Here is a 72,089-nt window from a genome sequence, read left to right as displayed (position 1 = left end):
GGTTGTTCAGAAAAAAAAAAAAGAAAAAAAAAAAAAAGGAAATGTTGCCCCACAAGACATCAGTCTGTGAAAGTCTTGGGTGAGTTCAAAAATTACATAAATACATGATACTTTCAATGTGCGGAGACTTCACAAAAGTGAAAGCTGCCTTCTTCCAAAATATTCTCAATAACTTAATGAAAGTGTTTCTTCTCCAAAAACTTGTATTTATTAGGCAATAAAGAGCCTTCTTGGGAAGGAGATTTATATAATGATACCTCTTTTCTCAGAAAACACAGTGGGAAAGGCAGGGAGAGATAGATGAGGGTAAGAATGATAGGCTGAAGCTGAGTCTGTAGAGGCAAAAGAGAAAGTTTCAACTACCTGGAAATAGACAGGGTCACATCCAGTCTTCAGAATAAATTAATCAGCAGATTTATTGACATAGCACACAGTTGCTTCCTGGCACAATGTGTGCAAGGGGGAATTATATGCTAAATAATATTTGATTTTGATCTGATTTGCACAATGCATAATATTGTGCATACCATTCATTTATCATATCTGATTTCATCCCAAACTTTCAGCACTTGCTTCATTCCCCCTACATCCTATTTAAAGAGAGTGAGTTTGTAAAGCATGCACAAACTAGGTGATGAGTTAAAATAAATTAAATATATTCATGCCAGAAAGAAGATGAAAAACTGAATTAAATATAGGTCAAGATGAGTTTAAAGAAACTGAAGAACAAACTTTAGTCAGAGGCAATCGAATGTGGGAGATATAGTTTGTCTGGTATTAGGAAAGATTAAAGAATAAAGTTAAGAGCAACAGGATGATCAGACAAATATATGTAGTAAATAAAAGATCATCAGAGCTCCAGATAAATACCATTTTTAATCAATTATATAATAATCAAAAGATTATAAAGAAAGCAGCAGTGTCCAAAAATACTGAGAAAAAAGCAAAATAAGGTGACAGTATGAGTAGACATTGCTTTTAAAAATAATATTTTTAATTCATTCAAAATTCATAAACGAATGTGAAGGAACAGATGCAAAAAGCTGTGTTAGAAGATATGCCTTTGGGGACATAGAAAGAATATGAAAGAAAAGCAGGACGGCATGCTGATTAATAAATTATAGTAAACAAGAATTAGTCAAAACTACCATGTCATGTTGGGTTTGTCCACTGCTGGTAGATATGGCTAATGGATTTGCACAGTGGCAGGAAACACTGACTATAATCGCAATCTCAAAAACCCACTGTTCATATTTACAACACACCCTAATTAAAACAAAAAGGCAGAGAAGGTTTATTTGTATCTTTCAGGCAGTTTCTTTTTGGGGAAACATAACAATGTCTTTGTGTTTTTAGGAATAAGCTGAGGAATAGAATTAAGACTTAGAAACTGATGATGAAAAAGCAAAAATAGTCTATTCAAACTTGCTGTCTCCTAGATGTGCAGGACTTCTATGGTTAAAGGAAACTATTTATTCCCTCTCTTCACTCTCCTCTTCCTCATAATCCCCAAAAATGATTCTACATAAAAAAAGAAAATCCATATCTTCTATGAGAAGAAAATTATTGAGGAGGAGAGAGTGATATATTTTATCGATCCTTTTAGTTGCAAAGGTTATTATACTGGGTTAGGCTGGATTCTTCTAAATTGTGTATTAAAATTCAATAACACTCAGAAATTCAGAGATCTGTTTCTGCATAGCTCTCATCTTGCAAGAATTATCTTCAAGCGCTCAAATTGTACCAGAATGCCCTGAATAAGCATGTTGAAAGATCTTAAAATGAATTGAAATTTTTGTAGAGCTGTGATTGTGCTGTGAGGTGAGCTGAGGAAAAACTAAATCACCAAATGAGGGGAATCATTGCCTCTACCTGAAAATCATACATACAGTCAAATGGAAAATAAGAATACTCACTTGGGAAAAATCAAGAAAAGCTCACTTCAGCTCTGTGGAGTAGTTTATGTTAGCAGTGTTATGGGTGGGGGAGGTCTGGTTGTCATATGAGTGCTCAGCAGTTTGAAGATGTAAAAGAAGATCTGTGATGCCAAAGAAAGAAGATAAAGTTCTAGCACACAGAATAGAATCCTAAAGGCCTTAGGTATCCCTAGTACTTAACATCCTAAAGTACTAAATTGAACTTTATTTTTCATTCTTTGTATGAGGCAGGCCAAGAATTATGCCATGTGTCGACGCGGGGGTCTCGGACACCACGGACACGATCAATGTGATCAAGCAGTGCCAGTTTATTGGCTTGCTCACAACATGCCCACTGGCCTTCAGAAATCCCACAATTCCCCCTTCTTGTTTTTGAGCAAGCCAGAATTCTTGATGGTTTACCCAAAATATGTCTTTGATTGCCTTGTCCATTGTCTGTCTCAGACACTTAATCAGGCAGGGAACGACAACCAAAATGCACAAGAAAATTCGCAGAATCATCAAACCCGTTTTGATCAGTGATTGTAGCCAACCAAACCTTCTTTACAGCATTCTCAATCATATTGGATACACATTTCAATAAGCAAGGCACAACTAGTAGAATGCAACATAGAATTAACAATACCATCCCAACACTTCTAATTAATGAACCAATTGAAGTGTAAAGGGCATTCCTTCCATTGCAACATTCTCCGGTGTACATTGATATGACGTATCGAGTAGGCTATACGGATTCAGGTCTGTCCAGTTGCTTAGAGGAATACCTAACACCGGTGCATCGAATTGATCTGCTGTCCCACAAAGCCAACAACTCTTGATTTGGTTATAATTAACAATCTGCCTAAAAAGCATAACATATCCATTAGCACTAAAAGCAGCATTAACCCCTATAAGAGTGTTAAAAGCAATACTGCCTCCTAAAAGCTACAATATACAGCTTATAACAATGGTAACACTTCTTCCTCCCATGTTGTTGTTCTGCAGGCTCACATTTTCCACAGCTAGGGTACCGCTTGCTCGCCTGCTGTGTCTGATCTATGCGAGTTTGCTTCCAGCCAAGGAAGTCCATTCGCTGGCACCCATCTGGTTCCAGCATCTGTAATGATACAAGCATACCCTTTTCCCCAGGTTATCAAGTCCAAAGGTCCCGTCCATTTTCCCGTGTTCCAGTCTCTCAACATCACCTTACATGGTCCCAACTTTACTTCTGTCAGGACTCCCTTTAGCCCAGCCCCGTGTTTGACCATTGGAGGGACTAGGCTGTCCTGGGGTAATCTCAAAAAATTTAGAACATATACTGCTTTTGCCAATCTCTCTGCAGGCATAATTCCCAATTCTCCTCCCCACCCCCCCTTTTTTTTTTGTAGCTGGCATTTCAGCATTTGGTTCATACGTTCCACTATGTCATGGTCCTCCGGATGCAATAATATGGTGAAAAAACAATTTCTTAAATCGATTATTAAGATGTCCCAATCATTTTGGAAGCTTCTCTATTTCCATTTCTATTTATGTTTGCATAGCTTCAATTTGGTATCCTCCCCAGAAATTGCTTGGGATTTCCATATACTAAGGAGGCCTCTGCTCCAGTAGCAATTGAGGTTTTTACAATTTGTACGGACTGTTGCAGGTCCTTCCATGCCAGTCGCACTGGAGCTTGGCCGTCACATTCTTGTTTCCCATACTGAAGTACTTCCCTAGTCTCTTTTCAAGGATACAAGTCAGAGTATGGCTCCGAGTCCTCCACTGGTGGGGGTGGGGTGGGGGGTGGAACGCCGTAGTCTGAGTTATTCCTAGCTTTCCCGCTTTCAAATTCTGCACTTTCTGGTTGTACTTATTCAGCCCTCTCTGCTGATATATATTACACAATAAAGATCTAAAGACCACGCACACAAACAGCACAAACACAGTTTCTATCCGGTGGCACCACCTCACCTAGCTGTGCACTCCACTAGTGAGTTCCACTGTTTCAATTGCGAATCCCATCCTTGTTGCCAATTAGGTTGCGAATGGGCCTAGGATTTGGTGATAATCACCCAAAACAAGGTGGCTACTGCAAGCCGCTATTCAGGTGAAAGCACATTAAAGAAGCAAAGTACCTCTTGAGGTAACACTTGTCGGCAGGATACTGACACTGAACATTCTCTCGAGTTGGCAGATTAGAGGGTTGCTGACAGGCTCCTAACTCGGCGGGCGTCCCCACAGAGACAACGTAGGCCTCGATGTTAGGAGTCTCGCCCCCCCTCTCTCTGCACTGTCTGTTTATGCCCGGTGCATCCTGCCACGTAGGGCCAGTACGTGCCAGGAGGCAGACCGGGGGGTGAACAAACTCCACCTTCAGTCACATAACCTTCCCTCCTGGCTGCGCAAGTGCACATACCAGTAAGTGGTCCTAGCCGTCAGTCTGAGGGTCCTGCCTTTCTCATCTCCCTCCCTCTCAGGTGTGTGACCTTCAAACTAGTTCAGAGGATGTTTGCAGTTAAGTTGGCTACAAGCCCGGTTGAGCAGCCGCCTTCAACTGCTTTTGGAGGAGGTCGGCTGTGAACCTGGCTGAGCAGCCGCCTCCGTGCTCCTTATCGCTCAGCCCGGGCAGGCAAACATCTTCTTTCTCAAGATCTGGTTATGACTCTACAGATATACAAATTTCCAGCTTTCAACCATACCTTATGTCAGCATCATTATACAAAGGATACAACACATAATACAGACGAACATAGCAAACAGAAATGATAGCCCTAATAACGGTTTCTGCCCTCACTTAAAGCATTACAATTCTCCAACCTCCACTTTAAAAGACAGATCAAATCCCCCTGCACCTCTCCCCTGGCTGTTGTCAAGCCCTCAGCAACACCAGTCTCCTTGATCTCATTCGCCTTTTCTTCCCTGGCCCCCTTCTCTAATTTTTCAAGGAGATTCAACAAGTCCTGGACCCAGACGGGCCGTTCCTCAGGCTCGCTGGGGGGGTCTGGAAGCGGGGGCACAGACAATGCAGGCGCCGCAGGCGCAGGTGGGGGCTTTTTGGCGATGGATCTCCAAACACCAGCAGTTTTCGGTGGCGTGGTGGTCCCGGTCCTGAAGTGCTGGCAGAGGCTTTTACAGGTACACTGCTCGCAGCTTCGGGAGACTCACGATCCGTCAGTGGCCCTGTGATGTCCTTTGGGTGATGGAGAGACTCAGAACTCCCCTGCTTTCGCGGCTTGTCGGATGGTAATCGTGGGCCCATGAACACCTCCTGAGAGGAGGTAGCTGCTTTCGTCGGCCCACTCTCTGAACTTGGTGACGTGATAGCCACAAGCACCACTGTTGCAGCAGCGTGTTCGGCCTTCATTTCCTTTAATACCTGTCGTACCAAACACCACCCAGTGGCTACTTTGACAGCATCTTTTGACCCCTTACTCACTTCTTCCCACAACTCTGACCCGATCCGGTCCCATGTGGACATCTCGAAGGCTGCATTTACCAAAGGGATCAAATCCCTCTCACGGGCCCATGTCAATAGTTTCTCGAGTAAGGCCTTATCATATTTTAGTCCTCTCGTAGAAAGGATATGTTGGAGGAGCTTAACCACTGCTTCTTCCTCAGAACTTAGCGTGGACCCCATCTCCTCCCCAGTTGTCCTGGGTGAGATTCCAAATTAGTGTTTACGCCGGCGATTTTCCAGGCGCCGGGGCAGCGCCTGTTTCGGCTGGATCCTCCCGCACCCTCGGGTACCGCTGCTGGTAAGCGCTACTGGAAGCCTTCGGCGCGAGGATCCCTGTTCAGGCGCCACTTGTCGACGCGGGGGTCTCGGACACCACGGACACGATCAATGTGATCAAGCAGTGCCACTTTATTCAGGGTTCCAAGCACGCTTATATGCAAGACTACCCCGAACACGCGAGCGCTTCTTTACAATGGTTGGTTAAGACCCCGCGTCTAACTATACAGTATGATAGGGTAACTAGCAGTGTCCACATGTCCTTGTTTTTAACGACCGTCCCCCTCTACTTGTTTGTCTCAACTCTTTTACTCCTTATCTGACTCCGGGCTGAACTCCTTATCTCTTAGGCAGCAGTCCTTTTATCCTTTCATCTAGGCCTGGCGCCCTCCTGCCCTTTCATCTAGGTCTGGCGCCCTTCTGCCCTTATCTGGCTTGCTCACAACATGACCACTGGCCTTCAGAAATCCCACAGCCACGGATCGAGTATAGGCTGCTCTGGTCCATGCAATGTACAAATGAGCGTGACAGGCAGATTGTGTGTTTTATCAGAAAAGAGTTAAATGTTCTGTTCTGAACCCTAATTATGAACTTACAGGTGTTCAGAAGTAGTGGTTTTGGTGAGCACAACAGTAGGAAAGCGCAGAAAGTGTCACTACAGTCTTTTTTGAAAGGAATTTATTTACCTATTTTCTTTTTAGCCATTTCATCAATGTGGCTTTGTTTTATTTTTATTTTATCTTTAAACAATGATTTCTAAGAGTTAGTGCATATGTTTTCATAACTTTTTAGGCAGTTTCAGAAGACAGGGAAAGTAAAATACTGTGATTCCTGCATCTCTCTATTCACATTCTTTCCTAATTGCTTTCCCACAGTGAATTTGTTACTACTTTTTGAAATGAAAATTATAGTAACTTGGCTAATGAGAGAAGGCCTACTCATGGGCTATGTTCTAGTCTTAACTTATAATACAGAAGTCTGTGTAAACAGGAACACGTGAAGTAAGATGAACTCTTGCTTTTCTTCACAACCTATATTACATATGAGCATTTTTGGCTCAGACATTAAGTTTTCAAAGAAGTCATTTGACACATAATGGCAGAAGACAGATTTCCCTTACTGCATGCCACTTGCTAGCATTAATGCAAAGTATAGACACTGGTTTTATGAATGGTAACAAAATTTCCCTTGACTATGCTCTGTTTCTCTAACACATAAAGCAATGTCGCATCCATATACATTATAGATAAATGTGGTCAACTTATTTTTGTTGTCTATATCTCACCGATCTTAGGCACATTCATAAACTATTTTCTCACCTAGTAATGAAAACTTACACACTGGATCACAGGACAGTCATGGAAGGATGGAGGAACTGGGAACGACACATCGAGGTCTTGGATTACCTGATGACAAATTGTCAGAGCACACCTAATTGCAAGGCAAGGCAGTGCACATGTGTGTAGGTCTTGGGCTGGGCTAACCAGAAATATTGCTAACTAGGAAGCAGAAAAGTTTCTATAATCCTTTTGCATATGATATGTAAAATGATAAAGGCAACATAAGAGAAAAGACAGAAAAAAAAACAGAATAAAACTTTAAGCATAAGAGTACTATAAATTAGCAGAGTGAAAGTAACAGAAAAAATCAGAAGGGAATAAAGTCTGAATGAATAAAGCAATATGAGAAAATAACTAGAATAAAAATACAAAAAAAAAAAAGGAGTAAGGGAAAAATAACCAGTTATTAAAGCAAGCTATTCAGACAAATACAGAGAGAAAAGTGAAAGTTTTGTACTGTATTGTCACTGGCTAGAGCAAAGAAATTATTTCGACAAAATTAGACACAGCAAAATAAAATGGTGAAATTAGGTGTAATACCCTTTGATCTTTGCATGCTGAGCTGGTCTCTCAAGACAATTTAGTAAATCTTAACAATGAATAGTAAACTAAATTGGATTCTCACTACCACCAAATTAAAAGTTTATTTTTAGTGTTTATATATGCTAGGGTCCTGCAGTGTACTTTGCAATAATATCCTGGAAAGAGGCTTATAATAAAGCTATCCCAAAGAACCTTACTCTGCTCAAACCAAATGAAAGCCAAAATCTCATGCAGAGATTGCAGCATATATTCAGGATCTGAAACCTGTAGCTAGGAACCTGCTGTTTTCTCCAAGCTGTTCCAGAGCAGGCAGGTGCTGACTTGGGCCCAGCACAGAGCAGCAGACCCAGGACAGGAGTTTTTCCCAAGTCAGAACTTGGGAATCCGGATAAAGACAAAAGTCTCCTTCAACTGCCAACATTCATTATTTCTGGTGAAGAACCTAAAGAAGCTGTGTAATTATTAGCTATCAATTTTTAAATTTGGGCTTTCTGAATGTCTCTTGGATGCATAAGCATGATATTTTATCATGCATTTCTGCAGGTTGGTATTATGGCATCCCTGGGAAATGAAATGAAATACCTGAAGAAATAGAGCTTGTCTATCTATACAAGAGCAGCATTCTGTGTGCCTGTGCTAACTGGCATTTCACAGTTTTAGCAAGACTTTTGTAACTGATATATTTCATTGGAAGGTAAGAATTTCAAAAGATCTCTTCTTTTACACTAAGCCAGGTCAAATATATCTAAACCATCTCTGAAAGATGGTTATCAAATATATTATTTGATTCCAAAGGCAGACGTATCATAAACTGAGTATCCAGTAGTTCCTTCTAGTACTTAACTGAAAGCCAAAAATTCCAAAGAAAAATGACTACCACAAATATCCATTTCTTTTTCCTATCAGCACTGCATTAATTTTGTGTCACCTGGCTAAAAAAAGAAGATAGAAAGAAATAAAATAAAAATGTCAAAAAACTCATAGATTTCTAGTAATGTTATAGAAGCAGAACAGGCCCAGTGATCAGCAGCAATTTATATTTGGCATATGAAGTAAACAGATAACACTTCCAAATTGTAGTACTTGTGAATGTCAGAAATGGCAATGAAGAGTATTAGGCTTATTCAGTAATGATGAGGTTTATTATATGCCAGCTAGCAAGAATACAAATTATCTTATCTCAATACTCTAAATTTTTAGAAACCTTAAATTCTGTCATGTTTCTTTAAACTGCTAGAATAATTGTATAGTAATATGCTGTACTGTTAAAAATAGAATATAATCCTCTGAATAAAATCAGAAATGCTTAGGAATGCTTCTTGACATTGAAATAGTACACAAAATTCATCCCAACTTTTAAAACTTTTTTTTGGCTTTTAACTTTTTAGAAATAAGTAAGCAACTTTTCCCTGAATGCTTATGCAACAAAGCTTTTTACTCTTTCATAATACGATGCAATTTTCAAGATAGATAATTGTCTGGGTTTTTCTTTAACCGACTGTTACCACTAGTAATATTGTACCCCATTTACAAATTCAGGCAGAGAAATAAATATGTTAAAATATATTTTATTTTATTTTATTTTTCTAGCCTATTGAGTTTCACTAATCTTATCTTGGGAAAGGTAGTCTCTTATTCTTATAAGCCTATGACTTCACTTTGTCTCTTCCACCTAAATACAGGAAATAAAGAAAGGTATATTTTTTAGGTAGTTAAAACCAAACTGAAAAGCTTTGTCTGTCAATCAGTTCTTGAAATGTGCTTGGTGAAGAGTTTTGAAAGAATTGAAGCTCAGTGATGTGTCTCAAATATTTAGTTATAGAAATCTTTCTTTGTCAGAACAATACAAAATGAAAAGAAAAATAAAAATACTTCAGGAAAAGATTGGTAAAAATAGCCACTATCTAATAGGAGTCATAAACAGGAGGAAAAAAAAAAAAAAGACTCTTGGAACTTCTTTTTTTTTTTTTTTTTTAATTTAAACCTCCTAGGTAACATTGCTGGCAAACATATAGATTTTTATAGTCTTATCAAGAAACTGATGAAGACTTTGTGGATTTTTCATTTTTCCTAAACTGTAATTTAGGTATATAGGTTTATTTATGATCTACTCTCAACAACCATTCAATATTAAATGAACTTCGAAGATGCAAATGTGGGACCAAAGCACCTTAAAGTCGCACAAACAGGATTGAAATATCTGAATCCTGGGGTGTGCATATGTGAAATAAATGTTAACACCTTTTACTGTCCATAAACATGCACTCCCCAATCCACACAATTTTAATAGGCAACACTGCTTTACAATATTTTAAACAGCACCTTGATGGATTTTAATTATTGTTTTGGACACTTGATGCAATATAAAAATATCACGTAAGTGAAAAATAAAAGATACTTGGAGGTCATTTATTCAGTTTGCCTCCTTTGAAGCAAAACAGCTCAAGTCTTAAGAAAAACAGAAAACATGATAGACAGTCTGTGGAAAAAGTGTAAAATGTTTGATAAAACCTTAGTAAATTTCTTTATCTAAATCCAGATTCCAATTTCAAAGTAAATACTTGCTGAAGTGTTAGACTGAAATAAACTAATTTTGATATTATTATTTTTAGAAACTCATTTTGTACAAGTGAGAAAACCCCCTAACATTTTTTTCTTTCCCTATTGTCCACTTTATCTAATCTTTCTTTCTTTCTTTTCATTATCCTAAGATGCTCACCCTGTTCATCTGACTGTTCTGGGTGTACCCATGCCACTCACTGCCCGTCCTCTTTGGGTCCTCCTTATCACAAAGGCAGGTTTGGGTTAGCATTCTGCTCCAGCTGTGATGACCAAGTGCAGGGCAGCCTTACAGATATCCCTGCAGAATCCTGACAACTTTTTGCATAGTTTGTGATTCTCTTTCCCATTTCCTAATCATTCTCTGCTTCCTTCATTGCTTCCTGCCCCTGTCTCAGTCTCTTCACAATTAAATGACCCCAGTTAATTTCTCCCTTGACCCCAATTTTCGAATTTCTGTACCCAAATTTGGTATTTCTGGTACCTAGTTAATGTCAGCTGTATATGATGTGGTTACTAAGGTTACCAGGATTACTTATTGTAAAATTATGCTTCTCAGAAGGTCCCCAAGGCTCCCCTTCCACTGTGAGGTTCAGCTGTTTCTCACCTAACTCCCCATTAACCACGTGTGAAAACCAGCCTTCCCACACAGCACTATCTGTGACTTTTGAGAGTTTCTCACACTGCTATCACACGCAGCAGTTTCTTGGGTCATGTCCAGTAATTTTTAATGGTCTGTTCTGCTTGCCAAACCTCACACCAGCACCTAATCAATGGCATAGTTAATTATCTGAAACTTGGTGCTTAGTCACTTTTAGGGTGTCTTGAAGTCTCTGATAAATTACATTTGACAGTAGTATGTACTTTTCCGTAGGGAATCATGAGTGCTGTCATCTGAATAGATGGGAATTATTCACATAACTCTATATGAATTTTGAAGAGAAAAAAAAATCCATTAACTATTCATTGGTATTTTATTTTCATTGACAAAAGGCAAAAAATAGTATTAAAATCATGTTGCATGTGGCAAATTGCTGATAAGGAACTACATTCTTATCTGATTCTTAGATTCCTTTTCTGAAGGAAAATTAATTATGACATTTCTTAAAGTATTATGTATGCTTAGCCAAATGTGGCTTCAACAACAACAAAAGTAAATCAAAATGTGCATTTTGTCTACAAAAGCAAGTCATACATTGCATTTGCTTTTTTTTTTTTTTGTACTTTTACAAAAAAGCACAATTAAGCAACATGAAGGTTTTGATAAATTTTACTAAAGTTTGACTAACCTTTGACTAAAAGTTTGACTAAAATATGGAAAGCTATAGTTAAACTGGACAGAAGACATTTCACTTTTTCATCAGCCTATACATTGCACCAGGTCATGCAAAACACTGCATGCTAATTTGTATTCCAGGCAGCACATGAACATTTAGGAAAGCAAAACCAGACAGACATTCAGAGCTCCTGCTGTTCACAGAACAGGTCTGTTTATATAGTTCTTTGCCAGTTGAAGGGAATCATAGAATCATAGAATAGTTAAGGTTGGAAGGGACCTCTAGAGGTCATCTAGTCCAACCCCCCTGCACACATAGGGTCACCTAGAGCATGTGGCACAGGACTGCGTCCAAGCGGGTTTGGACGATCTCCAAAGAGGGAGACTCCACAACCTCTCTGGGCAGCCTGTTCCAGTGCTCTGTCACGCTCACTGTTAAGAATTTTTTCCTTAAGTTCCTGTGGAACTTTTGGTGCTTCAATTTTTGGCCATTACCTCTAGTTCTGTCGGTGGCCACCAGTGAAAAGAGACCAGCACCATCCTCCTCACTCCCTCCCTTGAGGTACTTATAGACACTGATTAGATCCCCTCTCAGCCTTCTCTTCTCCAGGCTGAACAAGCCCAGCTCCCTCAGCCTCTCCTCATAGGGCAGATGTTCCAGGCCCCTGATCATCCTTGTGGCCCTGCGCTGGACTCTCTCCAGCACCTCCACATCCCTCTTGTACTGTGGAGCCCAGAACTGGACACAATACTCCAGATGCGGCCCCACCAGGGCTGAGTAGAGGGGCAGGATCACCTCTCTCGACCTGCTGGAGACGCTCTTCTTAATGCACCCCAGGATCCCATTGGCCTTCTTGGCCACGAGGGCACACTGCTGCCTCATGGTCAACTTGTTGTCCACCATGACACCCAGGTGCTTCTCTGCAGAGCTGTTCTCCAGAAGGTCAGTCCCCAGCCTGTACTGGTGTCTGGGGTTATTCCTCCCCAGGTGCAGAACCTTGCACTTGGCCTTGTTGAACTTCATGAGATTTTTCACCGCACAGTTGTCCAGTCTGTCCAGGTCCCTCTGGATGGCAGCGCAGCCCTCTGGGGTATCAGCTGCTCCTCTCAGTTTGGTATCATCAGCAAACTTCCTGAGGGAGCACTCTGTGCCTTCATCCAGGTCATTGATGAATAAATTGAACAGGACTGGACCAAGGACTGACCCCTGGTAGACACCGCTAGCTACAGGCCTCCAACTAGACTCGGCACTGCTGATCACCATCCTCTGAACTCTGCCATCCAGCCAGTTCCTAATCCACCTCACTGTGCGCTCATCTATCCCACACTTCTGGAGCTTGCCCAGCAGGATGTTGTGAGGGACGGTGTCAAAAGCCTTGGTGAAGTCGAGATAGACGACATCCACCGCTCTCCCCTCATCTATCCAGCCGGTCATTCCATCATAGAAGGCTATCAGGTTAGTCAAGCAAGACTTCCCCTTGGTGAATCCATGCCGACTACAAGACTCTGACATTGCTAGATGAAGCAAATGAATGGAATTATTTATTTCTTGAAGATAAGTAGGTTTGTTCTTTGTTTCTGCATATTAGACTAGTTTAGCTTTCTTATGTTTTATGAAGTAGGGGAAGAATAATACACACTAGCGGATAACTCTCCATTCCTTCATTACACAGGCATGTAACATTAAACAGTTCCCCTTAGGATTTGACTTAATATATGCAAACAATGAGTTCCTCATAGGATCTTGAACATTAAACATGATTCAGCTGTTATCTGCCTAAGTCCTTCTAGCTCTTTGACACATATTACAAAAGCGTAATTTCCCAAGAATAATAATGTTCAATTTATGTTCGCTAAATAGTACCATAAAAGCATTGCAAGCCACAAAGTCTGGGCAATGCATGATAATTTTGTTTTAAAGGCAATATTAATCCTGAGCAGAAATGCATAAATCTAGTGCGCAAACTTTCCGATTATGATAGTAAAATCATGTCCACTTTCTTCAAGTTCCTCAAATCGGCAAAAATATGCTATCTCAGGAATTAATCTAGTTCAACCTTCTGTCCCATTCTAAAGGCCTATTTTGAGAATGGATAGATTCCACGCATAATGTGAATGGCACTATGTTGTGTATCATACAAGCAGATTGAGTATGTATTAAGGAGTAATAAGCTAAGACATCATAAGCAGGAAACCCACTGTGCTCAGATATTACTGAATGTTATTCTCTCTCAGCTGATGAAAACTTGTGTATTTGAAAACAGAATGTCACCCTATCCTGCTTTTCCAAGATTATTATTTTGCTTACAGATTTGTTTAAATATTTTGAAACAATGATTTACAGTCATTCCATAATGTACAAGCTGTTTCCTGAATATGAATCCCAAAGATAAGTTTTTAACTAGACTTACTGGGAGATTGACCAGGCATTTATTTAGCCTCAAAGTATTCCATATTTCAAATACGATTTGCTAAAGAAGAGATTTTTTTTTTGTAAGTAACAAAGTAAAACTGTTTCTGATCTGGCATATTATAGAAATTCAGAAATAGAAAACAGATACCAAAGATAGAATTTATACGGACCCATGACAAAATTTTATCAAGGTCTGCTATTTCTAAGGCCATTTAGTTGAACCCTGAGGGACCAAAAATTATTAAAAAGCACAGAACCTCCACTCACATGCTTTTGTAAAATTATTCATAGTCAAGAGTTCAGTCTGGAATATCATGGAAAATGAGCTATTAAATTACGTCATTTTATTACGCCTTTAGTTTAATAGGATGGCAAGGAGTAATAAGTAATAAACAAACATGCAAATTGAGTAGGTTTTCATTTCAGACTAAGCTATCCAATTTTAGATGTCCATATAAAGATGGTTACATGCACAGTAGATGTCTAACCACACATTTTATCTAGTGAAAATCTAGTCAATACTGTCAACAGATTCTAGAGAGCCCTGGCATTTGACTGAAAAGTGCTCCTTTTTCAATTGATTGAATTTATCTCCATTTGCAATATTGGGAAAGTAAATATTTGATTTATATTAGATTTAGATATCTTCAGTTTTGAACTGAATTCTCTCCATGGACATGTTCAGTTCTATACTTGAACTGAAAGAGAGGGTGGCTCCAAAGTAGAAAGAAAAAATGGATAGTAAAAAAGATAATATTTTGTTAAGGGAAGGATAGCTACAGGATAAGGCAAAGAGAAATAAACTAATGGTAAGTAAAGAAGATGATAGATAGAAAAATGATAAACATAATGCAGTAGAAATGGGAATGGCAAAATCAGTGCTCTATTTTAAGAAGCTAAGTGAGACCAGGCTTCAGGTAAACTTCAGTAGCTATCCACGCTCTTCAGCACGTGGACAGTCAGACTTAGGGGAAAAAGGATAGCCTTCAAAAAGAAAGCCTTCAAATATACCTTATCCTTGAAAATGTCCTTTGACTGCACATCTGTCTCTGACCTACATACCCTAGGAGATCTGTGTGTGTGTGTGTGTGTGTGTATGATTCTAGAATTAGAAAAAAATCAATGAGCATTTTGGTGATTATTCTCTGTGTGCACATTTGGTAAAATGCAATATTTTCATTAGGGGATGCTAATTGTGAAGGCAGTATTTACGGAGACTTAATATTCCTCGCCTTTCTTAAAAAGTTTCCCCATCTGCTTAAGTTGGTCCAGTTGAGAAGATTAATTTGATAAGAACAGAAACTATGCTATATTCATGATGTTAATTCAATAGCAATCCAAATTCATAGAAAAAGATAAAGATGCACTTAATTTTTTTCTCTTATGACATTGGAGCTGAGTAGAAGATGATTTGGAAATGTAGCACAACCCAGCACACTTTCTGTACCTTTGCACATTTGCATGCCCAGTATACCAACATTTAATCAGCTTTCAGCAGGTCTTCATACTTATATTTACTCTTCAACTTTTTATCACATTGACATTTCTTTGTATCAAGAATTTACTGCATGAGACCCTCACTACCACTCTGGAATTTCTCAGGTTCACTATGTCAGACTAATGATCGCTGTACACTGAGGCTTACTTCAGCAAGATTTTCTTGCTAGGCTGAAGGGGAATAGCAAAAGTTTGAGATTTCCCCAGGTCTTTCTCTGATACAGCTTTTTGTGTGGTTAAATGTATCATATAACATTATGAAGGTGCTGTCTGTAAAATTCCATCACTTAGTAACCCTTTACTTCATCACTTTTGTAGCTGGTCTCTGCATGAGCACAGATTAAACTTCTGCTTTAGAGCTATATGATTGCAGATACTACTTTCTTCTACTCAGTCAGCAAAAAAAAATCTCTAATTATGCCGTGGGCTCAGTCAACAGAGTCAGCAAAACAAAACTCATTATGTATTACAAAAATCCAGCAGTGAACAGCTCACGCAAATTCTTCATGGAGTTATAGAAAACAGGTTCTCCATTAGCAGGAAAATAAAGTTCTGACTTGCTGTCACCTTGATAAATTCTTGAAATCCTTTTGTTTTCTTTCCTCATTAGATTGACTTTACCATTTCACACATTCTTGTTACTATCATTTTGGCAGTGTTCCTATGTTACAGACTTTGCACAGAACTATTACCTGAAATTATGAAAATTCATTAACTCATACTGTGTAAAAATGTATATATCTATGTAGGTTATGCTTAGTTTGTACTGTAGCAAAATATAGCCCATGCTTTCCTACACATTTTTTTTTATGATTCATATATTCAAAAGAGTGAAGGGGCAGAAGAACGTATGCATAACACTGTTTAATCATTGTCAATTATTTTTACCTCTCCCTTTGATTTCAAGTCATTTCAGTAAACACTGGGCAAATTATCTGAAAAAAATCATGATACCAAGACAAGTCTTCAACTATAAATCTTCGTTGTTTTCATACTCTAGAGCAATATGTAGACTTTGCAATTTTTATTTTTATCCACTTTTCAAGTCTTTTTTGAATATTTTCTATTTGTATCTCTTTTTCTACTCTTTGAGTTGAGAGCCAGTTATATTTAACATCTATTTCTCTTCTGCCTGTTCTTCCAGTATACTTATTTTTCACTTCACTGTCTCTGTGCTCAGACTGAAAAGCGAAGAATGACATAGCCATCTTCATCCACCTTTCTCTGACACACAGGATTTTTTTTTTCATTTGTGTTTCAGGGGGACTTTCTGGCAGGCAGATAGCTTGCTGATTGCCCTGTACTTGTTCTTGTAATCTTTGCTGCTCTATTTTGTAGTCCTGGATTAGAGCAGAGATGACAGCAATCAGAGAAAGGAAAAAAAAAAAAAAAACACATATATGCCCCAACAGAAAATACAGCGAAGCAGATTAGATTTACAGTAGAGGGCATATTAAACTGGATATTTGATCAATTTGCTCACTATACTCGTAAAAAGATACCTTTAATATCAGCAGTATATAGAACTATATTAAATCTAAATTACGTAAAAATCAGATATCATTTGAAAGCTAGAATTAAAATGAGACAACTAAAAAAACATAAACACAAGACAAAACCAACACAAAAGCTTCCACTCCAAACAATACAGCATGAAAAAATCTTAAGCTTTAGAGAGTATTTTTGAACTTTAGAGGGCTTTTGTTTGTGAGTTTTTTTGTTCGTTTGTTTTCCTGTAGCCAGTGTTATGTTTTTTGTTGTCATTATCCTTACAAGGCACTTGGCTCAGTTGTAATTGTATTATTTCCCCTTTCTGAACATAATTATTATACCATAGACAGAATTTTTTAGTAGATTTCTTTTTAATCTTCCTCAAGGGAGATGATATATATATATATTTCTCAAATTACTATGATGCTATGATGCTTAAATGCTTTCTAAATGCTCTCCTAGAATATTTTTGGAAGTATAAAACCATATTTTTACTCATTCTATCCCTGAAAAATATTACACATCACAGAACGCCTGAGATTAGAAGCGACCTTTAAGGATCATCCAGTCCAACCGCGCTGCTCCAGCTGAGTCACCTAGACCAGATTGCCCTGAACCATGTCCAGTTTGTTTTTGAATATCTCTGAGAGTGGAAATTCCACAAAGACTCTCGATGACTGCTCCAGTGCTCAGTCACCTTCACAATAAAAAAATCATTCCTTATTAAAAAGTTTTTCTTTATAATTTACTTACAATCAATTGATTTTACAGAATCACAGAATGCTTAGGGTTGGAACAGAGTTCTAGAGATCATCTAGTCCAACCCCCCTGCATAAGCAGGGATGTCTAGACCATGTGGCACAGGGTGGCATCCAGGTGGGTTTTGAGCATCTCCAGAGAAGACTCCACAACCTCTCTGGGCAGCCTGTTCCAGGACTCTGTCACCCTCACAGGAAAGTTCTTCCTCATATGGAAGTGGAACTTCCTGTGTTTCAACTTACACCCATTACCCCTCAGCCTGTCACTGGCCACCGCAGAGAAGAGCCTGGCCCCATCCGTCCTACAATCACCCCTCAGATATTTGAATCACCCCTCTGATATTTGTTGATCAAATCTCCTTTCAGCCTTCTCTTCTCCAGACTAAACAGGACTAGCTCGCTTAGTCTTTCCTCATACGATAGATGTTCCAGTCCCTTAATCATCTTTGTGGCTCTACGCTGGACCTTCCCTAGAAACTCAATGTCCCTCTTGTACTGGGGAGCCCAGAACTGCACCCAGTACTTCAGATGTGGCCTCACCAGAGCTGAGTAGAGGGGGAGGATCCCCTCCCTCCACCTGCTGGCAAGACACCTCCTGATGCAGACCAGGATCCCATTGGCCTTCTTGGCCCCAAGGGAACATTGCTGGTTCATGGTTAACCTGTTGTCAACCAGGACTCCCAAATCCCTCTACATGGAGCTGCTTTCCAGCAGCTCCTTGTAAGTTAATTATAAATAAATAATTTCCTTGTAAATTAATTGTAAATAAATAATAAATAACAAATTTATATAAAAATACGAGTATTTCTTGCAGATATGCTTGGCCATGTTTGGCTGGTTAGATCATCTGACTTGCACCCTGAAAGGCAATCAAGACAAAATATCAGTTATCTGCAGCCTGGATAGTCTTGCATAATTTCTTTGTCTTCAGCTATGTTGCTCCTGATCCACAAAAATATAATAGCAGAATCAAGTTTTGTGTGCATCCCCTTTCATATTCTTTAAAAAATAACCTTTCATTTTGAAAAGATAAAGTGCATCTTTGATATTAGATAATATTTTTATATATTTTCCTAACCATATTTATCTTAAAAATTTAAATTATGGTCAATCTCAACAGAGCAATGTTGCTCTGGAAAGTAAACTGCCAGTGTAATGGCACTATCACTATTAGAGGGTTTTATAAACTTTAAACAAAAAACTTATAAAGTTTGTCACCTTGAGTGACAGGCTTCATGAAAAATGAATCAAAAATAAGTTTCAGCTGTACTGTAAGTAAGAATTTTTAAAACACTTTATTTTGAATAAACACCTAACTTAAAAGACCTTGGCCTTAGCAGAAATATGTGATAGAAAGAGTCACAATAGATATACACAGTATATATACAAGATAGTCTTTTGTATGTGTCAGTGAACATCTGCAGGCAGGCTGAGACCCAACTTACTGCTCTTTCGGGTCAGTTTTCACATGCTTAAAATACCTTGGTACCTGACAGTATATTTACCATTTCTTATATCAGGAAAAGGAGGAAGAACAGGGAAAAATGATCTGAGAAGTGATTAAAAAAAATCTGTTTCAACCGGGTAGGTTAGGATAACATAACTGTTTAAGAGTGTTTGATCATAGACGTAATAGAGATAATCCAGTTCCATGATTTCCAGTCTATGGAATTCCTCAAACTGTAAAATTGTCCATACGGCAGCACTTTAATGACATACAGAAGCTCTTTATAATCATCCAAAACTAAGCACAAGCTGAAGCTTTTACTCCAGTAATGGTTTCTTTCATTGAAGTGGTACTATGTTGGCTCTTCATTTTACATTTAATTGCCATTTTACTGCATTTCTTTTTTTATTGAAACTGCCTGAACATCAGTAGAGATTCATGGCATTTTTGTCTTGGACAACTGTTCAGTTTTATGTTTCTCTCTTTTGTTCAGTATATGGGCACCCAGCCTATTCTTTGAGCACTATTTTGACTTTCCAGATTTTGTTTTGCAGACAGAGGGAGAAGGCTCAGTGGAGGTGAGTCAGGGAAATTTAATTACCATATTTCCTGACTATGAATGTTTGACATCAGAACTTTTAAAGCGTTCAAGAGAAACCATGCTAGTGCTTGCCACATGAAAATACAGAGTGAATTGCTATTTCTACTGCCGGAAAAACTAAACAAAACAAAAAATAAGCAAACAAACAAAAAAAACAAAAAAAAAAAACAAAAAAAAAGATTAAGAGCAGTGTGCCCCATTTCATTCTTGTGGGTTGATTTTTTTGTAAAGAAGAGACTTTTGGCAGATAGATTTTCAAAACATTGTATATGATTACAAATGAATGAACCAAAGATAATATTAGACTAAGTGTAAATACTTTCTTGAGGATTCAATTGTAAATATGAGTAAACCTGGTGAATAATCTTTGCCCATACGTAATTTTATTAATGCTGAAGAAGATAACTTATTTTACAAAGAATACCACAATTAAAACTTCCATAAAAATGTTTCAAAATATTTTTGAATGAAACAGGAATGGGAAATTAGCATTCTATTAAAGAACATGCAGTCTGTGCTGATCTGTTTGTTTAGATCAGTTATTGCAAATTATTAGCCTGTTTGCATTCCCCTCTATTTCACATAAACTATTTTTCTATCAAAGATCATATTTCCTTTAAATAAATAGTCATATTTCTATGAAGATGTTCCTTTCAGATTCAGTAAGGATTGCCAAAAGACAGAAAAATGAGAGAAAAAATGAAAAATGGAAATAATGAAACCTACCTGAAACTGTATATTTGGCAGTCTATCCTCTTCTCTCTCCTATTTTTTTTATGAAGAGTATGAGTTTATCTCTCTCTCTCTCTTTTCAATCTCCTTTTTTTTTTACTTTTTGATTTAAAGTTTTGAGATGTTTATTCATTTTTATTCCCAGAATAGCAACAATAAAAGTTCAAGAGCTCAACTGTTTTGTTGTTGACAGTTGTTTTCTACATTTTTTTTCTAATTTACTTTAAGGACTTCAAATTCAGATTTTATTTTCACATGGCTTCTTCACATTGGTTTGCACCTTGGAGGCTTTGTTAATTTGTCTAGTAAGTGTTGAATCAGTGGGTACCTAAGCCATATGGTATATGTTCCCAGAAGGAATGAGTGGCAGAAGCTATTAAGCAGAAAAAATGTCAGAAATGGGATTGCTAATACTGCTGTGCATGAATGTCAATGTGCCAGCAGATCTGGTTATGAGGACGAAGAATTATTCATTATTCTTACTATTTAAGAGTATGGTTAAGTTAATGTTTCTATTAGTATTAGTATTCTATCTTGTTCTATTGTGACTCTGCACGTTGCATCAAAGTCTTCAAGAATGAATCTGTTGGTGAAATGAAAATAGTTAAAAGGCAAAAATCCATTACTTTTATTTTATTTTTGTAAAAAGGAGCATCTTACATGATTCTTCTCTAAAAGACAGCATTATCAAAAGGACAGCTAAAAGTCTAGAAGAATAACACAGACAAATAGATTGTGGAGTCTCCTTCTCTGGAGATCTTCAAAACCCACTTGGATGCAGTCCTGTGCCACATGCTCTAGGTGACCCCGTGTGCAGGGGGGTTGGACTAGATGACCTCTAGAGGTCCCTTCCAACCTTAAGCATTCTATGATTCTATGATTCTATGAAATAGACATTAAAGTGGATTAAAATGGCAGTCTCAGAAGGACCAAAAATAAGAGATAAACCTGTAACAACTCAGTGTTAAGGAAATTGTATTTCTTCCCTTTGGTACATGCTCCATTGGTGACTCTGTATGTTTGTCACTTCAAAATACAAAATATACAAACACAATTGTATACTACCCAAGTGGACTTTCAAACTACAAATAAGTACTTTTATTTTCCAACTGTTCAAATAAATGTGCTATCAGATAGAAATTGCACAATTTCAACAAGTCATTTCTTCTAATCACAGAAAGTGACTAGAAAACTCTTAGATGAAAACGACATTAATCAGCAAATAAAAATTTTCCATGTGTTGGGCATTCTACATTGTAACAGGACTGTTCTTCAGCAAAGATCCAGGAGCCAGAGACATTATCTGGGATGAAACAGAGCACACTGCTTACAGTGCTGTTCTAAAGCATACTGAAGTTCAAAGAAGTTTTCCACTGGTTTTCAGTGAGCTTAAAAATCAAACTGTAGCTTGTAAAATAAGAGGACACCCAGAGAGTTGTTTTCAGTAACACATATGCATTTTATATGTATATATACAAAGCATATCTCATTAATATGTGCATATTATTTATTAATATTATTTCCCCTTTTTGGGGGGCATCTCTATAATTATAAAAGAATATTGCTAGACCCTTCTGTTGTCTGACCCACACAATGGCTGAATTCACTACCTACAAAGGAAGAAAGAGTGGTTAGACACGAAATACTCATCAATCAGGTACAGAGGGATCAGGGCTGCTCTTCCGTACTGCAGAATTTCATAGCCATAGTGCCTCCAAAAACAGGCTCTGAAGGTCAAATTTATGGTTTGGATGCCCAGTCTCCTGTCAGTTCATAGTACAGAAGATAAAGCTGCTTTTCAGAGTGAATTCTGAATTGCAAAAACAATCTGTTCAGAGACACCACTCTTTTTTTTTAAATTTATTTTATTTTTTATTTTTTCCCAGTCTTAGAAGAATGCATTGTTCAGTAAGCAGTGAAAGTTAATTAGGTCAGGTTACCAAGGTTTCAAGTCTTTTACCTCTTCCTAATTAAATACAGCTGCCTTGGATCTTTTTGATAACCCAATGCAGCAAGAAAAAGCACTTCCTGCAGGTTCATCTTACTAATGATTTGTGTTTCCTGCCTGCTGGATTTCACATAACTTGTAGGTCTGAATTATCTTTTCAACTTTCACCCCTTGTTTAAATTTAGTTGAATGTATCTCAAGGATTGAAAAGTTGCCAGTGGAGAATGAAAGGCTAAATTGCTTCTCTTTAAACCTCTTAAAATGATGGGTGCTTAGAATAGGGCAGCTCATGAAAACATGACAAATCATGGCCATTATATGTATATTAAAATTTGACTTTATTTGACTCTTCTGATTTGTATTATCATTATTACCTTGTCTATTCATTTTATTTAACTGAAAAGCAATGTTGGCACACTGCATTAGATCTGCTTAGGTTTTTTGGTTTGGGCATTCATGACCTCATGTATGCCTTTTGCCTGACAGAAAGGGAAAGAAATTAATTGTCCTATATCTCCCTTACTTAGTGTTAAGCCTCATTTTCTAAGGGAGATCGATTCTGATGAATGAAGAGGTGGACAGTTCTGAACTATGCTGTCACTGTGGTTGATCATTCTTTTCTATCTTGTTTTGTGGCACAATGGCTTGAAGGACTTCAGGTCTCCTCTTACTATGAAGCTTTTGCTCATCATAAAGGATTAATTTTAATTGAATTCCATGGGTCAAAATATATGTCAAAGCAAAGCAAAACTCTCCTTCCATGATAGGACTTCCAGTAAAGTAGCCAATAGGTTTGTACAGTAATAATAGAAAAGAAGAAAAAAAAACAGACATCTTTCTGTTACAAAATATATATTTCTTTTGCTCAATTGCTTATGTTGTAACTAACTATAAGGAAATTCCATAACATATAGTGTCACATTTTCTTTTTTTTTCTTTTTTTTTCCTTACATTCAGTAGAATTCTCATCTCAACGACAGTGACCTTCATCTGTTCCATTTTTTTTCAATCTGCCATTCTTATATCTAACTGCTAAAGCTTTTTTTTCTTCCTCCTTCATTTTACTTCCTAAAATAATCAGCTATTGAATAGCTTATAATTTCATAGATATGCCTTCTGTGTCCTGTAAACCTGGCCCTGAATCAAAATAGTAGGATGTAGAAGGCGGGTATTAAATTCTTCTGTGAGAATTTTTACAAACTTCCAAGTCATACTAACATCTCTTTGTACTCAGGTACATCTGGAGAGTTTGCTCTTTTAAGAAATAAAAAAGTAAATTCTGCAGAGCCTTGGAGGGCAAATAGGACATAATGCATTATACAAGTTGGATATAGTTTTATATTTGGAACACCTAAATTATAGGTTTTCCTATCAATTTTTTGTCATGAACTCAAAATATGAACCTTTATTCAGAAGCTAGTTGATAAATTCTCTCTGACTGATTGCTTGTGCATAACTTATTCATTCAAAAGTTGTATTTGGTCTTCACTATTCTCCTCCAACAGCAGTAGAATAAATTTGCTATCCGATTTGCAAGATAAGGATGTGGCCCTAATAAGTACATCACACATGGTCTGTAAAATATAATTAAATGCTGGAATTTTGTATGTATAAATTAAACTGAACATTGATGCAAACCAACATAAACATATTATAATTTTCAGGAGTCACTTGGCTATTAATTTTCTATTAGTTAAATAGGCATTATTTAATTAAATTAATCAGTTATCTATTAGTACTGCAATCTATTGCAATAAGAATACTACTTTAAAACAAAACTGCTCCATTCACAGCATGGAAGAAGCATTAACTTGAGTTTCTCAACTTCGTGAGTCATCTATTATCCATTTTTCCCCTTGATTCAAAAAGTTATTTAGAGAAAGTTGAAAGAAGCTGTGACTGCAGCGTTTTTCCCAGTTGTGTCCCCAAAAAACTACTTAGCAAGCATGGAGGAAATCATGGTTTGATTTCTTTTTCTGGAAGGTAACTGCAGAGTTAGAGTATGACAGCTGCACTACTATAGCTTTTCACAGTTGTCAATTAAGAGGAAACAGATCATCAAAACTTGAATGCTTCATTTTATAATGATCTCCCATATTGTGTTACTTTAAAAAGACAAGTGTCTCTTGACAAAGCTAAAAAAAAAAAAAAAAAAAAAAAAAAAAAAGGTGGGAGGGGGAAAGAAGCTTCCAGTGCTGGCAGCTGACACCATACAAAAGTTTTTTTTCCAATGCAAATTAAAAATGGTGAGACTTAGTCTCAAATTTTCTTTTCTCAATATTAATTCAAACAATAATGAGCACAGTGATGAGACAGCACAAAAGATTAGTTTTGAGTTTGCTTGCCTGTTTGTTTATTTGTTTTAACCTAGAAGATGTCTGGCAGAATTCTCACAGACTCTATTAGGATGAAAACAAGGATACTGACTGCTTTTGATAATAAAGACAGTGTGTTTCTGGATTGAGCCCTTCAAATAAAGGAAGGTAAAGGAGAAAAATGAATCATCTTGAAATACTGTTAATTCTATGACCAATGTTGTAGTCTGTCAGAAAATTCCTTACTCTGAGCAACTCATCACTGAACTCTTAATCTGAATGGATCATCACTGGCAACAAAGATTTGGCATGAGCAGAGCATGATGCATAAATATCTTTGTAATATGCCCAGTTGTAGTTCCTGAGAGACGATACCAACTCAATTCATAAATTATTTTTCTCCCTTTGTTCATATCCAAAAATGCCACATTCACTAGGGAATTGTAACTAAAACAGCAGATTATATTAGATAACATGAGCCTTCTAGAAGGAGTCAGTTACATGCAGTCCCTGCTAATGTTCATTCAAGCTGTAATTCTAAGAGACTGTCTGCAGAATATGCTGTGGTGTTTGATCTTCCAGACATATGCAGACTAGCAAGGATGAAAGAACAAAGAGGGTTCTTGATTCATAAAATATTGATATTTCTGTACACGGCTGTAAGATACTCTTACAGTTGCTTCTCACACAAGTAGTTGATCAAGGTTAGCATAGCTAAATAAGGAAATAGTTGTACATTTAAGGGGTCTTTAGGATATACCAAGTTGAGTCCTGCCTTGGTGTCCAACCTATGCACCCAACTGGTGCCTCCAGCAACCTTCCATCAGCAGCCCCTCTGCATGGGGCTCCCCGTGCAGCTTGGGGATTAAGTCCTTTATTAAATCTATTTGCTTAACCCCTCAGAAACTTTGAGTGTTTTTCTTGGCTAGTATCCAAAACTCTCTTTCCCATCTTGTGGTCATAGCAACATCACTGTAACAGAAGTCCTTCAGAGCAGAAATCTAAAAGGAAAGCAAATAGAAGAACCTATTAAAAATGAAGAAAAAGCAAAATTACAGGAAATTATTTCTATAGTGCTTCTCATTTTCCATATTTTCTCTGTTACATCTCGTCAGTTAGCTTGCAAGATTCTTAAAATAGTTTATTTGTACAATGCTTAGTATAGAGCCTAGTCCATCTGACATTCCCAAACACTATGTAAGGCAAAACATCTGATAAATAAAAAATACCATAACACTTATTCTGTAGTGATGGCAACAAAATTACAGACTGTGATTCTCTGATATAATCTACATGTTTTGGCTAACCTTTGAAAAATTATTTTTCCTTTGCTAAGCATTATATATACATACATACTGACATACATACATATATATATATACATATATATACACAAAGAAATCACCCTTTCTACTTCCATGGAATAAATAATAATAATATTAATAACAGAGATATTCTTCCAGAGTTATATGATGCTTGCCAAAAGCACAGAAAACAGGACCGCTTAAAATTTAAGAGCTAAATTATGCCTTAGATCTGGGTGGTTCCACTGATGCACAGCAGAACAGAAAAGCCCATTTTAAAGCTTTCTTAATAAAAACCTAGGTTCCTGGGAATGAAACACACGCAATAGAGATGTTTCTCCCTTAGAATAAGTTGATTAGAAACTTGTGAAGCAGGCGAGGTCATGGCTTCTACCACAAAAGAAACACATTGCAGTCTTATGAGAAAGCTGAAAAATACACCACCCCTCAAGTGTCTAGAGCATTAGCACAGTTTTTCCCTATGCATTGTAACTTTAAGCATGTCTTGAGATTGACAAGATAACACCACTCTATAGTTATGCCTAATTCTCTGTAGTCTGTATTAAATCTTTTCCCTTCCCTATCTATTTTTTAACATTTCTGTACATTATTTATTTGCAAAATAAATATTTACTATATAGTAGTACTCCAGTAATACCTAAATAATGCAAGTTAGTTAATTATGCACCTTCAAAAATAAGGATATGACCTAGAGAAACCACCAAATACATAAATTTAGGAAAAGAGTAAAACAGTTATGATCTAGACTTATCAAGTACTTATTAATGACTTATTAAGTATGTACTTATTGTTTAATCACATAAGAAATTAACAAGTTAAGAAACTGTGTAGTTTATCTTTTTAGATGGGTCAGGACCCTTAGTGCTGGAAAGGTATTAATGGCCAGTATGGTTTACTAAGTGGGCATTTTTCACAATTTTTCCTTTGCAATTTTCTTTGCTTTAGGTTTATCACTGAAAAGAACTATTTTCCATCAATTTAATTACAACATCAGAAAAACAAATCAACAAAGAGTTCTTGCTTATATTTGATGTTTCATGTTCTTCTGATCTTCATTCAGTTTGAACATGTATTCCACTTACGTAATACAAACAGAAGGATAGAATTTTATTCCTTATTTATCTGTAATATACAACAACAAATATTGTAGTGCCAGAAACAGGCTGAGCAACAGAGAGAAAAAAACAACTCTTTTGTTTTATAAATAAAACCTCTGAGACCTGGTAGTATCTTTTAGTTTTTTTAACATCCTTGAATCCACACAGAGATTCACAAATATTCATGGAACTGTACATAATGATTTGTGGAGAGGTTGCTTTTTAGTGGACTGCCTCTATTTTAGCCATTTTTAATTAAAAAAAAAAAAAAAAGGAATGCATCTGAAAAGATTTGAAAGCATGGAGAAATAGGTCTTTGGTTGACAGGTATAGGATATTTCCATTTTAAAAAGAATACTTGTGTAAGGTGGTTTATTAGACACACACTTAGAAGGTCAGCAGCTGTCAGGTATGTCTACCTCACTAGATTTTACTAACCTTGGGTTCCTGTTATTGAATCTTCTTCCCTAATATTTTGATATGATTACATCTCAGTGTAGTGTCATCATTTTATAATCTCTCTGATAGGAGTCACTCAACATTTTGCAAAAATATTTTGGCAACATCTGTTTGTACTTAAGCAACTGAGTAAACTGTTTTGCAGACTATTTTATTTGTTTTTCTGTTTTGTTGGAATGTGGCCTTGTTAGAATTAGCATTCAGTTCTTTCAAACTCACATAATTTCATACATGCATTTACAATGTTAATACATGCTCACCAATATTAAATTTAACAAGTTTGCATACATGGTTTAAAATACAAGGTATAGGGTATATAAAGTATATGTAAGGTATAAAATATTTATTCCAGAAATACTTTGATGTTTCCAGTTCAACAAAAATCTCTCATTCCTTATCCCATGTGACAGGAAATAGAAAGAAAGAAAACTCTAAATAAACTTACAGAATTGCCTCTGGCCTTGGTCAAAAAAAAAGTTCTAATACTGCATTTGTTCTAGTGGTACCTTTAATGCAAGCATAAGGTTTTGAGAAAGAAAAGCTTTAAATTTACCCTTTGGATACTCTCTCGGCACACTAACCAGGGCACTTGTACCATGCTTATTGTGAAGCACTGGATCATTTAAGTCCATTGCATAAGGGAGTAAGACCTCAGGGTGTTTCTATATTGTATTTCCAGCTGACAGTAAACCTGACCTACAATGATGTGTTGATCTGGAAGCATAACAGCAAACAGAAGAATTCCCCAAGGAGCCCAGAATGCACTTCTGTTTGATGAAAGAGAAAAAGCTCAGACTGACATGTAGGCATTACACTTTATTATTACACAATGTGATAAGCTTGTCCATGACAAGATACAGAAATTTCTAGAACTTTTTACTGTACTTGTCTCTCATATTAACTTTTACAAAGCTGGTGAAGGAGAAAACTGTTAAACCAGGGGAAAAACTTTCTGTGAAGGAGACAGATTTGACATGTAACAGAAGACTGTCCTGTGGTTATTGGTAATGCGCTTATGACTTCTCATAGTGCTTCTCATAACTTTGTGTGCCTATTACAAATATATAGCACGTGAATGTCCTTCAACTGTCGATTATAAAGCATTCGAACTTAATACAAATGATCGCATTACCTACAGAAATCCCTTGACAATTTTCTGCATGTTGTTGTGGATTGTCAAGTGGAGTAACACATTATACCATGGTTTGCTGTAGCATTCACTTTCATAAACCTTAGTAATCTGCTAGAATACTCTTTGTTCCAGTTAGATGCACTCAAGTCAATGTACACGGAACTAACATTTAGTTTCAGTTTTATTATTACTGATATCCACAGAGTGGACATTAAGAGACCCATGGTGGTTTAATGTATGGACTATCTGAAGCTTCTGTAGAATTTATTATATCTATTAGAATAGCAGAAGTTTCTAAAAATAAACTGAATTTACTCCCAGTTTAGATTCAAGCCAATGCTTGAACTTTAAATATTTTTTCATGGTAAGGAAATTGTCAGCAGTTGGTATATTTCAATATGGTTAAAAATATTTAGAAGCATTATAAATGCTTCATTTGTTTATAGAGTTTTCCAAAAAATTGATTCCATTTTTTTTTCTTTCATGTTGAAAACTTTGCTTCAGATTATTCCATATAAATAATTGATATGCTGTGAATTATGTAAGGTGGCAAAGTATTAGGAAAATGAATCATAAATACATTGCAGAATTCTTATCCAGGGATAATTGCATGGAAGTAGATGACTCACGCTTAACCATTGTATTAGTTACTTCTGTGTAGAAAATGAATACAAACCTCATTAATGCAATGAAATCATGTTGCAATAAGTGGATGTTTCTATTGAGATGATCACACTAAAGGAAATTTATATTGCTTCCTGCATAAGTATCTTGCAGCTATTCTTGTAGTAGTAACAGCTCAGTCTTTGATGGTCTATTTTTTAGAATTATTGACCTCAGGTGCTCTGGTGCAAAGAACAGATAATACCATTCCAAGTCCACAGGTACAACAGTAGCAACAACAATTGAATCCTTGATCTGGTCCTACCTATTGGAATGCACATAGCTTGCATTGAGATTTTGAGATTTTTTTTTTAATCTAGTCTCCTCAAGTTATTTTGAAAATGCAACGGAGACAATGCAATGGATATCATATAGAAAGCAAAATTCTTGCTTGTTAAATTCTTGCTTGTACTGACTATGTGTTAATTAGCTCAAGACTTGAGGTAGGATTGGGTTCTTACATAGTTCTGATGTTTCCGATGCTGCTCCTTGGACGCAACATCCATTGTCCTGTTTTATCACATGTGGATGGCTATCTTCTCAGTGGTGGCCAATGACAGAACAAGGGGTAATGGATATAAATTAATACATATGAGGAAGAACTTCTTTCCTGTGAGAGTGACGGAGCCTTCGAACAGGCTGCCCAGAGAGGCTGTGGAGTCTCCTTCTCTGGAGGTCTTCCAAATCCGCCTGGATGCCGCCCTGTGCCACGTGCTCCAGGTGTCCCTGCTGAAGCAGAGAGGTTGGACGAGATGATCTCTTCCAACCTCAACCATTCTGTGTTTCTGTGATCTTCTAATCTGACCAATGCTTTGAATGGGAATTCATAAAGTGATAATATGACTCATCAGGCTTAGTATGTACATGCAGAAAATTTCATGTCCCCTATGTGCTGCAGATTCTCAGAATCTGCAGGCTGACTGTACATTACACTTTCAATAGCTCCAGTACATTTTGGAGTCAATAGATTGACTGCAACTAGAGTGCAGGGACACTCCATCTTTGTGTGGTATTTGTCAAGATTTACTTTGTGTTAAGAAAAGCGATAAGCAACATAGCAGCATAGCAAGCTGCCAGATTACTAACAGAAACCAAATAAATCTGAATTTGGGGGATATAGTAAAAGTACTTAAGGTAACAGTGCTAGTTCAAGCCTGTGCATGGAGTAATGATGTACTGTGACCCATTATGACCAGTGTGTCTGAAATTATAAAATACATGTGATGCACCACAAATTAAAAACAAGACAAAACAAACATTTCTACATTGAAATTTTTAGCATACTGTAGAGAAGGCAATAGCATGCATGGATTTGCAACACATGAATGATTAAATGAAGTATAATGTATCAAAAAACAACATCTAGAAAACCAGACTTTGCAAATACAGTAGCAACCCTGTTGTTCAAAACTCTGGCATGGAGCTTTTCATTGATTAATTACTGAGGATGGGAGCCATATTCCTCTCATTTTCTCATTAGTCAATCTTGATCCAGCTTTGAATCTCCTCAGGGTTCACTGCTACTAATGATTCACTCCATTTAGCACAATGAAGAAATAGCTTATTCTCTGTAAATTAGGCTTTCCTTCTCTGTTGAATTAATGTTGTACCAGTATGGGCAGCAGTAAAACAGTAATATAATAGGTCTATTTTCAGCAGAGCTTGTTGAATAAACTTCAAGGCATACGCCAGCAATAGGAACAATTGCGTGGAAAATGAAACAATTGTTAAAATACAGTATTTCATTGGATTTTCATTTAACATTATTTATTACCTGTTTCATTATAAAAGCAACAAAATTGCAACATGCTGGTAAATTTTATTTTAGTATTCTCAGAAAAAAAGCCTTATTTTAAAATTACTTCCTTTTAAGATTTTAAACTTTGCTATATTGAATGACATAATTCATGATGAAAAAAAATCAGAAAACTGTATTTTTCACAGTTATATTTCAACCTGAAATGATATATCTCAGAATGTGTCCAGATGAGAATTTCGAACCTTTCTTTTCCTTTCAAAGTCAAGTCAGTGTTTTGTTTTCAAACTTTACACAAATCGAGAATTGGCACAAAAATTAGTGCTAAGTTTGTGCCAAGTTAGGAAATTTTTATATAACAAGATAACTGCAGGGTAATTCACTCTGTAAGTATTTCTGATGAATAGACATATGACAGAATGAAACAGGATTGCCAGATAATTCTTACACTACATTTCAATTTGGATAGTCTATGACTGTGAAAATTCAAGAAAACAAAATAGACATTACTATTACTACACAGCAAAACAATTAGCAGTAGTCTCCTGTCATTATGCTTTAGAAAGCATACGGATGTTACAGGAATGAGACAGCTACTCAGCTATTCTGAATTATGAATTTCAAATATTCTGCTCAAGTTCATATATCTTGATTTTTTTTTCCCTAAATATAACCCTGCCCTCTTTCTGCCTAGGAGAAACCTATTCAGAGAAAGACCAAATTTTTCAATGGGATGTCAATAACAGAATAAAACCTCTTAGAGGTTAAGGAGAAATATTCATAGAGAATCTTGAAGACTTGTGTTTCTCTCAAAAGAATTTTCTTAATCTATCTCAAGACAAGATTGACATTCTCTGGTGCACAATCCAGTCACATTTTTGTCCATTGAGTCCTCAAGTCATTTGATATTAGAAATGATTGTTTTTGACATTTTATCTTTAATTATTTGTCTAAGGTCTTTTGAGTTAATATAAGTAAATCCATATTAACAGGTAATCTTTTGAAATCTAGATTTCCCTACGAGTTATTTTCTTTTTTGTTCCATTTTACCATAGCGTCACTTTAGTATTAAAGGACTCAGGGGGTTTTGTTGTTGTCATTACTTAGTATTTTTATTGCATTTATATTTTCAGGATATAAAGATAATATGAAGAAGTAGAGTTCTTAACACAATAGTAAAATTACTTATTTTGTAATATCACTTTTGTGATTTTGTAGCAAATATATATATGTATATAGTTTGGTTTTAATATTCAAAATCACTTTATTGTATCTCTGGGGAACTGTATAGAAGAGAAATGCCATCAAGAATATTCCTCTAAATTTATATTTGACAAATTTAAGGAATACAGGGCATAGCTAGTATGTACTGTAAATGCTTTATGCTCAAAGAAAAGATGAATCATACAGGAATATAGACAAAAGTCTAAGAAAATGTCTGCCTTTAACTCAGGATTGTTCCTGAATTGCTTTGGGCCCACATTTGCTTAAAACAGAGTTATGGTAAATAGGCATTTTGTCCTTAGAAGGAGAAAATGAGGAAGAAGAGAGAGAACAGAACAACACAGTCTGTCCTGAGTCACCATAAAGACAAAGAACTAGTTAGAGGACACATGGAAAAAGAAGATTTTGCTATCCAGTAGGGGACTAATGCAAAACACCTTGAATTCACTAAGAGGGGAAAGGGAGGGCAGAGGAGAAATGACATCCGTAAAGTATTAGATCTAGCTTGAAGGTGAATATATATGCCACAATACCACATCAGTACTTAATATTTCCAATTTCAAATCCCAAATGAAAGGTTTGTACCGTGGCAAAGAAAAGCTGAAATGTTTATTTTCTTGGCATTTGCATTCCTAAAACAAACTATGTGAAGATAATAAATGTTTAAAATAATACTAATTATTTTTGTTCAGGATTCCAGGTCTAGTTCCAGTGCTGTAGATTTAATATTTCCTACTTCTCAAATATTTTATATCATAATAGAGTGAAGGCTCTAATATTGACAGCAACTCCAAATGAAGCCATTACTATAATATAAGGGAATGAAGAGTAGGGCAAAGAGACACAGGAAGTTGGATTCACTGAATATCTGAGTTAAAAAGAAAAGCTAACATCACTCCCATCTGTCAAATGGACTGTTAAAATGGCTATAATTGCATGTATTTTTCTAGTATATATATCCCATAAGCTGCTGACCTGATGTTCTGATCATCCCAAAAAACATATAAATTCAAATATTGGACTCATTTTTTCTAGCACAAGATTTACATGTCAAGCTATGAAAGAAGATTTAATTGTGGATTTCCATCTCTATGATAATCTGGAAAATAACAGTGTTTTGGGGAGACTTAGAATAGGCAGCAATTTTAGCAGTTTTCAAAATGTTGATGAAAGTCCTTGACAATGTTAATATTAGGTAACACCCAACTAAAAAGTGTTATGAAAAAAAAAAATTCAAACAATCTTACATCTTCCTATCAGTGGGTTTTCATGACAACCTGAATTTTATTTGTGCAACATAAGGTGAAGCAGTAAATAAAAAAGAAAGACAAATTTAAAAAGTTTTTTTATTGTTATTTATTGGTTTAGTGTTAGCTGTGGAGGAGTGTGAGGAGATTCCCCTGTGGTGGTGAAGAAAGTTATAGAAGAAATAAAGAAGTGCAGGTTTTAGGAATATTCATACATTAGGAAGGAAAAAAAAGGAAAGAAATCAAAGTCTATTTTTATTCACAATATGACAATAACTTTATTACCAAACAATATGTAATGTAGTATCTTTCACTGCAAAAGCTGAATAATGTAATGAAGTTGATCAGAAGTTCAGAAAATCACCTCTGTTCTCCTCATTTCTTTTCTTCTTCAGTAGATGAAGACAAAAATTGTGATTTACTAAAAGATGAACCAATGCCCTTATGGAGTTTGTGTCAAGGCTGTGATTTCTTATCTTTTGATTTTTACATTGAAGAAATGCAGAAAAAAGATGTGAATAAAAGTAGAAGTATTCACAGACAATTTACACTAAGTTCAACATTACATAAACAGACCCCTTACAGAGAGTATCCCTAACCACAAACTACATTTTGAAAGATATTAACTAATTATTAGGGTAATTACTTTTCTGTGGAGAAGTTTCATGACAGAAGAAATATTTGAACAAAGAACTAGAAGGTACTTTTTGCATAATAATCAGGCCAAGCAATATACGAAATGCAACTACATTAAACTCAAAGTTTAGACTTAAGACATATCTGATAAATGACGGTAGAAGACAGAGTAACGATTTCTGATTCTCGATGGTTTCCAAGGCATTAAAAAGAGACAGTACAACAGTCTTTCAGGCCAGGTATATTTTTGTTTTATTAGACATGAAGGATAGTCCTACTGTCTTGGAGAGTACATGATCGAAATCAATATTTATGACAGAAGGAAATTGAGAAACTATTCAAATACATGATTTGGACAAACAGTGAGATGCAAAACACAGTAAGGAAATTTTCTACTTTTTGGTAAATCCTGTCATGTTGAATATAATTTCTTTCAGATCTTTGAGAAATGGCAAAGAAATTCTCATTTCTTTCTGTTTAGGACATTCATAACAAGAATTTTAGAATGAGTAGGTTCAAGTCTCTACTATCCCTACTTTCACCTTGGCATCTTATTTAACATCCTCCAGTGAATATCATTATCTGCAAAATCAGTCTTCTTCATAAGAGATGTTTAGCAAGATAATTGGAACACTCATTTAGGTTCTAGCATATCTGAGTTCATCTCCCTTCTTTATATCAGGCATTTGGTCCATGATCTTCCATGCCCAATGGAGCAAAATATCTACAGGAATGGATATTAGTTAGCTTAAGAGGATCCACATCTTTCTCTGTGAATTCTTGGTTTCTCTTCAAAAATTCAATACAGAAGAACATAGAGAGTTTGCCCAATTGAGATAGATGAAAAGAAAGATATGAAGACTTGAGGTTTATTGCTGTCCTATTTTCACTCTGCTTATCAACAAAGGCGAAATAGTGAAAATGAGGAATCAGAGATTTACCATTCAAGTATGTCAGCTTAACTGTGAGAACCTTTGCTATCTATGCAATCCTCTTATTCATGTGAATGAGAATATGTTTTTAATATTGTATCATCGTACAATGAGCAACATAATCTCTCATCTGAACTAGCACAACGATATTATAAAACCATTGCTTATTCTTTTACTATTCCAGAGTATTTTTAACCTAACTTTAACTAACATAATTCTTCAGAGAAAAAAATAAAGATGAGATGTCAACCTGTGAATTTTGTTTATCATTCTGTGCCACAGCTAGCCATGAAGACATTGAACAGCAGAACATACTATTCAAAGCTTCTGTAGTTTCGAGGCAACCATTTCTTTTTGTCTTAGAAACCAAAACTCCCTCAAAAACAGAAGTTACTGAAAAAGTTTTAATTTTGATTTTTAAAGCAAATATACAGCAGCAACATTTTATTTTTAATGAAAAAACAATCTAGCTTTTATTGTACTTTAGAAGAATCTCATGCTTATTTTATGATCATTTAGAGTTAGAAATGTCCATGTTACAGTATAAGAAGTTTCTTTTCTTTCCTTTGAAATAGGTATTCAGAGCACACTTTAAGGTGTGGGGGAAGTGTGAAATATACAGAGAGAAAAATGCTCACTATCCAGTTCTAAAATCTGTTTGGACATTTATTTTAGCCATATCTGCATTTATGCTTGCTTTTCTCAGAGCTGATCATCTTTGCAACAGCTGTGGAAGTTCCTTGGGCATACACCAGTTGGAGTTTATTCACCATATGCCAACTCAGTAAGATGATGTAGTGTGTAAATAAATGACAAGCCATCTGCACTAAACTGTCAATTAAAGACATATTTTAACATGCAAGGCAAATTGTTATTATTGCTATATTTTTATTACATTCTTCAAGAAAACTTTGCATGAGATGTCTATTGCTCAAACATCTGTTTTGAAAGTGGTCAATTATATGTATTTATCTTGGCAAGAATAACTTGTTTAAGAGAGAAGTTATACAACAGCATTTTGTAAAATGGCGATTCAAGAGTGTTAGTTATGAAAGTGAATTTATCTAGCTTAATAAACTAGGAGTATAGGAGTCTTTCTCCTCTTTCATGAGAGATTTCACCATGGATAGCTAGTACATTTTCTAGTGTTGGTGTCTGCATTCTTTGCTAAATGTTCTTCGATACAAGGAATGTCATATCATCCTGTATATCTCTATATATGATGTGATCTATTTCCTGATATTGTCTCATAAAATGGAGAGATTTCTGGGATTCAATCCATTTTGCTGGCAAGATCTAGTTCTGATATAGTCCTGCTCCCTTATGCAGTGCCTCATTTTTTTGTGGTGCCTAGTACTTCAGTTCACTGACTGCAGTGGAAAGCTTGAATTTGTTCTGGACAGATCTAAAATTCAGTTTTGTTGCTGAAAAGGTCAGTCAGCAGATCAGACAGATTATACAAAGCGGGAACAGTAGGGACAGGTGTCATTTTTAAACAAACTCAGTCCTGTTGTGAAATTTAATTCTTTCAGTCAATGGCTAGAAATTGTACTTTATTAGGATATGATTATAAAGGACTAACTGCATTGAATGTATAGTCAATTAGATTGATGATGTGAAAGAACTAACCATTATCATGAAATGCACTGTCCTAATTTACTATATGATAATACTGAAAACCAAACATTGATGCTGCAGCTCATTGCAAGAAAACATGAGAGATCTCACTGTGAAATGAATAGAAGATGACAGCATAACTGTAACTTGTCCATATGTTTTTTCACCTTCCTAAGGAAAAAGAAGCAGCACTGCTTTAGTTGGAGATAATCATTACTTAGCCAAACTGTAGGTCTGCGTGCACTATTTTCATATTAAGTATAAACACGTTTTGCAGTATTAACACTAAGATTTAGCTGCAGCCAAATTCGTTAGGGAAATCAATAATCCTAACATCCTCAGCTGGTGTGGGATAACGTAATGAGGTCATTAGCTCTCTTCTCAAAGACACAGAGAAAAAATGCTTTCTTAGCTACAAGTAAGAAATGAACAGCTAATGTAAGGATATTGTTAAGTTATAAAAGTTAATGCTTATTTCAAGTCAAGAAGTAAATAACTGAAGCATGCAGAGAAAATAGTAACTAGTAGTTAAGAAAAAAAACTACAAATCACAAATTGATTCAGAGAAGGATTCACTTCCCCTAAAGGCTGGAAAACACATACTCTTTTGGAGCAGGTCTCTTCTGGAGCTGTTCCCGTTGCAGCTCTCTGTTCTCTGCTAAAGTACTGGTATAATTGTACTCAGAGGTGGAAGACCAAGCAAAGGTAAACCTCATCTGTACTGTGTCTGTGGTCCTGTGGCATTATTTTCTTTTTAGACTGTTTCAGTGAAAGGGGATACATTGAAAGTGCAACTTAGATGTCAGATTCATAAGGGGCCTTTTAAAATATAGATAGATAAAATAGCCTCACTAATATCTAGAGGAGAGCAAGCAAGACTGATTTCTCTCTTTTGCTTAGAAATTATTTTTATTTTCAGTTAAGTAGAAAAGGAGCAACAGGTAAGAATTTCTTTCTATACCATGGTATATCATACCTTCAGCCTTGTTCTTCTGAAAAATCAAAATGAAACAAAAACCTTTGGTCTATTTTGTCACAAATGTCTTTAAGAATTGTTTTATGGTGCAATAATACATCTCAGGAGAGAGGGCCTTATTAACAGTATGAAAAAGAAAGTAGAAAGGTAAGTAAACAAAACAAAACACATAAAAAAGCAATCCTGCTACCAAATAATTTGTATATTTATATTAGTTTAAATTAACTGTTTCAAGCAGTTGCTTTTACTGTCAATTGAAAAAAAATAGTTTTTTTTCTGAGAGGAAATCAAGCAGGTTATATAGAAGTAACTTTAATAAATGACCTAATAACTATATGTCAATGTGTTATTTTCAGCAGCTAAACTTAATTCTTTTCCGAGTTGCAGAAAACAACCTTCTTTTTTTCAAACCTTATTAGCCTTCTACGTCAGTAGAAATGTGCATTATTCTTGCATTGTTATTCCTGGAAAAGTTTCTTGTTTCTTTTTGAGAGATATCACCACAGCAAAAATCTGAACTTTACAGTTATTAGAGTTTTATATGCTAGTGAAATCTTCATTTATTTGTGTTTTATTATTGATATTTCTGATGCTTCTTGGCAGACTACAGACCTGCAATGCCCTTACAACTTTCCTTATCTCAGTGGCATCCTGGAAGGTGTAAGTGAGCAATATTTGCATGTAGTTAATGCAAGTAATATGGTTCTCAGCAAGAAAGTAAGTTGTGGAGGTTTTCTGTTTGTCATGTGACCACAAATATTATAATATAATATCTTCAATCTCTTTCCACGATTTTGTATTTTGGAGGAGTTCCTATAAGTGTGATTTCTATAGAAGAGAATCAGGAAGGATATTAAAAATATTTATTACCATTACCATTTATTGATACTATCATTATAATTACCAACACTATGTCATAACTTATAAAAATGTCTTTTTTTCCCAAAAATATAATACAAACATGTTTATTTCCATTATATTAGTGAGTTCATTGCTATTTAATACATGGTATTACAGGGAACAGGAAGAGGAGGAGATCCTCATTTAAATGTCTATTGCTTAGCATAATTCTTGCTCCTACCATTATTTTATTCATCTTCAGATTGCTTTAGAAAAGTTCCGGTTTATCAAAACAATGTTTAAGGAATGTACTAAAAAAAAAAAAAAAAAAAGACAGTAGAACAGTAGAACACTATATCCACAGTTCATGTTACTCTGCAAATTCACAGAAATATTTTCTCTTCCTAAACATCTTGTATACAACTTGTATGTACACATCTGTGTCTTGTAACATTAATGTAATGGTAGTGAGATTTTTTTCAGTAATATAAATTGCCTTGCCCTGAGTGCAAGTACACTTGTATCATTCTGACACATGATAGAAAAATCTAATTTGCTTGCTCCCGAGTTTGTTATTAAAGGAGGCAGGTGAGTGAGTAGTCAGCAGAGAGAAAAGATTGTTTGCTCTGTCTGACTGTTGAGTGTGTGAGTCCTGAAATTCTCTAGAGATGAATTCTCCAGAAACAAGGGAGGAGGAGGCAAGTACATGTCTTGGCATGTCTAAAATTTAGGAACCAATGTGTAGTAAAAAGTAAACATACGGTTTATGTAGCACAAAGCCTGAGTGGAATTTTCTGAGAAGAGCTGATGATTATTAGTGAGGTGAGCAACTCCAAAGCCTCCCCGGGAGCTTAAAGAAAGAAAAATATTTTCCTCATTTGACAATGTAAGATATTGAAGTGGGAACAATACAGAATCTGAGAAATTTGAATGCATCTAGAATAAGGTATAACGAAGGGACCTCTGTTAAAGTTGACTATCATTTCTGAGTTATTCCTTTCAAAGACGTTAGCCTGCTGTTCTTTACTTTTTTCCTAATATAACAATAAATTGATGAGAAGTCAAATATTGTTTGCTTTCTATAGGTAAGAATAGGTGGAAAAAAGGTTTCACTTTTTAAACTTTGGAAACCATCAGATCTGTTTACAACTGCGTGTAGTACTTTGCTGTAAAGTGCCATTAGAGTTATAGGCTAATGGTACCACAATTAATTCTGTCACGATGAGCTTTGTAAACAAGCCTCCTTTAAACATTGATTGATCATCTCAGCAGAGAGACATGCGGGTTGTTTAAGATCTAACTTGTCTCACTGGTCACATTTAGAATTGGAAACTCTTCCTGCAGTAAGGCACAATTGTTATTTAAGGTCTAGCTTGCCTCACTGGTCACATTTGGAAGCTGTTTCTGTCTGCGCTGACTCTACTGCCTTCCTAGTAAATAATGCTCTAGCTCCCTTGAAATTGCTTCTGTTTTCCTGCATCCTCTGTGGAGTTCTCTGGAATTAAACTAGACTCCTGTATTTTTTTTTGTTTTTTTTTTTTGTTTGTTTGTTTTTTCTGTTTTTTAATTAAAATACTGAACTAAGAAGTAACTCTTTTTTTTCTTTTCTTTCTTTCTTTTTTTCCCTTCCAATTCAGTTGTTGCCTTTGACTACTTATTTAGCTTATTTGGAAAAGCTAATGAGAATTCTAATAGCAGAATTAAAACACGGCATATGGTGAAGATTAAGTGAGTAAAGTGACATTCTAACTGTTTTGCCCTGAGCACAAGAAAGGTGAAAATGATGACATCCACAGATGCACAGGATTGCCCAGATGACTACAAAGCAGGGTGTGCTAGTGTATGGAAGTACAAATCAGTAATATCTGTCATTGCACTTTATTGTCTGTAGCAGAGGAAGGTTTCTGTGTATCTTATTAATAGTAAACAAAAGCTGTTTGAAGGGGCATTGTGCATACTGTTAGTGTTAAGAATCCACCTGAATTTCCTTAATATCTCTTCTGTTGTTCTGTTGTCTAGGTTTGTAATCTAGACGTGGAAATTCATTGTGAGCTATACTTTAGGATAAATGCTGTGTTGTTCACATTAAAACTTTTTATAAGTTTTTTCTTTCATCATCTTTTTGTTCAAAAGTAAAAACTATGGATGAATGAGTGTATTGGTCAAGGTATGCATTGTACCCATGAGTGTCTTAGATCTAGGAAGACGTGAAATTGATGACAATATTCTACATTATTGCAATATTACCACTCAAAGTTTGGCAGCTCTGTTATGAAGGAGTTTTTTTGTTTTGTTTGAATTTGTTTTTCTACACACACACTACAAACACGCACTCTTTGGAAAATAAAATCTCGTGAAAAAGCTGATGCATACAAGATATCTATTTGAATAAAATCTACAACACTTATTAGTGCTTTAACTGTTTTTTTTTTCATAATAATGAGAGATTGCTTTAATGAGTCAGACCAAAAATCCAGTATTAAAAACCCAATAGTGACCAGAAGTGAGTGTCTGGGATGCTGTGTAAGAAACATGATATATCCTTCATAGAAAGAATAATCTTCCCTAGTGCATCATTTTGGCAATCAGTGGTCAGGGCTGCTGAATTACTGATATCCACAGAGCTATTCCTCATAAATCTTTCTTTTTGAGCTTATTCTTATTTTTTTTTTATTCAAAATGCTTTATAAAACTGAGTCGCATATTTGAAATATGCTTCTTTGAGTAAAGGCTTTTTGTTTTATATTTCTCTTCATAGGGCGCTGTCAGATTTTTTGGAGAAGATGCATAATGATTGCACTGTGTCTTTGGTTTTATATGGCCTGTAGACACTGACAAAATCCCTTCCTGGATACCCATTTCTAAGCTGTAGTTTCTTTACTGGTTTTATCTCTTCTGGTATAGAACCTCTCCCCAGATTCTGCTATTCTTGGCTTCTTGGCTTTCTCTGTACATTTTATTGCTATATCAATTAAGAATTGATCATGAAGCTCATTAATCAAAACAAAAATTGCTGATTTTAGTAAATAAATATTTAGTAAATCATTTTGGAAAATTTACCTTAAATTAAATGACTTGGAGTATTCATTAAAAAAGGGGAATACACGCCTTGTGAACAGTATGTAACAGAACATTTCAGTAATGCTCAGTAATTTTTTTTTTTTTTTGGATTGCTTTGGGTAAAGGAAGGTGGTGGAGGATCACATTCAGTCAGTATTTAATAAACAGCAAAATTTTTAACATGATAATTTTTAACATGCTCTAGGTGACCCTGCAGGGGAGTTGGACTAGATGGTGTCTAAAGGTCCCTTCAAACCTTTAGGATTCTATGAACGTTAAAAAATTAGGTAATATATATTTGGTATATATTTATATTTACCAAATAATACCAAATTATATTTACCAAATATGTATTTGGTAAATTAAAAGATCCTGAGAGCAGAATTTTCTCTTGATCATGTCAAAACTCGTCGTATACTGCAATTACAGAATAATTGGATTATGGGTAGCACGTGGAAAAAGCACCTCTTCCTAAAATCAGTTAAGATTGCAGTTGGAAACTTTAACCTAGTTTTTTTTTTTTTTTTTTTTAAAAAAAAAAAAAGAAAGAAAGATAAAAAAAATACCCTAAAGCACATTTAGGCAAGCAAATACCTATGAAACACCATGACAGTGTCCTGGAATTTAAATATTTGTCTCCAGGGTCACTTCCACAGCCTACTGTATTTGTTAAATTGAAACAATAAACAATTGTATTCTGGTGCTTGCCATAAGGATAGTCTCAATGGAGCATCCAATGTCCAAATTTCAGGACACCATACAACTTCAGATCTGTACTATAGATGTGAAATACAGATCATTGCTAACAGGCACAGTGTTTTGCCGTATGTCATTTGACCTTAGCATTGCTATTGTTGCTAAAGGACTGGCAATACATTTTAAAAAGAAAGAGCATTTATTTTGTTGGTGTAATAGTAGAAAAATAAGCTAGATTTCAAGTCAATTAACAGATGGGAAACCGTGGCAGATTTCTGTATATACCTAGTGTTTGATTAAAAATTTCTCAGCGAGTGGTTTCAAATTTGTTCTGCACTGATACCCTCTGTGTTGAGCAAGAGTCATGTTTTCATTTGCCACTTGATTTTATTATAAACTTATCTTAAAAGAAATGCTTTTTTTCTTTGTGAAATGTTGCAGTTTGGTGGTGGCGGGGGAAGGAGTTATCAAATCAGTATCGGATTCACAAACAGTCTGTGGACCGTAGGTCCGATCGCCTTCCTAGGAGCGAACCGAGTTCCCAAATATGGTCAACTATAAGCCCGACTCTGGCAGTACTGGATTCACGAACAGTCTGTAGATGGTAGGTCCAATTGCCTTCCTAGGAGCAAATCGAGTTCCCAAATAGTGTGATCAACTAAAAGCTCGACTCTGGCAGTATTGGATTCACGAACAGTCTGTCAACTGTAGGTCCGATCGCCTCCCCCCAGACAAGTAGTCGAATTCACAAACAGTATGATTTATTCAAATGCAACATTTACCAAGCAGGTTTCGGATGTCAGTACAGGAAATTCTCTACTACAGCGTAGGGTTTTTAGCTAGCTCTGATGTACAAATATGCAAACATCACTCAGCCCAGAAGATGGGAGAGAGCTCTCAAGACTCGAGTCTCCTCAAACAGCATCCCAACCTGAGGGGAGGAAAGAGAGTCAGCCCGTCAACTACCCAAGAGTTACGATGGATTCTTCCCTCCTCACTTCTTAGTCTCCCCAGGCAGTGTCCTGACCTGCAGGGAGGAAAGAGGGATCAGCCCGTCGACTGACCCAAGAGTTATGATAGTTTCTTCCGCCTTCCTTCTTCTGAGTTCACCTTTAATATTTTTCCTTACATTTAGGTTGAGCTTGAGTGACTAGAGTCATACTTAATATTGTTATTGATTGATGAAAAAGTTTCTCGCTTTCATTTAAAGGTACAGTCAATTGAAAATCTGGAGCGCATGCTCAGTGAGGAGTGGTCGTACTTCGGAGGCGGGTAACTTTTGGGATGGAGGTGTGCTTTGACATTATAATGAGCTTATAATAAACAAAGGTCAAACAAAGTTCATCTGAAAGGAGTGATTTGCCACCTTGCTGGGTCAGCACCAGATGTTATCATATATCTCCCATTAGGCAGCTACTGTGCAGCTTATCAGCAGCCCAGCACAGGGAGTGCAACAGAGTTTGGCCGCGGTGTCTTCACTCCGCTCCACCCTCCGTTACTCCCCTTTGCAGCTGCGAGGAGGGCAGATTGTGCTGCCCAGGGAACTGTGGAGGAACCGAGTCTGTGCATACCAGCCATCCTGGAAGTGGCAACTGTGTAGCACCCCAAGCAAGATTCTGTAATGCCAAAACTTCTGTTAGCCCCTAGTTCTTCTCTCAGTTCCTGCTTTCGAACAATTCTTCCACATTCCTAAACACTTTTAAAAAAATGAAGAAAGGGAAAGAAAGAAATGCCATGCCATGCCATCAAACGAAATGAAACAGTTCTACAGATGCAAAGGCTGTGTCACGATAACGGTGCAATGGTTGGCATTGGGAAGGTAGGAGATTATGAAAGTTGTAGCTAATATCAATACTTTTAATAATCACCATAAACTAAAATGAGGATATATATATTGAAAGGAAATGTAGTAACTGTAAGATTTCCAAGTGGTGTAGCTGATCAGCCTACCAGTTTGTCCTCTCCTACAGCTGTAAAGAGGGTTCCCTAGTGTTTTGCTCCTCTGTTCAGTAGTCATTCCTGTGTACACGAAAGTATACATCAATGGAACAAAAACAATTGTGTGCTGGTGCTTTGCTCAGTGCAAATCTAATAAGCAAAAAGGTAAAAATTTAATTAGATAAATGACAATGCTGTGATGAGATGCTAGGGAATATGTTAGGAGAAGGAGCATGGCCCTCCTGGATTTTAACTCCTGACTTCTTCAGTTGGTTATTTGTGTAGTTGCATGCACTATTTATCTTAAGAGAGGAAAACGAAGTCAGAGGCAGCTGCTGGAAGAAGAGCCAAAACCTGTAGTCATATTGATTCATTCAAACTGTATTATTATATCTGGTTTTCCTCGATGATAACGATCACATCATTTCATTTTCTGCAACAAAGAAACAAGAAATAGCACTGCTTTCAGTGCAAATCAAAATCAGAAAATTTGAAAATCCTTTATAAAAAAAAAGATGATAAATATATGGATATATAAGAGCCTTTATAGTAATGTCACAGAATCACAGAATGGTTAACGTTGGCAGAGACCTCTAGAGATCATCTAATCCAACTCCCCTGCATAAGCAGGGACAGCTACATCACGTGGCACAGGATGGTGTTCAGGTGGGTTTGGAAAATCTCCAGAAAAGGAGACTCCAGAACCTCTCCGGGCCTCCTGTTCCAGGGCTCTGTCACCCTCACAGGAAAGAAGTTCTTCCTCATATGGAGGTGGAACTTCCTGTGTTTCAACTCACATCCATTGCCCCTTGGCCTGTCACTGGCCACTGCAGAGAAGAGCCTGGCCCCATCCTCCCTACAATCACCCCTCAGATATTTGAATATGTTGATCAAATCTCCTCTCAGCCTTCTCTTCTCCAGACTAAACAGCACTAGCTCGCTTAGTCTTTCCTCATACGATAGATGTTCAAGTCCCTTAATCATCTTTGTGGCTCTACGCTGGACCTTCCCTAGAAGCTCAATGTCCCTCTTGTACTGGGGAGCCCAGAACTGCACACAATACACCAGGTGTGGTGCACCAGAGCTGAGTAGAGGGGTCAGGATCACCTCCCTCCACCTGCTGGCAAGGCATCTCCTGATGCAGGCCAGGATCCCATTGGCCTTCTTGGTCAGGAGGGCACATTGCTAACTCATGGTTATCCTGTCGTCAACCAGGACTCCCAAATTGCTCGTTTCCTAGGTCATCCCTAGTCTGTACTGATGCCTGGGGTTATTCCTCCCCAGGTGCAGGACCCTGCCTTTGTCCTTGTTGAACCTCATGAGGTTCCTTTCTGCCCAACTCTCTATCCTGTCTAGGTCTCTCTGAATGGCAGCACAGCCCTCAGGAATGTCAGCCACTCCTCCCAGTTTGGTGTCATCTGCAAGCTGACTGTGCACTCCTCCAAGTCATTGATGACCAAGTTGAACAGCACTGGGCCCAGTACAGACCCCTGCAGGACACTACAGGCCTCCAACCAGACTCGGCCCCATTTATCACCACCCTCTGGGCTCTGCCATTCAGCCAGTCCTCAGTTCACCTCACTGTCCACTCGTCTAGTCCACACTTCCTGAGCTTCTCTATAAGGATGCTATAGCAGACTGTGTCAAAAGCCTTGCCGAAATCAAGGTAGACCACATCCATGGCTCTCCCATTGTCCATGCAGCCCGTCAGCTCATTGTAGAAGGCTGCCAGGTACATGAAACATGATTTTCCCTTGGTGAATCCATGCTAACTACTCCTGATCAGCTTCTCTTCCTTTATATACCTACAGATGGTCTCTAGGATGAGCTGCTCCATCACCTTTCCAGGGACAGAGGAGAGGCTGACTGGCCTGTAGTTTCCCGGGTCCTTCCTCGTGCACTTTTTGAAGACTGGAGTGACATTGGCTTTCTTCCAGTCCTCCAGTACCTCCCATGCTCTTCATGACGTCTCGGAGATGATGGAGAGTGGCTGGACAATAATCCCTGCCAGTTCCCTCAGCACCAATCCCGAGTTTGGAGGAAATGGTGTTTGAATACTGTCCAACTCTCCTGGACCCCCTTTCTTTCTAGGGCCCTTGCCCAGGAGATTTCTCCAAGAAGCTCCCTGAAGAGGTCAAAGTTATATTTCTTAAAGTCCAAGGTTAAAATCCTACTTTTTGTCCAGCTACCTCCTCACAGGATCATGAATTCCAACAACTCCTGGTCACTGCAGCCAAGACTGCCTCCAGTCGGGCCACAAGAGGCTTCTAGCAGATGCCCACAGAAGGCCTCATCCACTTCCTGATCAGGTGGCTTGTAGTAAACTCCCACGACAGTGCTGCCCCTGTTGGCCTGTCCTTTAATCCCACAGGCTCCTGAGCCATGCTTTGTCTTCCCCTCTGCTCTATACATTCTACTTGCTGTCTCATGTAAAGAGCAACTCCACCACTCGCCTTCCTGGCCTGTCCTTCCTGAAAAGACTAAAGACATCCATGGCCACGTTTCAGTCATGAGAGCTGTCTCAATAATTGCGATGAGATCATGGCCCTGCAAATGCACACGCATTGCCAATTTCCCTTGTTTATTCCCCATGCTGCATTAACTTACATAGAAGCATGTGAGTTGGTCACCCAATGTGCCTCTCTTTCTAGCTGGGGCAGCTGGAACTTGACCATGTGGGCCTTGAGAAGTTCTCTTATTTTCCCATCTAGCCTCTTCAGGCTTAGGGCACCCTACACAGCCTATGGAGTTAGGCATCTGTGAGTGGCATGACAGGCGATCGCCTATCCCATAATCTGCTTCCCTGGTGATACCTCCCTCCCTCCTTGAATCTAGTTTAATGTCGAGGTCAAATATGTTACCTAATGTCTATATCTCCATATGATATATTTTTTGTTAGAGTCCTCATTTTAAATATTCAAGGCTAGAGATATATAATTTCAGTGAAACTACGGTCGTTAAGAAAGTTCTGTTCTGGTTTATTATTATATTTTATTTATTTATTTATTTATTTATTTATTTATTTATTATTATTAAGGATATAATCGCGTAGTGATCCCTTCCCACTCCCAAACACATTGTTTTGATCCTATCATTTTTTCCCCCATCTTCTTTCCATCTTTTGTCGCTCTTTTCACATTCTTGTCCTGCTTGGCTATTTAAGTAATTGTCCCTTTAACTTCTTTTTCTGTAATCACTTATAAGAAATAAAAGAGGATCTTTCAGTGAACAAGGTTTACATTTAAGGAGAACACTATTTTTTGTTTTAGAATTTACTATGTGTCAGGAGAATTTCAAAATTAATTGCACTTTTTTTTTTTCCTTCTTTAGAGTTATTCTGAACTCTTTTCTCCTAGCACTTTATTCTTCAAAGCATTTTTTTGCTAGTCTGTTCATGATAATATTCTTCAGCTTCCCTCCTTATTATTTTTTAATGACTCCTCTCCTTTTCTTCTGGAATATTTTCACTTTTTAGTGATCCTCTGTTTTCTTCCACTTTTCCATCAGTAGCAGAATTTCTTGAGCATTTTCAATTGTATATCTTTCTACCGAGTCTTCAAAGTGATTAGATAATGAACATATAATATTTTTCACACTCTTCATTTGTTATGTAAGCCTTGATCCCTTCTTACTCTCCAAGCACTGGCAGCATTGATATGCCAATGGTTGAACAACTGTCATGTATGACATCAAAATTTGTGCAGGTAGTAACTGTATCTCTGCAGTCCATCAGCACTGAAGTAGTGGATAAGTAAGTTTTGTCTGGGATGGTCTATGTATCTAAAGTAATCGTATTGCACCAAAGCAACAATTTAATAGTCCATTAAATGAGAAATTTAAATGATGCTGGTGATCAAGTTGCTGAAAAATGAGCATACCATTCCAAAACAGTGGAATAAAATTCTTTATCCACCTACTGAAATAAATCCTAAAAATGTTCGTGTATCATGGGTTCAGTTGCTACTGACACCTCTCTCTGTGACGTGTAAGTAGCATAAATGATTATGGTGAAAAATACTTTAGCAGTTTAGATCTGGCTAAGCAAAACTTGGAAAAGCTGCCTTCAGTGTGTCAGAATGCCATTTATTATAGCAGAGGGATGAGACAATCATTAAATTACACAGAATAATCCACAAAGCTTAGCAGATCCAGTAGAAATATCACAGCATGGTTGTTTGCTGGCAAACCTCTAAATGCAAGAGACTATGTCATCTTGTTACTTTGAGATAAAACTAGGGAATCACTAGTATATCTAATCATACATACTGTGTGATATAATCAATATCTGATAGTGACAAAGAAATTGTGTAAGAGTATTAAACTAGGCTTCACATTTGATACAGTTGTGTTTTATTTTCTTTTGCTCAGATGATTCAGATGTGGGATTGTGGCCCGCTCTTTACTGGGAAATTTAGCAACTGTGACCCAAGAAGAACATAGAAAACTGCTAGTTAGAAAATATGTACAGAAATATCTTCTGGCCGATTTCATGTGGGAGAGGAAGACTAATAAACTCATCTGGGAAGCACCAAGAAGTTTTCTATGCAGACAGTCCTCATTGAGCAGAAATAAAAAGCAGATGGGAATTCTTTTGCAGGGGGGAAGTTTATGAAATGATTTTTTTCACTGATTTAAGGAACCTACTTTCATCTCCACTCAAAGGCATCCTTACAGTAATTACTGGTGAGAGTGAACCAGCTACTTCATGAAAAGATACCAGAAAAGGATTTTATCATTTGTGGAAACATGTGATCCTGAGCATCCATGCTATTTTTAATTTTTTTTCTGTCAGAACTATCCTCAGACATAAATAAGTAAATAAATAAATAAACAAGATAAAAAGGATAGAGAGTTACTAGCACACTATGATCTATAAAAGTCATTTGTTGATTTTATTTTATGGTAATTTCAGGTCACGACCGCTACAAACAGAAGCCTTTGATGATAGGTGAAAATATAACATAAGATTCGGAGTATATTCACAGAAGTAAAAAGTAAAAAGTAACCCCTGATGTCAACAAAGTTCCTCTGTTGTCTATTTATGTGATTCTGAAAATGAGGTATGAGCTACACTCCTTTTCTGAAAGTTTAAAACTCCTCTGAGATTTCCATTTTGATAACTTTCGTTTCTCCAACTCACCTCATCCTACCACCTCATCCCTGCAAAAACCACCATTACAAGAAATTTGATGTGAACTAGGAACTGCAATACAGGATTAAAAATGCATGAGAAAGCTCATTTTTTCAAAAGGTTTCTTTTTTTTTTTTTTTTCCCCCTGAAAACTGATGAATTTGAAGGTAGGATATGAGCTGCATTATTTGCAGACACTGGCAGGAAAGAACACTTCATCTTATACTGAGGTTTAAGGTTGTTCTCTCATTTATGACAAAGGACATATTCAGTGACAGACAAGGGCTTGGCTATAAAGTGGATTATAGATTCTTTAAAAATCCTTTAGATCCACCCTGACACCACCTTTGGTAGTAAAATCATGCTAATTATGCACCATGAGTCCTCAAGAACTTTCCAGGGCCAAAGTAATTCCTGGGAATTTCTTTTTTCAATAGAATTTTGGTCTGCAGGCTTTTCAATGGAATTCCTCCATGGGTGTCACAGCCTTAGCAGAAAATAAAAATATGAGGGAATCTTTATAGTAGAAATAGGAATCTTTTTTAATTTCACTAACCTGAGATACTCATATACACTTTCATGAACTGTTCCTCCTGGGCAACAAATGTGAAAGAACTAATGAAGCAAAATTTCAGAATTACAAAACACATTTGAGGATGCAGGGAAGGTTCTTGGCCTTTTTGCCAAAAGATTGAACTTGTACTGCGTTGGTCCCGTGATAAGGACTGACATCAAGCCAAGTTTTAGTAATTAAAATTGACTAAACATTAAGAAGAGGAAAGAAATCTGGAAGCTTAGTCATTTGGAACATGAAGGATGTCCTCTCCATCAGACACAGGCACACATACTACATAATTACAGCACATCTTCCTGCCAATACAGGATTATTTCAAAGAGCACATTTTTTAGTGTTGCGCTTAATCCATTCTAAAAGCATAAGCAATGGCTCTTCCACTGCCTACAGTAGTAGTTTTCTGTGCCATGAATGTAAATGAGCTTCCATTGCTTTCCATCACATTAAACAAATCTTTACCCTTGAATCTTATGAAGAAAATTTTCAAAGGCACAAAAGGTTGCTAGGAATGCATCTCAGCACTGTATTCTGAAAGAATTATCCCCTTGGTTACCTCTTGGTGATGTTCTTCCTTTTACTCTAGCATAATCCCTTAAAAGCTAATTGTTTATGGGTCTTTGTTTTGTTTTGTTTTTGTTTTTTCCTCTCTCTGAGTTCTCCCTCAGTTTTTCCCTCTCTTTGGTGATGATTGAATCTGAATAGAATGCAGTCTGCCTACTGCCATATGGAGTGGTTACCAATTAGATACAAAGACATAGTAGATAAAAATATCTTAATTGGCACTGCTTTAAATATTAATTTAAATATAAATACAAGTTTTTGTTACATTTTTCCCATGCATATGAATTTCTATTCAGAAAGAATTAGCAATATAACTTTATAAATTGTTTCTCTTTATATATATGTTTGACACAGTAAGAAACAAGCAAATAGAAACTACAAATAATGAAAAAAATATTTTGATTTTATTCTTTGTCTTTTTGGCCTGTTAATTCAGATTGTTTTGGTAGTTGCTGCTAGCTTGCACATCATTTGTATCAAAAGTTCAATGAAGTTAAAAAGACAATGTTAGTACAGAGAAAAATAAAACCAAAATTTTTCTGTTGAAGACAGGTCTGGATGTCATATTTTTGCTTCAGAGTAAAAGTTAAACTACCAAATCATTCATAAAATCCTGCAGCTGCCCACGCTTAGTGGTCTAATCTAGTTTTATGCAAAATATGCCATCTTCGTGGTGATGGTTCCATTTAATGTCGTGTGGTCTCACTGTCCATAAGAAAATAAATTTTCATTGATTTTTATTACTTTTTATAAAATTGCCACTTTGAACTTGCATTTAAGTAGATATTAGTTTATATTTATGCTATCAAATTTACACTAGCTAGTATTTAATCCTATACAACAGTAGATATACTGACTTCAGAAGAGCCTGAAACATTCCTCTATTATTTTTATTATTATTACGAGGCTAGGAAGAGGGAAGATCCGATTTATTTTTATTTGTTTGTTTTTAGATGAACAGGGGAAATAAAGAAAATATTTTCCTTACTTGAGAGGTCACAATTTTTTGATTTGAGGAAGCGATGGATGACATTAGGTTTTCAACCCAGTTATGCTCTATGGAGATTTATTCCACCTATTCAGTGGAACCTAAACCTCATCAGTCAGCAAGAGTTTGATTCACTTGCCTGGGGTAAGGTATCCCATGTTATTTGTGACACCTAAGTCTATCCTGCCTACCATTTGTTTGCTACTGTATAAAGGTATGCATCTCTCTCTGGTCTTATTTCAGGTCTGACAATCTTATATGGATATCAATCCCTTTCATATACCTAAATTATCTCAGATTAACTTGGTATTAACTGGTGGTATTAATACTGATGGTATTAACTATCCACAGTGAAGGGGACCCAGGTACCTGTTGAAAACAGCTGGATTGTTTTCAAAGATCCTGATTCCACCAAGCACATAGAGCCATTTGAGACAGTCAGTAGCACCAAAGCAGGTGACATAAGCGTGCTAAACCAGAAGATATCCATTAAATCCTCTGCAGTATATTCCAGCCCACAGAAACTAGTCCTCAAGACTAGAACACCTTGGGCCATATTGATCACCAATAGATGCCTGTGGCTGAGCAACTGAATATAACCCTCAGCTCAGTCAGATGTTGTGTTGACTATCTATTGACTATTACATGAGCTGAAGCACACAACTCAGTGTAGATATCTACCTGAAAAAACTGAAAAACTGCTTAAAAAACTGCTAAAAGTTACAAGGTTTTTTTTTTTTTTTTTATCCTTAGCACAGTAGCAAAAGTACAGTTAGTATATGAAACAAACCCCCAGTTTTTGAAACAAATGCTAGATTTTTGCATTTGGATGTGCTTCAAAATATGTTTTGGGAAGGAATTAATGAAAACTTATGTGCTGATAATAATTTGGACACCCATCCATTTCTGCATATTGGAAGAATGGAAAATACAGGAGGAATGTACCCTCTTGTAAGATGAAATATTAACATTATCTCCTTAGGATTGTCTTGCATGAAAATGTAAATTTTCTGATTTTAATCCTTAAATAAAGTATTATGTTAAGACTGTTTTGCATTTGGAATGATATTATGTTCAATTTATTTCAGCCAGAACAGATGGCCTGGAATGGTGTTAATCTGAATCTCTCTTTTAAACTGCAACACTGATTGGAATTTCTGCACTAGATTGATTAGTACAAAGACAATATGAGATAGAAATAGGCAGAGAAGTCTTAAAAGGGTACTGATGAAATTGAAATGTAATTCCCCAAATATTATAGAATATATGATTTTCATTAAAGCCATTATTATTTTTAATCAATAAAAGATGAAACCATATATCAGAGGGTTTTTTTTTTATGTTTCAATCATTTATTAAAACAAACTTTGAGAGCTTTTTGTTTTACATCGTAAAAACGCAGTATGGTAATAATCTAAAAATTACCATGATTGTTAAGTAAAGAATTACTTCAGTTCTACCCGTGATTATGGTCACATTTAGCTACAGTGTCCAAAATGTCTATTTTTATGGGAACACGCTAAATATAATTTATATGTAATCCTATTTAATTTTTCAACCTTTTGTTGGCTAACAGTGCAATATTTGTTTAATATCTGAGGGGTCCTCTTGTATTGTAATCCTTTTCTCTCCATTAGGCTGTAATGTGGATTCAGAAGAATGAGTAGTGAGTACCTATAATGAAAGCTCATATCTCAGTTCAGATCTCTAATGGTGGAAGGCTTGCAGACTTCTTGTCACTTGCCTGTTAGGCTCAGAATGAAAGATAGACTAGCAAGCTCTCAATGTTTTATGTTTATGATTTGATAAAGAGCTATTTCATTGGACAATGTTTAGATGAAAGAAGTTACGTTGTGTAATTATATTTTAGACTTTCTTGTCTGATTTAAAAAAAGTATTCATATCTCTGTTTTTAGTAACATCCTAAAATACAGAAAAGTTGTTATGGGTTTTAATTCTAGATTTATAATCACATTTTTTGTCGTCTTCTCCATAAATAACTTCTTGATGTACTGGCCATTTTATTAAACCTCTTCCTCTTTCTTGAAGTGAATTGAAGTTTCTATAAGCCTGATAATGTTAGGCAATCAGATTTTAATAGATCTAACTAAACCAATAGTGTAACATGAAATCACGTCTTCTGAACTAGCCGTGAGGCAAAGTAAGAAGCTCACTATGGTTGCTACTCTACTCCGTATTTACTTCTTAGACATCAATTGTTCGGTATGCAAATTTGTAGGGACACAAATTTTCTCAGTTTGTTATTTAAATAACTACTTGCTTAATGTTTAATATTTTAACCAGTTAATATTTTGTGAATGAGAAGAATAGAAAGTTTATTAATCATGTTTTTTTGTGTTTTCTTTAATTCCTTTAAGAACTATTTTGTATATAAAAATAATGGGCAAGTGTGTAAATTTGTCTGTTAGGCTGGAATTTTTTTGACCCTTTTCTTAAAAGTTTTATCAGCCTAAATGTAATACCTTTTACTGAAAGTTGTTTCACTTGTTTGTTTGTTTTCTTTCCCACTGTGCAGTTATATTTTTATCTTTCTGGGTTTTGAGGATCAGATATTTTGCAGGATCAGAGAGCATTCACACTACTCTGTTTGGATTTATACTGGTCCAGGAGTGCCTTTTTATACTGGTCCAGGAGTGCCTTTTTACAGTCAGTTTTTCTATGAAGAACCCTAGATGGTTATGATAAACCATGATAGGCAATACCTGCAAGAGTTATGCCTCTGTGAAAAATTAGTTTCTAATTTTTACTGCAGAAAGATACTGGGCACCCATTTTTTAATGGAATTCTGATTTTTTCAAGGTGTTACACTCCTTTTTAAATACATGAAAAGAAGAAGCTGCTGTTGAAGTGAATCCTGTCATATTTCTCTTCTTTTACCTTCTTCCCAAGTAGGATTGGTGCTGAATCAACCCAGAACCAATTCTGTGTCCTATGCCTGTGGCTGTCACTCCATTGAAAATAGAGAAGACTCTGTTAGGGCACTGACCTAGAGTACCAGAAGGTCCCCTTATCTTGAATCCCCATGCACAGAAATTTACAGGTTTTTGAAAATGGAAGGGACCATTGGAAGGTAACCTGCTCAATCACGAGCCCCCCACCCCCCAAAAAAAAAAAAAATTTCCACATCTTTTCTGACAGACCTAGTCAGACTAAGGAATGAACCTATCTGCATTAATTCTTGCTTATAGTGAATTTTTCGTGTGTCATTTCCACCTTCAAGAAATTGAGATAATTTCAAGTTTAGGAATTTTAGCAGGAAATATAAATATAGGCAAGATAAAGAATAAGGACATAAAACTGATTTGCAAGTGATTTATCAAGAATACAATCTTCCTGAGTTTTTGCAAATTTACTCCATGCATAGGAATATGCATAGGAATAATGTGTACTCGTGCACTCATTTACACAGGAATCCGTAGAACTGAGGTTGCAGAAGGCAAAATGGATACAAAATGAGGAACAGACCTATCACACTGCATATAATTGCTTTTACTCCTAATTCGCTCGCTTAATGTTGATTTCATAAAAGCAATGATGAATTAATTTAGTATTATTGTGAATGTCATGAGTATTTCTGGAGGATTCTCATCTAGCATTAATTAATTCTGATCATTATTTTAAAGTTTTCCCCATCATTTCTTGCTGTTATAGCTAGCTATTTATTGATATGTCATTTCTGATAGTATATTCTAATTTGAATTTCCTCATCTTAATTGTGCATATGCCATTTTTATCTGCTCTTCTTCTAGAGAGAAAATAAACTGTTTTTTATTAAATGAAAATAATTCTGATTGCACATCATGGTCACTGGAAATTATCATATGTGCATTTTTTTTTTCTACAAACCATCAATATTTCCATGCACAAGGTTCCCTTTTTGTGATCAGCATGTGAACAAGCTCAGTAAGTTTCCATGTCACAAAGATTGTCAATCCCGTGATAAGAAATGCCTTTGCTGCAGAGAATTAATATTCGGATGCACCATCACTGACCTGGATCCTTAAGTACAGAATAGTCTTCTCTTGGAACGACTGCAAAGGGAGATGAAAATGGTGCCTGAGATGCCTGAACATCATATTCGTTTGAACAGATACTTTCCTGTGGACATCATTGAATAGACTCCACCATGCTTAATAGATAATGAACTTAAATATTTATAAAGTAATGCATAAAGATAATGACCTTAAGTATTCATGATGTATAAGAATGGCAAATTTGGTTTTGATAAAAAGAAAAAAAAAGGTTAATAATCTCTAATCATATTTTTAATATCTGCGTCTTAATTCGGCAGATATTTATATACAAATTAAATGGGATAGGTAACCAGCTGATATTTCTGCTATATGAAAAAAATAGCAATATTCAAATTCTGAATAGGTTTGTTTACACAGTATTCATAATATTAAGTTAAAGAAAACTTACAAAAAAGTGCCTCTTAGATTACATTTTTCCTTTTTTTAATTATAATTATTATTTTTAATTATTATTAAATAAACTAGATCAAGAAATATGACAGTAAGAAATAAAGTAGATTTTTACATAGCTCCCCATGCTTAAAGGGAGAGGAAAATCTCACCTTTTCTTATAATTTTTTAGCAACAGAAAAAAACACATGAATGAGAACAAGAAGGATACAATGATTGTGCTGGAGCACGATAGCAGAGATAGATTCAGAAAGGAAATGTGCATTGATGAATGAGTAAACTGGTGGTTATTTTCAAAGAGAGGGGCATAGAAGTAAGTAAGTCTTCTGGTCAGCACCAGAAAGACAAGAAAGGTCGGTGTTTACCAGTAGGTTTTGGTGGTCTGCTTTTTGTTTCTAACTTTTAGGCTTTTTATTTAGGCTTGTGTGGATAGTGGTTTCAAACAGTTAGGTGCTAAGGTTAATATTCTAGTGCACAAGTCGAGCTCTTTGACCAGACACTGTCTGTACTGTTGATTCACCCAAAATCTGTCTTATTTGACAGTTCATCAACAGTAAGAGAGAAAGATCCTATATGCTCATGTATTAGATGAAGCTATTTTACTTAAGTAGATCTTCACATTGGTATATTTAATAAGCACACCAATTTCATGTGAAAATTTAATTTATCATGCGTAATCTGACATTTCTTCTTCCAAAGCACTATTTCAGATCATATTATCACTCTACTGATCATTGATCATATTTTTTGCTTGCATATGAATTTTAAAAGGTGTTTTACAAAACTATGTATCCATCCTTGCAGGTATATAGTCTCTTCAATATCATTTTAATGACAAAGTTCATTCGTTAATTTTTATATTACTTTATTTTTGCAGATGCTACAGAAAGTTTGGCAATAAAGCCCTCCTACCATTGCAAAATTTACAGAATATTAATCTAAATAAAATATTCTCTTCTCATCTGAATTTTATATGACAAAATAACAACCAAATTTTCATTTTTTTCCTCTGGTCAATAATTTTATATTGTCACATGTGTCAGATTATAATAATCATTTGAATAATTTTTGTAATACCATTTTAATAACCTGCAGCTACAATAGTTACCATAGAAACAGGTTGAAAGAGTAGAATAGCCTAGAAATATAATATTTTCTGTAATAGGAATTGGTAGTATTAAATACAGGACATAAACATAATTAAAAAAAAAGATTTTTTTTTGTATTTAGTACCAAATAGTAGTAGACAAGATTATGGGAGTACTATCTATGCATCAGTCTTCATTTTTGTGTGTGCATCATCTTCATCTATTTTTAATTTAAATATAATTCTTCCAGTAAAATGATGACCTTAAATTTTATTGAAAGAACAGAAAAATAAGTTGCAGAAAAAATCTTTGGTATGCAGAGGGGACCTGATCAGTGTAAATACCTCAAGGGAGGGAGTGAGAAGGATGACGCTGGCCTCTTTTCAGTGGTGACCACCGACAGAACTAGAGGTAATGGCCACAAACTGAAGCATCAAAAGTTCCACAGGAACTTAAGGAAAGATTTCTTAACTGTGAGGGTGACAGAGCACTGGAACAGGCTGCCCAGAGAGGTTGTGGAGTCTCCTTCTCTGGAGATCTTCCAAACCCTCTTGGACGCAGTCCTGTGCCACGTGCTCTAGGTGACCCTGCGTGTGCAGGTGAGTTGGACTAGATGATCTCTAAAGGTCTCTTCCAACCTTAAAGATTCTATGATTAATGAATGAAGATGCATATTACCCTCTGAACACAGAGAATATAATTTATCACACTCTTAAATAAGACACTTTTTTCCCGAAAGAAAAAATATTTTTATTGTACAAAAAGAATAGCATAAATTTTATTTTCATGTCAGCTTTTGTAAAACTAAGCACCAGAAAGAAAATAGCAATTAAAAAAAAAAAAAGTTTTATTTAGGATACTGGAATGCTGAATGTCAAAAATAACACCATATAGTTCCACCATATCCTGCAACTAGAAACTCTCTGCCTATAATTTGCCTGCAATTGACATTTCAATGACTTTGCTGCGTCCTCCTCTTAGCTCCTTCAGTCTAATAGGTTGAATCAGTTGGACCTGTGTTACAGTTCCACAAAAGAACATATGTTCCTTTGCTAGCTCAAAAAAACTAATGTGTTACATAGAAATAATGAATAATAAGGAATATATCTGTCTCCCTTTCATTCCCTCTCATTTACATTGCTTTGCTTTACTTCATTTTAGTTTTATACAAATAGATTCTTTTTCATTCCTCCTACCAGAATTCTGTGTTTATACACAGCCCATCCAGACCTCCTTTCCTCTGTTATGTCAAAATACTTTTGGAACTTAAAGTCTGAGAGTAGTCTTTAGAAAAAAAAAAAAAGATTTCTACTGTTGTAATAATTTTTTCTCATTACTAATGAGTTTAATTTATACTTAATGAAAATAGAAATATTCCAGATTGTAATTGTGGACTGAAAAATATTTAATATAAGGTTCATATACTAAAAGTTTGACTTTTTAAAATTAAGTTTCAAATAATTTTCTTATCAGAAATATGAGAGTTTCTTTCCCTCAGAATCTTTGCTGTGTTACTGTATACCTTCTGTTTCGCAGTACATCTGACTTTTAACTTGTCTTGCTTGCAGAAGTACCTATCATTCATATTTGGTTTTTCAAGGCTGTTGTTGATGAATGATACCTCAAATACATTGATGCCTAGATCCGCCAGAGGACTGAAGCAACTATATCAGTGTGAGTATGCAAAGGGTTGTAATCTGAAGCCTCATATTAATGATATTAACCACCACAGATTTCAGAACTCATATATATATATATATATATATACGTATATATACACACAGACACATGTGTATTTATACACATATATAGATTCTAGTTCTTACTCATAATTGTAAATCATAGCATCTTCAGTGCAGTACAAGAGCTGTTTTAGAGGACCACAAGGACTTCTCCATTTTAATGTTGATCTAATTCTACCTTCCACTTAAGTATATTAAAAGAACAAGCTTTCTAAATAAGTGTCACTGGCTACCAAAAGTTATAGGAAGTGTCATGCGTGAAATTATAAAATGTACAGAAGTAGTTATAAAACTGACTGAGATTTCATGCAAATGATATTTTAGGCAATAAAAAAAAAGATTGAAAAAAAAAAACTGAAAAGTGCACAAAATCCACTGATCACTGATGAAAAGCAAGGTGATCATATGTGTTACATAAATTTTAACAACCAGAATTAGCCAATTCAAAAATCTGAAGGTTTGGTTTAAAAACATCTGTTTGCTAACATTTCAAGGTAAAGGTACATCTGCTGCACTTTGTGGAGATGCTTTGGATTTAATGATAGCTTTCTCTAAGGAGGGATTACTAAAACTATGCAGCAGTGAGGCATAAAGCTCTCTCTTTTACATTTGAGAAACTGGTTACCTGATCCTTCAGACCTTTTGTAGCACATGGCCTATGCTGCTCTGCCTTAGGAGTGCTGTGTTTTTCAGGAGTCCCTGCTACTTGCATAATTCTCTGGCTGTTTCTAAAAAGGTAAGTATTTTCATATTGCTGGTGCTATGCACTTTGTTTACTTGAAATTCAATTATGACAAATGGTCAAAAAAAATTTGCATGATATAGGTGTTATAAATCAGAATAATCCAGAAGAAGAACTGTAAATTGGCAACAGTTTAAATTGCTTCAGCAGCTTCTAGGTGCCTGGGTAACAGCAACAGAAACCACACTGCTGCAGCCTAGATCTGCCTGGCTGAGGTCAATTTCTACCTGATTAGACACACAGAATAAAAGAGTCTGGCAAATACATGCAAGGTGAGGACTGCTGCATTATACATGCAGCACACATGCAAGAGCTTTTGCAGCACACTCAGTAGAGATTTCTGGACTGGTCATCTGGCAATTTAGATTAATATAGATTTTAATAAATGCACCAAAGATCTAACTCCTCATTAATTATTTGAAAAAAAAAATAACATATTGGTGTAACAGCATTAAACAGAAGCTGTCTTTTTATAACACAAAGTCCCTTCGATGACTGTATTTTAAGCTATAAATTTGTTTTCTCCTATTTCATAGAACTGGTTTAACTGCTGACTGCTGTCTATATAGTTTTGAACTCTTTAGGTATAAAAATCCCAGTTATACTGCAGAGGATTGACATATCAGGTAGCTATCATGATTTGTATGGACAGAAACACTATGAACATCTTCTTTAAAAAGGACCAAAATTGGAATCCTGATGAAGCTTAAGTCAAGGGACTTAACAGCAAGCTTCACAACAGTAGTGCTTGGCAAATGTTCTTAATTGTGTGGTCATGCTTATAACAAAACTTCAATTTCAGTTGTTAGTGTGAAGAGAAGGTAAATTGTGTGGAATTTAAGACTAAGGGAATTTCTTATCCACGGTGTATTTGCTGTTACTCCCATTTGTATTTCCAGCCAGGAGAAGGCTGAGCTCCAAAGATGCACAAACCAGGCACACTGATCATCACAGTGTTTTACCTGTGTTCAAATTAACATCAACAGCACTCCCATAAAGATGAGCATAAAAGGCCTAATCCCTTTCCTTCTCGATCAGAATTTAAACTCCCTGAGTTTACCAGTGAAACGTGCACTCGTACACTCTATTTCTCTTGATTCAAAAGCACACACACCTTCACATAGTCCTTGCATATTAACATGGGTTTCAAGTCTGTTTCACATCCATTCACAGATCCTAGGCCAGTCACCAGCTCAGATTTTGAATCTTTCCAGATATCAAGATTCTTCTACTCACCAGCTAATCCAGGTCAAACCTCCTTAATATATCATACACACTCCCAAACACAGAGAAAGCAATGTCACATGGAAAGTCAGGAATAGAGTTTACTGAGAAGATAGGACAACACTGATAACTTGGTAAGAGGCTTAACCAGACAAGCTAATCAGCAGCTTGTTTAAATGCAGCTGATTCCTTTTATGCTCCCTTTTTCTCAATTCTCTCAATCCTCCTCATCTGCCTTGACCTCTTTTGCCACATTTGGTACTACCCTAAAAATCTCATAAATCATAATCTCACCTAACACATGCCTTAATAAATTTTGCAAGCCAATCCACATACCCTTAGCTGTCCCTCAGTACATTTGCTCTTTTTGGTAAGACATGATGCTCTTGTTTCCCTCAGCTTTATTGACTACCAGATTCTGGCTGTACTTCTTCAAGGTTACAATTGTGTGGTGCCTTCAAAGGTTTCAGGCAGCAACCTCAGAGCCCTGGTCTTTGGTGTCCTCTCCATTTAGCAACTCTCATTAGTTCTTTTTTTTTTTTTTTTTTTTTTTAAGGTTACCTGTAATAATTTGAATACTATTACTCTGTGCGAATAACATTCACATGTGTATGAAAAATAGTCACACTGTGAACAAACTGTTGGAAAAGAATGGTAGAGAAGAGTTGTTAAACATATGACAGTAGTAAACAGTAAATAATAAACAACAGTAATAAATAGAAGAAAATATTTTAATGTATGAATTCAGAGTATTGATTTTTTTATGTTTTGTTATCTCACTATACCCTTTACAAAGTATTATTAAATCTTTGTCACAATGAAATAACACTTTTATAAATGTTATCTATAAGTAACTTATAAAACAGTAATAATTAGTTAAAATATTTTAGAATTGGATTTCTATGATTAATCTATTGTTTTCTTTCATAGTGTTTATTATATATATGCAATCTGAGTGAGATTTCACTAAAAAAAAGACGTGATCTGATACCACATTTAGATGGTGAGAAAATTAATGAGAATTCTTGACCTTAATTTATAGAGGACTGAATTTTCAGTAGTGAATAACAATAGCTCAAATTGTTTAACTAACTGATTAATAGAATTTCCTTCAACTGTAAATTCCTTTATCATACATTTAAACTGTATAGTATGGTTATGCAAATTAATCCTACTATGTGAGCAAGATAATGTGTCTATCCAAGATTCATTTATATTAATTTCACATATCTAAAATTGCATTTTTAAAACTAGGAATTAATTCATATGTTATAAAATTAACATTAAATCATTATGTTTAAATCATATGTTGTAAAATAGATTTTTATCCAAAACACTAGATCTAGCTCCTACAAATGCATTTATATTTATTGTCTTTACATCAGTTAAGAATTTATCCCTAGCTTCCAAAAGTTTCAGGCAAATAGAATAACCCATATTCTGTTCTTCTTCTAGAAATTCCTCAATTCATTCAAGTAGTGAGCAAAGCCACATTCTCAAACACCCTAGTTGAGACTAAAAAGATAGCTGGATGTAGTCATTCACTTCAAAGCTGACTGTTCAAGTTTAAAAGCAGTTAAATAAGACTTTTTCTGGATGAGCTATAAATATATATATATATATTTTTTTTAAAAAGGCTTATTATGAATGAGTTACAGCAACGGGTTTAAGGCATTTTTAAGGAAGAAGGATTAGTTGCTTTGGAATTCTGTACTAGTAAAGACGGAGATTTTTCTGAGGCATTTTGATGTTACTGAAGAATATGTGATGTACTTTTCAAAAAAAAATTAATTACAAGAAACTGAAAAAAACACTCATACAGTTATTTTTTTTTCTTGTAAATATATTACATATAATTAATATATATATAAACATGTTAAAAAAAATGTCTGGCTTAGTCTATATTCAAGACTTATTAGCCCTTTCTTCTTGACAATGTCATTTGAAAAGCTTTAAACAAATCAATTTATGCTGCAAGTCATCAATACTCATCAACCAGACCACTGGCCTGGTCAGTGGCATTAAAGCTTTCCCATCGTTTTCCATTTAAAGCTCATCAGAATATGGATGCCCCTAGTGCAAAAGCTACAGAAGATTATGGCCCTTGTTTATGGTCTGTTGTCAAAGAAACATTTAGCATCAAATAACTCAACCCAAGACCAAAAAACAAAGTCATCCAGAGCTAAAATTACATCAAAACCTAACAACTGGAAGAAAGAAACAAAAAGTGAAGTTTAACTGGCTATATTGACAACATCATCTTGATCGGTCATATTTGGTTGCCTGTGAATTTATTTCTTTTCTTAATTACACCATATTTTAATAGTTAAATTTTGTGTTTGAGGTGTTTAGGTTTTTTTTTTTTAATGCAAAACTTTTTTCTCACACACACGTAAACACGTACACATACAGCATTCATTAATATGCTTTCCATTTTCTGCTATTTTTAGTCAACTTGCTAAAAAGTAGAAAGCAAATTACTGTTTATATATGTATATATTTAGCTTATTGCAATTGATTTTAATTCATTTATTGTCAATCATTTTATATTATGACAGTCAAATCAGAGCAGAAAATGATAATGGAGACTTTCATTTCATTTGATATCATTTGTTTGATTGGTATGAACCTTAGTACAGTAAAATATTGTGTGGTTGGATGTGTCCAGGATATGAAAATAGGAATATCATAATATTCTAAAGCCTTAAAATTTCTATCATGTCTGCGAATCATCTACAATTAAAATTCAGTATACATTTCACAAATTTGAATCTGATTTGAATTGCTAATGACATTTCTTTTGGAATTCATTCTAAATGAATTGCTAATGCAAATAAAAATTGAATACTTAAGGAATGCATATTCCAAAGATTAACTGGTCAAATAAGGCCAGTATTAAGCTCCTGTACATAATCAGTGACATGAAAAACTGTTATTTAATTTAGCATAGACTTTCTTCTACCTTTTTCTTCTTTGGTTAAATCAATATTGTCTTTGTAACAGTTGTAGTTAGATGAAAGTGTTAATGTTATACATTTGATGTGATCTGATCTATTCTTACCAAAAAAGTATGTTAGAGATTATCTGTTTGTGCATACTTAGAAATAAGAGTTCTCCTTTTAGCCTTATTTTTGTAGATATTATCTCAGTGCTGCAGTTCTTGAGTGCCTTATCTAACCTGAAAAATAGCTAAATAGCTGATTGTTAAACTGTAAAGTATAGAATATTTTGAAGAATTAGTTTGTATTTTAGTTAATTGAAACCTTTTAGAGTAATAGTATCCTTTGCTAAAATATAGTCATTTTAGAGCATGTCAATGAAGCATTCTGGGAAGTGGCTTATTTACAAAGAAATAAGCCAAAAAGCGGTTCATTTGTAGTAAATATTGCCTTAAGATGGCTACTCAGACTTGATGAAAATGGTCAAAGTTGTCCACTTATCATTTTTTTATCAATGCTAATTGTTGTTACAGAAAAGAAGCCCAGTTCTGCTCCTCTTACTCTCTTCCTAGTTTTAAAGTATGTGAGACATTTTCCTCATCATAGAAGCAACATTTGACTACTGTTCTTTAATGACTGCAACAGCAGCAGAGTTTATCACAAAAACATCTGTAGTGATTGAAGTTATCACATTAACATTTTGTTAATGATATTAGATATATCATTTATATTTAATAATTCAAACAAAGTATGCAAAATAGTGATATTGTAGAGTCTGCAATTTCAACTTTAGCTGCAAGCTTCTGGTTTAGGCAACCAGTTGCTTCCAGGAACACAATGATTATTAATTAAGTTTTCAGCTTGTGCTGAGACTTTTAATATGTTCTTTCTTTTAGGAAGGTATCAAACTAGCTCACTTATCCTCAATTAGCAGAAATGTCATTTGTTGAATAAAATTAATATAATCCGATACTAATCAAAATATAATCTCTTATTATAAAGATTTGCAAGTAGGGAACTGGAATTCACTGATAATTTTGCTCATCAAGAAAGTATTTTTGATTGAGAGTTATTTAATTAATACGGAAACTAAACTTGAGGGTCAGCAGATTAATATACCATTCAACTGCCTAGCTATTAACTTTAAATTCTATAGAAACTTAAAAGACCAATTGAAAAGTTAGTTAAAGATATAAAAAATAAATGAAATATACATCTAAAAGGAAGTCAATTCCTATGTAGATAGCTTTTCCATTTGCTTGTTTTATGAGGTGGTTTGAAGAACTTGACTTCACTTGAGGTCTGAAGTGTTTGGTCATATTTTTATTGAGAAATCTTTTTCATCCTGAGATCAGCTGCAAAATCTGTGTTTCTTTAACTAAAGTATACCTTAAATGAAAATGTACCATCCCTGTAATACAATTTTAAAATAATACTAGAATGTGGAATATGTACCTATAAAATATACAGTTTGAAAATCTTAAGGCTTTTCATAACTTTCTCACAAAAAATATAAAAAGCATCATAATTATGACATAAATGTTTATCCTTTTTTTTTTTTTTTTTGAAGGGGCAAATATATGCAAGTAGTAGTATAGGAACTCTGATGTTGATGAGATTTGATCCACTAAATACTTCCTGATCCATAAATACTACATTTTTCATAATTTTAAGAGTTTTCAATAGACTGTCATTTTATTTTTGCTATAGAAACAGGATTTTGACATAACAATTTGAAGAAGAGAGGTTTGGAAGGTCCTGTGCCACTGTATAGCTGGATCCCAATTACATTTGAAAATGAACCTTTATCTCCAACAGGCTGTAATGACTTTCTAGTACAGACATTCACAGGAAGCAAACAAGATCAGAGCAGTTGGGGGAAGTTATTCTGAAAGAAGCTTGATAAGCTATTCATTTTAAAAATATGTCAAAAAATATAGTCAAAGATTAGTAGTTAGAAATTAGAACAGAATTAGGAATTAGAATACTTTTTAGAAAACCAGACTGGACATGTAGAAACACTTTGATAGAATGCATTCTGGATGTATTTTATTAGTCTTCTTTTCCTCCTCTTAGTTGCAATTCAATGCTCCCATGAAACTTTAATGCCTAGTGTCTTGTTTCTAAAAACATTTAATCTTTTCAGTATTTAACTTGTTGTGGGGTTTGAGAGATTTTAATCTTGGTTTGATTTTTAATCAATGACAAAAAAATGATTTTAATGTAATAGAAAATAGAAGATGAGTTTACTGTTATCATTTCCTTATAGGTACAATGTGTAGTTTTGAATAATTTTAGGTTCTCATCAGTCTACATTACATGACACTGATTATGATTATTTGTAATCATAACTCAAATAATCTGGTGCAGATTCCTCCAAAAAAAAAATGGAGTGGCTGAGTGGTTTGGCTTAGGTATTTTTTATTCAGATCTTGAAAACTTCAAAGAATGGAGATGGCTCGATATCACTGGACACTTTTCTGAGAGAAAAGTGTCTCCATATCTGCAGTCTGAAGCCCTGTTTCAGCTTCTAACCACAGTTTCTTGTGCTCCCACCATGCAGCACCAGAAAAAAACCTGGCTCCATTGCCTGCTCACCTTCCTGTAGGTCTTGAGGGGATCCTGCTGGGTTCCCAGAAAGCTCTCTCTTCTTTGGGTTTGTACAGGCCGAATTCCTTCATCCTCTCCTCACAGGGCAAGGGCTCCAGCCCCACTGGCTTGGTGGTCTCCACTGAACTTTCTCTAGTTTATCAACGTCTTCCCTGTCTCGAGGGGCTCAAAATTGGTTGAAGTGCTCTCGTTATGGCTATATAGAAATATGCTATCTATAGTATTTGTTATAATATGGATAGTATGTTGCTTTGCAATCCTTTCTCTTCAAATCAAATACATAAGTACACTTAAAATGTAAGTATTTCGTACTTACATACTATACAATCTTTCATACTATAAAATTTTAGAAAGCATTTTTTCGCACAAAAGCTATTGTTTCTAACTTTTTTTCTTAACCTCTTTTGTATTTATTTATTTTCACTCAAGAACTCCAGCTAAGGAGAAAGGTGATATATCATAGTAAAGAGAAAAGTTTTTGAATAAAATTAGATCTTGGTTTCCATGAACTGTATTCTTATGTTTGTCACAAATTCATTGTGCAGGATGTAAGAAAATAGGTTCAAAGCATTCTACTCCTCTTACCTATACAGAAAAAAAAGAAAAGAAAAAAAGTAAGGACATGTTGAAAATCCAAATAATTTAGTTGTATAAAAATATATGACAAAAGGATAAAATAATGAAGATTAAAACATGTATGACATAAATTAATCCTTACTTCTCTTTAAGTAGAACAATCAGGATAACGGTAATGCTTTGATCATCATTTCTTTGACCACAGTCACTGAAGAAGATGGATTACGTTAGTGCTGGGCAAGGAACACATTCATCGCTCTTTCATGTGAGGATTTTGAAGTTTCCTTAGAACCAGATTTGCATAATTATACATATCATGCTTATAGAGATGTCTTTTATTAGATGGCATGATACAATTATGGGGAAAGAGAGAAAAGAAGATAAGCTTCCGGACATACAAAAGCTTATTCAGATTTTATAGGACTTTAGATTATCTTGGACATTGAAGGACCCTTCTAGGAGCTATGTGAGGCTCCTGAACAGTGTTCAACAGGGTTTTTTTTGCTACCATCTCCCTTAATTCTGAAAGGGCAGGATTTGAGCAGTGTGGGGATTTGTATCCTCAAGTTCAGTAACTTGAGGATAGAAGAAAATGAAGTCAACAAAAAACATATAGAATATAAGACGAAGAATAAAGGTACAAATAACATATACAAAATAAGCTCCGTTTGTCACCAATGAGAGAGATACAGATTTTTTATTCCACTATTTAATAAATCTATGCAGTAGAAGCATCAAAGCATACACCATCTTGCTTAGTGCCTAAACATGAAAATAGGACAATAAGTTTTAAAATGCTAAGCTCTGTTAAATTTAGGAGGGGAAAAAACATTAACCACCCTAACTTTAAAAATATTTAGTTTTATTTTTAGTATTCTTGTCCTTAATGCTTAACGTGTCTGGCAGGACAGTTGGAAGTCATGCTCAGAGTTCATGTTTGTTTCTTCCTTATTTTTTTGCACTTGGCAGAATATAGTAGAGAGATAGCTAAATATAAACTTTTTCATGTGACAAGGACTGTCGCAGGCTAAAGCTCCACAAGTTGCCAAAGTGTTCTCATCGTCCTGGTAATTCTTATATGGAATAAAGAACTGTATCAGACTCCAGTCATTTCCACAAAATGGTTTGGTATTGTAATTTATGAGCATCATTCTGGACATTGTTTTGCATTTTGTAACATTTTCTTTCAAAAATGATAAAGACTAGAAAAGAACAGCATGTTTTTATTTTTATGATTTGAATATATAAATCAGTAAATACACTTTTTAATATTTAAAAGTATTGAAAGTAAAAAGCAAATCTTTAACATGCTAACATATGGTCAGTATTTGCAGTGATATATTCAAACCACACATATATAATTGCCATATGTTTTTAGAAATAACAAGTCCTGACATTTTCATGTCAGTTTTCAATTATGTATAAAACCAGAAGTTTTCTTTCAGGTTGATTTAATATTATTTTAAACACAGTTATGTATAGATGAATTTAGAAGAGATATACTTTAAGTGCAGCTATATTATTGACAAAAGTTGAAAAAAATAAAACTATTCCTACAACTATACATGCCCATTTAAAGAGCTTACTAAAAATATATATATATTTGGTAGACTTTTTCAAGCTTTTTTGAATTAATTGAGAAAAATGCATTTTTTGCAGTGGATGTTATTGGTTTGTTAAATAATCCATTTACAAAACTATTCTGGCTGTAAGTGTATTATATTGTTTAATAAGTTTAGTTGTAATGACTAGGAGTATAATATGAATTCGAGTTTTGTTTTCTGGTAATAGTGTTGACCAAAATAGTTTTCTGCACTGAGTGAGTGCTGAGATTTTTGAGATTTACTGCAGCATTTGTGCAAATGTAAAACAGCATTTGTTGTTCCTCAAAAAAATGATAAACTGTACAAGACCACAAAGCAAGGACAATATCAGTCTGGGAGGTACTGAGCATTTTCTGATAGAATTTGTAATAAAAATGCAATTTCTGACAATATTCACAATATTCACAATATTCACAATAGCATTAACTTTGCTATAAATCACAGACTTAAAAATTATAATGAAGGAATTAAAAATGGATACACGCCTGAAAAAATTGAATAAGGTAAATTTAGTTTTCTAAGTGGATTTTATTTCTGCCAAACATGGAGAAATGCATCTTGTATAATATCTACCTTTACTTTGCATCTTCTCTTAATTTAATGTCTCTGCAGAAGTAAATATTCTTAAAAGCAATCAAGCACAAGATGGCAAATAAAAAAAAAAGGTTTTAAGAAGTTTTATTTCTAAATGTAATACGTGTCCAATCTAATTTTTAGACTCTTTTTTTTTTTGAATATTGTATATAGTGATCTGTCAGAACCAATGCATGTGGCTCAGTCTATTGGATCTAGAGATATCAAATGGTCCATGGCTGGCAATTATGTATAACTATTCAATTGCACTGCAGTTGATTATGTATGGTCTGGTTACATTCTGCTTAATAATTACAACTAGAGGGGATTGTTCTACCCCTAAAAAGATGATAAACTGTGTATTTTATAATGCAGATGATTTATAGTAGATAACATCTACTACACTTTTTTTTTTTTTCCTTTATGGATATGAGAAAAATGAGTTATATTAATGTTGTAAAGAAGGTAAGTTAGCTTAATGATTGTTAATTTTAAGATCACTGCAATTTAAAAAAAATACTTTTTTAAAGTGATCGTACATTTTTAAATGAGCAACTTTTCATTTTTGCATAACTGTAGGCTTGCATAAATTGGGGTTTGAATCCTTCCAGCTTGCTCATAGCAGACATATTTTCATTTTGATCTAAAATATAAATTTAATGATTAACAGTAAGAATTTGCAAATCACAAGAGGACAAATTAAAATATCCTAAAATAAACTCTTTGATTTTAAAGAAAGTTCACAAATATTTGTCTGAATCATTCCTGAAAATAAAGATCTAGCTACTCAGTTCTGTCATATTATTTTCTTTGTATTCTTTTTCATTCTGCCACACCAGAAGAATGAACAAGTTGTTAGATTAGTCAGAGACTTGCATTTACTGAATTTGTATACAATTGGATCAGCATCTACAGGTTGACAACAATAAATCTGTAATCTGCATACTGGATAAAAAGGAAAAATATACTTGAGGAGTATACGAATTAGTGTACTTTTGTTCTCATCCAACCAATAACATTAATCCATTATAACATGTAGGTACTAGAAGTTAACAGAAAGTTCTTGATGGCCAAAAATTAAAACTTTAAAAAATGACAATAGCTTTTTAAAAAGTGTTTGCTATATTGAAACATATTGGTTTGAAAATGGAAGCTTAGAAAAAAAAAGAATGTAAATCAAAATATTATGTTAAGAATAACTGAAACCTTTGAGTTTTATTTTCATAGCAGATACCATTTTAGCAGAGAATGCCTCAGCATTTGGGTTTCATTAGAAGTATAAAAATATTTGCAAATGGAATTTCTGTCCTCTGAAACAGTGGGTACTAAAGCAGGTTTTACAATGATATGAAGTTTTGAGAGAAGACATGCAAGGATATGAATTAAAAACTAAGCACATACAAAAATGAGATTATTTGCTTAAGTACTTACTGTTCTTGTCAGGTTTACCATATGTTTTAAGGAAACTTCTAGTAACACCTTTCAGTAAACTGAAAATGAGAGAATAAATCTAGCAACCTATGTAGAGGACAGTCCATGTTCAGTAATAAGTGATTCATTATAAAATATATCCAGAATTATTTCATTGCTATTGCCTATCTAAAAGCCTCATGAAAAATTGAGCAAAAACTTTAGCATATGTGAATCAATAACTGAAGAGCTACAATCTTGGCCAAAAAATGGCAGACTTTATGAAACTAATTTATTATCCCTGTTCATAAAGTGGAAGGTTAATATAACTAGCGAGCTGTAAAAGATGTCTAGTTCAATGTACAGGAAATCATGACGGTGAAAAGAAATTACTGGACAATTATAGGTCACAAGTTATTTTTGATGTATTTATTGTCATTGTCTATAGCAAAGCTAATCTGAAATGTGCAGGAAATGACATTTATAAAACTGTGTTTTTGTTAACTTCTAGCAATGTTAGCCAGCAGAGTCAATGATTAACTGTCTTTTAAAAATGTCAGCAGTCTGCCATTCCTTAAAGCAAGCTTTCAGAGTGCTATCACATATTCCAAGCCTTGAAATTGGACTTTATTTATTTGAATCTGTGAAAAATCTTAGTTATGGCAGCACAGGAATGGGCAAGTTGTTTCTCTATTTTTTGTGGATGTCAGGGATAATTTGACCCAAAGTATGTTGCCATGCAAAGGTAAGTGAATGATTAATTAAACGTCATTAAAGCAAAGAAAGGACAACACAGTTCATCCACTTCCCAGATCTCAAACTCCAGCATTTAAGTACTCCTTCTCACACAGGACTGGGGTCTCAACAGAGGAGATGAAACTGTAATATCATGCATTCAGAGATTAGCGAAAAAAAAATCTTCCCCATCAGATATAGTGCTACACCTATGCATCAAGTGTAATATGCTTTTTCATTTTGAAATGAGTTTCTTCAATCTGAGCACATATAGAGGTCTACATATCCTGGGAGTGATAATAATCTCTAAAAAGCAGATCTGAGAAATCTGAACAGAATACTGAGTGTCTAGAACAGTGTAAGATAGGTTGTTTAAAGACAATTTCATTTTGCATACTGTTTTTGGGTCCCTCCATTCCAATCTCTCTCTCTCTAGGAGATAATCCTACTTTCTTAAGATTTGATTAAGAGTTTTCTCAGTGCAAAAGAGAAATAAGTAAAGTCAGAAACAATAAAAAACACATGTAGACACAAACTAGATGGACAAAGAATAACACACAATAACAAAGACCAAAAGTAACGGTCAATTTATCAGTAAATGATGGTCATTGTAAAACTACAAGTATAGTTACATATAGGGTCTAGCTCCCTGTGTAGACATTCAAAATAAGAACTGAAGTAAATTAAAGGGGTGCTAATTCACCTGGAAATGAAATGAATTAAATTGAATAAAAGACTTCTTCTTTAGGAAGAAAAGAGTCTCCATAAGTGTTTAATTCTATTTAATTAATCATTTTAGAATACAAAATTTGGATTAATTTGAATGAGCTTTCTTGATTATGTCCTTTTAGACTGAGACAGTGAATGCAAATCATTTATTAGAATAGTTTATGAAATTCAATGTGTTTACTTCCATCTAGAAATGGAATTATGCTTCTCAATTAAAAGCAATACTTCAAAAGATTCATGGTAATGATTAGGGTAATAATAAGTGGTGC

Source organism: Tinamus guttatus, unplaced genomic scaffold (genome assembly GCF_059628265.1).
Source record: "Tinamus guttatus ecotype Peru unplaced genomic scaffold, ASM5962826v1 Tinamus_guttatus_pri_ptg000269l, whole genome shotgun sequence".
NCBI lineage: Eukaryota > Metazoa > Chordata > Aves > Tinamiformes > Tinamidae > Tinamus > Tinamus guttatus.
This window is presented reverse-complemented; position numbering follows the sequence as displayed.